This window comes from Oratosquilla oratoria, chromosome 20 (assembly GCF_046742065.1).
Source record: "Oratosquilla oratoria isolate Oo_2021 chromosome 20, ASM4674206v1, whole genome shotgun sequence".
NCBI classification, from domain to species: domain Eukaryota; kingdom Metazoa; phylum Arthropoda; class Malacostraca; order Stomatopoda; family Squillidae; genus Oratosquilla; species Oratosquilla oratoria.
This window is the reverse complement of record NC_134796.1, coordinates 49,515,165-49,587,253: the sequence shown is the minus strand read 5'-3', so window position 1 is coordinate 49,587,253 and position 72,089 is coordinate 49,515,165.

Genomic DNA, 72,089 nt, shown 5'->3' with positions numbered 1-72,089 from the left:
CCCTTCACTATCAAAGGAGATACGAATTTCAAATTTATTACCGCCATGGGATTTCATTCAGCTGAGTGAAACCTCTGACAGAGGTCAAAGAAAGAGAAAGAAGAAAGGAAAGAGAGACAGGAAAGAGGGAAAGATAGAGAGACAGGAAAGAGGGAAAGATAGAGAGAAGAGGAGAAAGAGGAGAAAGAAGAAATGAAGAGTAAGAGGTCCCTCAGTAGGGGACGAAGGCTGTGCAGGTGGGAGCGCCTGGGCAGCGGCACCACCGGCCGGGGCAAATCTCGTCACGAGAGACCCGGACCTCGGGTACTCCGCCAACGGTGGCTCCTGTGCCTGTCCTTCGCCCCCGGAGAGCTCTGACGATCCCTCCGAGCCGAAGAAGGCCCAGGAGGGTCGAGACTCCGAGTCCTCGGCGTTCCTCCATGTTGCTTCCTTCGGGAGATCCTTCTGGGAAAACTTGAAGAGAAGATTTGTTGGCTTCGGTTTTGGTTCTTCGCTTGGTTCTCATGGTGAAGGTCCTCCTGAAGTCGTATTGTCCTTCCAAGTCCGTCGATGGGTGGTCTTCGTCAAGAAATTCTGCCACGGCTGGACGGAGCACCCTGGTCACCCAACTTCCTCGCTTAAGCTCACCGGGCGTGGACTTAGATTTTGTCCCGCTTTTAGGAGTACAATGAGGGTAAGAGCGCGTTCGCGCGCTCTTGCATACATCCATATATATTATATATATATATATATATATATATATATATATATACATATATAAATATACATAAATATATATATATATATATATATATATATATATATATATATACATATATATATATACATATATATATATACACATATATATATATATACATACATCTATATATACATATATATATATACATATATATATATAACATATATATATATATATATATATATATACATATATATATACATATACATATATATATACATATATATATATATACATATATATATATATATATATATATATATACATACATATATACATACATATATATATACATACATATATATATACATACATACATATATACATACATACATATATACATACATATATACATACATACATATATATATATATATATATATATATATATATATATATATATATATATACATATCCTTGGAAGGGAAAGATTTATGTAAGGAAAGATCTTTAAGAATACCACCGTAAGAATCTTATGGTGGTATTCTTACAAAAATTATTTTATATAAATCTTATATATCCTTGGAAAGGAAAGATTTATATGTTTTTTTTTTTTTAATACCACCGAATGCCAGCCACGAGGCTTGCCGCTCAAATGCTGCCTACGGTGACCAAATTGAGCATAATTATGCTAAATTTAACATTTTTTCATAAAATGATACTGTATTGATGGAAGCAAACGTAACAGAAACCTAACCTATTAAGAGGAAAAAGAAATATGCATTTTCGCCAAGACAGCATAATTTCAGCTGCTGTCTAGCATATTCCTGCTTGAGAAATCCGGTCACCCTGATGCAGACCCTGCTCATAGGGTCATCTCAGATAGAGATAGCACAGAATGAACAAACCTAAGGGAGATTTCACGTGACACGTGATTGCTCTAGATATGCAATATCTGCCTTCAAAGGGTAAGGATGAATCGCTGGCCTCCCTGGAAGCTTGTCGTGGATGATTCCCCAGAGCTGAGGGGTACATGTTGTTGGTGATCGAGTAACAATCTTGTTCCGGGAAAGTAACTCTGCAATCTCGCTTCTTTGGTACAGATTCATGATTGATACTGCTTGCAAGTTGTGCCATTTATCAACCTCTCCTGCCTGAATCTCGGAAACTATTTTTCTATTTCTTGGGTGTACGCTGGGCAGTTTAACCATGTTGTAGTTTAAGAATTCGTGTGTGTGTGTGTGTGTGTGTGTGTGTGTGTGTGTGTGTGTGTGTGTGTGTGTGTGTGTGTGTGTGTAAGTGTGTTTACATGTGCGCGTGTGTGTAAGTGTGTTTACATGTGCGCGTGTGTGTGTATGTGTACGTGTATGTATGTGTGTATGCGTGTGTGTGTGTGTGTGTGTGCGCGTGTGTGTAAGTGTGTTTACATGTGTGCGTGTGTGTAAGTGTGTTTACATGTGCGCGTGTGTGTATGTGTACGTGTGTGTGTGTAGGGTATGTGTGTCTGTGGTGTGTGTGTGTGTGTGTGTGTGTGTGTGTGTGTGTGTGTGTGTGTGTGTGTATGCGTGTGGGGTGTGTGTGTGTGTGTGTTTGCGGTGGGGTGTGTGTGTGTGTGTGTATGTGCATGTGCGTGTGCGTGTGTGTGTATGTGCGTGTGTGTGTATGTGCGTGTGTGTGTATGTGCGCGTGTGTGTGTGTGTGTGTGTGTGTGTGTGTGTGTGTGTGTGTGCATGTGTGCATATGTGTGAGTGCACAGGCGCGCGCGTGTATGTGCGTGTGTACGTGTGTGCGCGTGTGTGCATGTGTGTGCGTGGGTGTACGTGCGTTTGTGCGCACGTGCGCTAGCATCACCGAGGTAATTATCAACTTCACGAAACCAATAAAACTTGTATGATGAAAGAATCATTTTTGTCAAGCAAGTAGAACGAAAAGGGGGTCTCAAGTTTTTCTTGCAGAAATACATTATGAGAACGACCGCCATACTGATTTGTTCATTGTTCAAACTCCCCCTCGCCTCGCCTCGCCTCGGGAATCTCTCGTAGCGCCTCACCGAAAGGAAGCAAGACTTGGCGATATTGTTTTTCAATGGCAACACTCAAGAAAAATACCTTCGACGACAGCCTTGTATTATCTATGTGCGTTCATAAATGGCGCTTTCGTCGCTGAATGCTTACTACATTGCAATTGTCACACAATCAGTACAAAATCAAAATGCAATTTTCTATTGCCATCCATTACTAAATAAGAAAACCAAAATAATGTCGGTGGACTTTGAAATCTGACCACACATCATACAAAATATGCAAGAGTCTTGAAAGAATCAGGTGTAACTACATTTGTTTTTCATGATATAGAACAGATTTTATAGCGCCGGAAGGCAAAGCCCCTAGATTTATTTTTATTTTTATATACAGTTTCTCATTCACGATGACTGAATAAAAGAAAACATTAGTTTCGGCTAAACGACCTTATAGCTGTGGCTTGTAAGTCTTCCCTTGCCAGCCATTTAGATGACCTTTCCCATTCCCCCTTCAAGTCCCCTGACGATCGTTTACTTTCGTTTTACCTTCCCCTCTGCTTACGGCGTCCCTTCATGCTACCTTCATGCTACCTACATGCTACCTTCATGCTACCTTCATGCTACCTTCATGCTACCTACATGCTACCTTCATGCTACCTACATGCTACCTTCATGCTACCTACATGCTACCTTCATGCTACCTACATGCTACCTTCATGCTACCTACATGCTATCTTCTGGAAACCCGTCCTCTCTGCCATCCCAGAACGTCATCCTGGCAGTCCCATGTCTAGAGCGACAGTTCTCAAGCCCGGGATCACCAAACCCGGAGAAGACCACAGCCTCACAAATGAGGTCACTAACCAAAAACATTTAATGGATACCTGACAATTCTATTCGGTTTCGAGGTGATCTCCAAATGATTAAGGAACAACAAAACGGAGAAGACCACAGTTTACAAATGAAGTCACCAACCAAAAACTAGAGTCGTTTAATGGACGCCTGACAATTCTATTCGATTTCCAAGTGATCTCCAAATGATTAAGGAACAGAATAACATAACTATGGTGTACACGAGCGGATAGACCGGCAGCTTTTTCCCTAAAGAATGCATCAAGAAGAAGTCCTAGTTGGACGAAACGTCAGAAATAAAACTTCAACGGATTCTTGACGTTTAAACTCACCACCCTACCACTCATGCATCAAGACATGACCTGGTCTTACACAAGAACACATGAATGGAGGAGACTGCAAGAGACCCTAAGGCCTACACTAGGTAGTTCCATGCGCCAGCCATTCATAAAATTATCTAATCTTCACTTAAAACAATCAATAGTTTCAACATACCTGCCTTTACTCGCCCCCACCTTTACTCCAATCGACAACATACCTCGATCTCTTTTAGCAGAGGTCGATAATCGACTGGGTCCCACCTCCTCACGGATTCTTCCAATGGATTTCTACCTTCCTCTTCCGTTATGGAGACCCTTCCATCCCTATCTTCTCGCTTGCTAACGGCTCAGTATCTCCCCTACTCGCATCCAAATTTCATTTCCATGTAGTGACTCCCCCCTTAATACATTCTTTTCTGCACTTCACACCTTTTTTCCCGCGTTCATTTACTGGTGCCGTTTTACTTTACAGTATATTTTGCAAGTCTTGCTCTTTTACATGGTGTTGAATACATCACTGATTTTTCCCCCCTTTCTTCGTTCATTTAGCAATATATTTTCGCTTCACAGTGGATTCGATAGATCTCCCTTTTCTACGCAATCATTGATGCATACCTTTAGACCAACAAGAATTGTTTTCAATGATGCCTTTCCAGCAACAGCTGACAACATGAGTTTCCGTTTCCTTTCCATGATTAATGATACCTGCGCCTCATTCAACCCGTTTCCCCTTCCAAGATGCGCATATGTACACAAGCAAACGGACCCAAAGGGGGAATCCTCTCCCAAAACAAATATTGAAACTAAGCAAGGAAAGGAAAGGCTGCTACGAAGGTACGTTACCTCTTTTTTCCCCCTTCCCCTTTCCCTCTCTTTCTCTTTCGTTTTTTGTATTCGAAATAAATATTGGACCATGAATTTGTACGTTACATAGAAAATATTTTCGTTCTTTTGTAAAACGGTAAAAATAGGGTTCCATAACTCTAAAGGTTTTCCATTGTCCAGAAGAATACGCATATTCGAGGTGATTATACTATTATACCTCGCACGACCTCAATATTTGTGTTATTCTGAAAATCTGCATTGATGACTATTCACAGGGTTATTCACCACAGCTGGAAAATTCACTGAATAGTTTGTGACTCCTATTACAAGGAACATAAAATGAAATGACAGCAAAATGAATTAATAAAGTGATAAATAGATAATTAGATAAACAAATATATGAATAAATAGATGCATACATACATGAACAAATAGATTAATAAATAAGTAGATAAACAAATGAATGAATAGACAAATGTACAAACAAATAAATGAACAAATAGATAAATAAATAAACGAATAAATAAATAAATACATAAATAAATAAATGAATAAATAAACAAACAGTTGCACGACCTAACCAACACCTCCATTTCTAAGACCCCAACACCCGCTTCTTAAACACACCTCCCCAGGAGGCGCTGAATAGCCGCGACTGAAGCCGTCACTGCTGGGAATCGGAGACACGTGCGGGACTCGAACCCACAACTAAGCGAGTGCGAGACGAGCTCGCTTCGGACGACCCCGTCAGCTGTTATCAATCTACTACCAAATCCTGAAGGCCTGCATCAGCCACCCGTCCCGCCTTGCCCGAGTGACAAAACGAATTGCAAGCCCCCCTCACCCCCACACCCCAAATAACCGCAAAGGTAATATGACATTCGATTTAACGTCGCGAACTCCCCATACCAGAAAGCTGCGACGGTGCCCCTTACAGAAGACTTTGTAGCGTGGAATTTAATTAACCGTCCCCTTGGTCCAACTCGCTAGTGGTAGGGTTCCAGCTGCCCTCTCGACCTCCACCACAAGTAGCGACGCTCTAAACCGCTTGGCCAGCGAGCAAAAGTGATGTAGAATACTCACATACACCCACAAGTATGTAACCTTGGTAGTTACAAATGCCACGAAGGTAAAGACACAAACCATTTCAGAGGGGCCATCACACAAACCACATCCATAAGGAAATATAGAACCATGAAAACACGAGTAAAGGTGCATTGACATATGTAACGCCCCTTTGTCCTGAACATTACCGCAGCCACATAGATATAAGATTGATTGATTCATGAAATTTTTGGCTTGATAAGAGCGTCTCTGACAAGGTCGGGGCTTAGAAGAACATACAGACGCCGCTGCTGTGCGCGGCACCTCGTGAGGTAAGACTCACTGGAGAACAGAGGCGATGTGTTGTGCCGGAGAATGACTAAGAATTGGCCAATTACACTCATGAATTTCAAAGCAACGGTTTGTAGGTGTACACACGAAAATACGCCACGCACACACACACACGCTGAGCTCTCTTCCAGGAGGGAAATAGCTGTCGATCACGAGTCCAACACGTGATCCAAAGACCAAGTGAATACACACACACACACACACACACAGTGTATATAAAATTGATGCATGTTTATAACATTGTATATACACGTATATAATCTGTCTGTCCCCCTCTCTGTCTCTTGTTTCCCTCGTCCTGATCCTGGTGTCCGTAAGAATTTAACAAAACTGTCTTGCTCATAACCCCATACTACCGAAACTATTCTGGTTTAATTCTATTTCCTGGAAAAACGCCAAAGAAACGTAACGATGAAGTATCGCTGCAGGTTTATAGTTTCTGAAAAGAAAGTTGGATAAAAAATTCTTTGTCAACGTGCTGCACACCAAATACCAATTTCCTCAAAATGCATTGGTTTCCCCTGATGTACAGCATTTTCCTCTTCTGTCAACTCATCCACAACAAAAAAAGGGGTCAACCTTTAGGATGTCAACACCCGAAATACTTTTGTTGTTAACTCTTGAGTCACTCAGACTTGAATGCATTTTACTCACTGCCCAACTCCAATACAATTTTCATTCATTCAATAGTTTAGATGCTCGCATGACAAACGGGTTATAGCGTCGCGACTTTCGGCGGTGGCCGAAGAAACGGAAGTTCGAACTCTCCCACCAGCGAGTTGGACCAAGGGGTAAGGTTCATTAAATCAAAGTCCTCAGTAAGGGACACCGTCTTAGCCTCCTTGCGCTGAGATATAACGCTGTTCTATATTCCAAGCAACTTTTGATATGTACTGCATATATCCATTTCATTTTTTCTAAGTCGATCCCCCGCCATATCCGATTTCACAGACTTTTTATTTCTTCCTTTTAGAAATTAGCAGCTGGATGGAGGGCTGCAGGGGAGCTTTAGGAACGGAAATGAGCTGAAGAATGTAAACCATCCCGTTGGTTCGACAAAGAGAAAAGCATATGTACTTCGAGGAGGGAAGAGTCTGGGGGAGGGTGATGGAGGCGAGAGGCGAGCAAAGAATGTGACGAGAAGGTACGAACAAAGAAGAGGAGAAAATTGGAGGGAAAAATCTGGGTGAGAAAACGGGGAGCACGCGGAAAAGATCAGGTAAAGTTCAAACATGGGAGGCTTCAGAGTTGGGGAAGCGGAGGGCACCACAATAAGATTTGGGGAAAGGAATGAACATCATGAAAAGGAGGTGCGAGAAGTAGGGGGAAAGATGGATCCAAACAAGGGAAAGGTGGTAGACAGGGTGATGGGGAGGTTCACAGAAAAGAAAGAAAAATGTGGCGAGGTTAGTGAGAATAGACATAGGTTAATACATAGATAAGTAGAGAGGGATCTAGATACAGAGAGACAGACAGACAGAGATAAAGAGAGACAGAAATAGAGACACAGAGACAGAGAAAGAGGGATATGGAAAGGGAGGGGGATCCGAAGACACGTTTGTTCTTGTTTAACGATATTATTAAGACCCCGTTTACACATACAAATAAACATGTATATGCGCACGCACGCACGCACGCACGCACACACACACACACACAGAATCCCTTCTCTCACGCATGTCTTCAAAACTGGTCAACAATTCTGAAAGTACATCTCCGAGAGGCTGACACTTTGTCTCCTGACCGAACACAAGATCGTTAACAAATTCAAGCGTACTCCAAAAGTTTCTTCCCAGGGAAGCCAACAGGAGAGCCGAGGAAGACTGCAGGTCGTCACTGAGGCTGCAGGCTTCCAAATAGTCAGACTCGAGGCGACGGTCGAGGTTATATTGTTTTTCTTCTTCTTGTCCTATTTTTTTTTTTCTCTTTTCTCTTGTCCCCTTTCAGGAATTAATTTCTCGTTTGCGTTTTGCTGACACGTCATGTGGTCCCACTTGACAAGCATTTTTCTTAATTTTGGACATTCATTTTATTTTTTCCAAGGTAACCTACATTTCGGAAAAAAAGGTCTATTCTCATCTTCATCGTTCTCCACAGGCACGCTTGCATGACGAGCCTTTGTACTTCGAAAATGTTGTCTTGTATTTCATCTTTAATACACTCCTGCCTACGTGTTCGTTAGCTCAGCATGTCGGATCTGTCGCATGTACCTTTTGTTCATTAAAGTGTCTAATTTTGTATGTTTAGTCCATTGAATTGTAATTTAGTGTATAAAAAATTAACCAGAATGGGACAACTCATCACGGTCAACTGAACACCGTCGACTCACCACCACCGACTCGACTGCCAGGACAAGTTAACGCAAGGACAACTCAACGCGAGGACAACTCAACGCGAGGACAACTCAACGCGAGGACAACTCAACGCGAGGACAACTCAACGCGAGGACAACTCAACGCGAGGACAACTCAACGCGAGGACAACTCAACGCAAGGACAACTCAACGCAAGGACAACTCAACGCAAGGACAACTCAACGCAAGGACAACTCAACGCAAGGACAACTCAACGCAAGGACAACTCAACGCAAGGACAACTCAACGCAAGGACAACTCAACGCAAGGACAACTCAACACAAGGACAACTCAACGCAAGGACAACTCAACGCAAGGACAACTCAACGCAAGGACAACTCAACGCAAGGACAACTCAACGCAAGGACAACTCAACGCAAGGACAACTCAGCGCAAGGACAACTCAGCGCAAGGACAACTCAACGCAAGGACAACTCAACGCAAGGACAACTCAACGCAAGGACAACTCAACACCAGTTCTAATGAGTGTTTTGAAGCATCAGTTTGTATTTAGTAATTTTGTCTCAGTGATTTATTGGTTATCAAAATGTTCAGTAATAAAGATAATAAATTGGTCTTGTATTAAAAAATCATGTTTGATAAATTACTTTCATTCGGTTTTAAAGTTTTTAAGTCATCATTAATAAATTACTTTTATTTGTTATTAAGAAATCGGCGATCTCCTACTGAGTATTTGAGATATTGTATACAATTTTCAGTAATCTTTGAAATAGAAAATTAAGTCATGAATCCAAAATTGATCCTTAATGTTACTTTTATTCGGTTTTGAAAAGTTATGTTTTAAATGATTAATAAATTACCTTTGTTTCCTAAAACTTCACGATTTCTTACTAAAGATTTGAGAGGTACTGCATAGAATTTTCAGTCATCTTTTAAATATAAATCTGTCATGTATCAAAAAAATTATCCTTAGTAAATTACTTTTATTCGGTTATTTCTTATCCTTAATAAATCACCTTCATTTGTTTCTAAAAAGTCAACGATCTCTTAACGAACATTTGAGAGGAATTACATACGATTTTCAGTATTTAACAAAATCTTAATTCATGTATGAAAAAGTATCCTTGATAAATTACTTTTGATAATGCCTCTCTCTTGGGATGGTTTGGACACATGGAAAGAACGAATGAAGAAAGATTAGTAAAAGCGATGTGGAAGGCAGAGGTGGATGGAGTGAACTTGAAGGGACAACCGAGGATGACGTGAAAGGGGCGCTGAGCAAGAGGGGAATGTCTGTTGAGCAAGGAGGGGAGAAGGCAGAAGATAGAGGCGAGGGGAGAATGGCTGTGATACAAGGAAAGGAGTGGAGGATGGGGGGGGGAGTGGTTAGGTATGAATGATATTTTCACCCGGCGCGAAGGGCTCTCTCCACGTCTCGGAGACGGAGAGGGGGGATAGCCGATTAAGTGAAATGGCCTTGCTGTGGATGTGCCGTGTCTTGCTACATTGCTTCTGACTCGGGTAGTCAGCGGGATACAGGGATGACCCGTTATCCACGAGGAGCTAAGATAAGAGGGAAAGGGTGTTAGGTGGGAGTGGAATGGTTGAGAGTGGGTACTTGCCTTGTGACTTTGCTACCTCCCTTGTAAGGATAGAAATGACTTTTTTCGGCTTTAAAATTTTAGTTTTTAAAATGATAAATCAATTGTTTTATTTATTTTGAAGGCAACGAAAATTTGTCATGGTTTGCATGCCGTTGAGTTGTCCTGGCGTTCAGTTGTCCTGGTGTTGAGTAGTCCTGGCATTGATTTGGTGGTTACACGTCGGCGGTGATAAGTTGTCCTGCACCCAAAGACGAATGTCTTTTTTCAATATATACCACTGGTTTTATATGAAAGTTGTAATAGACTTTGTTCACTTTTAGATATTTCACAACTGCGTCTATCTGTTGTAACTTTTCTTCAAAACCTGTACAACGTAACATTTTTTTCTTAATTTCTATTAAGTACGATCCATTCATATTCAATGAACGAAGAAGTAAATGAAGAATATTGTGAAAATGGTTTTAACTATTTGTCCACAAAATGAAACCTAGAACATTTTGCGCCATTGCTCTATCAATTTTGTTTATATTCACATGAGAGCTTGTGAGTCTGAGGCACATGTTGTCCCCATGAATCTGAAAGAAATGGTCAGGAAAAACGTTCGAGAGTGAACCGAAAATCTTCAACTCCAGAGACTGACCGTGGAAGTGCAACAATTTTAAATGAACCGAGAGGCAAGTACTAAAAAATATCATGATAAAAAAAATAAGATAAAAGATAAAATAAAATGGTTTATCTTTGTACAAGGAAGGAATCTCCTTACAACAAAAGGACAAGTTAAGAAAATGTGGATGGACCAAATGAAATTCGAAAATATAAAAAATCAGAAAATTAAAAGAAATCATATTGAAGATGCAAACAAAGAACAGCAACAGCAATCAATAAAAAGAGATAAAACAATTTTGCAGATGTGGGAAATATGAAACAAATGAAAAATACACATTAGGAATAGAATGAAAGGTATAGAAATGAGAACCGATAACAGGACTTAAAAAAACTATGACAGAGACTACAAAATAATTAAATGACTAAGACGATGAACCCAGCAGGGAATTCGATTTAACGGTAGAAAAAGCCAAAACAAATTAAGAACCTGATTAAACGTACGGAGAGAGAAATAGATATTGGAACGCAGCAACAGATTGAGGACATCACAGAAAAGGAGAATCAGACTCCTAAAAGGTAAATAGGAAATTAAAATAATTAAGAAAAATATCATTCGAAAGGATAGAGGTAAATATCGAAACAGTCATAAGGGCGAAGAAATAATACAAAACAAATTATTTGACAAGAGAAAATGGGAAATTGCCCATGTGGGCGAGTCAAGGGACTAACGGTTACCGTATCAAGCAATTTCTCATGAATATGTCGACATTAAATACCACGACTGTACAGTACAAAGAGTATTGTGATATTTTCATTTCACTACGGAGTTAGTAATATTCTATTTGGACACTTCCAATTATAGAATGGAATTTACCTCCCGTGTAGGCATACGTGATAAAATTCGAGATTTTGAAAACATATTATATATATATATATATATATATATATATATATATATATATATATATATACACGAGAAACATGAGAGGTACAAAGATAAAAGAGAAGCAAAACAAAAAAAAGGAGGCAAAAAGGAGAGCAAGTTTAAAATGGTCAGGAGTATGATTGATTTCTTTTAAAGTGATAAAAGATGTTTTGGAAGGAACTTAAGAGAGAAAGGGGAGGTGAATCAAGTAGAGAAGAAAAGGTAAGAGGTGCAGATGGACAGATGTTGACAAGAGAAGATGGTAAGGGGAAAGTGGGCAAAGTATTTTAGAGTTGTTGAAATGTCGAGAAGGATAAGGAGGAATTGGTGGTAGCAGTAGAAGGCGTTAAGAAAATGACAGTGATGGGTGAGGAAAATGGAGAAGAAATAAGAAAAGATGAGGTGCAAGTAGTTATTAAAATGATGAGAGCAGGTAAGGCACTTGGGTTAGATGGGTGTCATGCGGAGTGTCTGAAGAAGGGAGGTACAATAATAGTGGACTGGCTAGTGAGGTTGTTTAATGTGTCTAAAAGATGGTAGAGTGCCGGAGGACTGGAGTACCTGTATAGTTCCACTTTACAAGGGAAAAAGGGGACAAATACGAGTGTAGTAGTTCCAGAGGAATCAGTTTGTCGAGTGTAGTTGGGACGGCATATAAAAGGGTTTTAATTGAGAGGATTAAGGGGGGGACAGGAGGAATGATTGGTGAGTAACAGTGTGGGTTTAGGAAAAGTAGGGGTTTCGTGGATCAGATTTTTGTGGTAGGGCAGATGTGTGAGGAAGTTTTGGGAAAAGATAAGGGTGCTTTTTGGGCCTTTATGAATTTCGAAAAGGCTTTTGACAGTTTAACAGAGTAGACAGAAAGGCACTGCAGGAGGTTTTGCAGATATATGGGATCAGGGGAAAACTGGAGCAGCCAAATGTTTTTACGAGAGTAGTAGAGCCTGTCTGTGTTAGAATTAGAAATGGAGAGAGCGAGTTGTTTGAAGTAAAGGTAGGGCTACAAGGATAATCAATGTGTACATGGATGGGGTGGTGCGAGAGGTAAAGGCGAGGGTAATGGGCAGGTGACTGGAAATGGTTAAATTAAATGGAGAAAAATGGGAGATAAGCCAGTTGTTATTTGCTGACGACACTGAGCTTGAGGTAGAGTCAGGTGGGATTAAGGGAGTTGGTGACTGTAAAGGTATGCGACAGGAGAAAGTTAAAGTTAAATGTGGGTAAATGTAAGGTGATGAGATGTACAAAGGGAGTGGATGGCAGTGAAATGGAATTAAGTCTTAAAGGAGATAGGCTGGAGGAAGTGGATAGTTTTAGGTATTTGGGATCGCATGTGGCAGGAAAAAGAGGAATGGCGACGGGAGTGAATTGTAGACAGAAGCAAGTAAATGACTTGGAGGATTAAAAGGTGTCATGAGAAATAGGCATTTGGGAATGGATGCTAAGAGGAGACTATGTGAAGGGGTTATTGTGACGCCGCTATTGTATGAATGAATTTAAGAGAGGTAGAGAGGAAAAGTCTAAACGTGTGAGATGAAATATCTGAGAAGTATGGTTGGGGTTACAAGGTTGGATAGGAGAGTGGAGGCGGAAAAAGGAGATAGCAGATTGAGTTGACGAAAGAGTATCGGGATGGTTTGGACACATGGAAAGAACGAGTGAAGAAAGGTTAGTAAAAGAGGCGTGGAAGGCAGAGGTGGATGGAATGAACATGAGGGGACGAGATGAATGGATGGGGATGAAAAGGGCATTGAGCAAGAGGGGAATGTCTGTTCAGTAAGCCAGGGAGATGGCAGGGGACAGACTGGAGAATGGTTGTGTATAGACGATGCTGTGATGCAAGGGATGGGATCGAGGGGTAGGGAGTGGTTAAGTATAAATGATATCTTGACGTAGCCCAAAGGAATTTCTCCTCATCTTTTTTTTCTGCACGAGGGGACGGAAAGGGGGATCGCCAATCAAATGAAACGGCCTTACTCTAGATGTACTGTGTCTTGCTGCACTGTCGAGCATCGACTCCACGACTTCCCTTGGTTTCACATCGCCTCCCGAGGAGGTAGGTGCAAAAATGAAAACTAACAATTTATGGACCCCACATATAGTCTCTAGAAGTTTCCGAGTCTTCGCTATTTCCCTCCTTTTAGGAAATGGTTGAACCTCGAAACTGTGTTACAACTTTATCTTCTGCTACGTGGAGAGGACGACCTCTGGTGAGGAACACGACTCCCCCTTGTGCTGGCACTCGACTCGAAGCTTCCTCAAGGCTGACCCACCTTCCCTTTGGAGCAACTTGTGTCTAACTTCTTCCGAGAACAGTTACTTCTTTCGCTTCATCTCTCCTTTAGATCTCCCATGGTAGATGTTCCTCCTCCTCCATTTCCCTTTCCTACAAGAAAACCTCGAAGAACTCACAGGTCCTCACTCTTCACGTTTTTATTTTTCTATTGACGTTTACTGTTATGAACAAAAAGAAAATACAAGAATGGAGGAGACTACAAGAAACCATGAGGTCCCCACTAGGTAGTTCCATGTCCCTTACCACCTGTCATCCCTATCCACAAAATTATCTGATATTCTCTTATAACAACCAATTCTTTCAGAGTTCCCTAAGTGGTTGCTAAGTCTACTCCATCTGTGTGTTATTATGACATTTGGAAATAAACTCTACTCCTGGGATTCGAACCCTCGCCTGAGCGGCTTGCTTCTTTGAAGGGTCAGGATGGCGTGACGGTACGGTCTTCGCCTTCTAAGAAGCAAGCCGCTCAGGCGAGGGTTCGAATCCCAGTAGGAGAGTTTATCTCAACTCCAGTTCTTTACCATGTTGGTAAATCAGTTCTTGCCCATTTCATAGTTAAACCTAAATTTGTCCAATTCCAATTCATCTACTAGTCCTGCCCTGCTGCTGTCTCACTATGACGACCTTGCTTGAATCACCCTTGTTAAAACCCTTGACCCATTTGAATACCTCTACTAGATCACCCCGCACTTTGTCCTTTTTTTTCTTTGCATATCTATGTAATTCCTTATTTTTCATTCCTTTCTGCGATTCCCGTGTCGATATTTACTTCTTACTCCCTCCTTACTCTCCAATATATATCGTTTGGTTAGAGGAATATATATTATGTATGTGTGTGTGATGTGTGTGTGATGTGCGGGTGAGTGCGAGTGTGTGCGTGTGTGTGTGTGAATCTGTGTGTGACCGTGCGTCTGTCTGCCTGTATCTGTATGTCTGTGTCTGTATGTCTATGTCTTTGTGTCTACCTGTGTGTGTCTGCCTGCATTTGTCTGCCTGTGCCTGTCTATGTCTATCTGCCTGTACCTGTCTATGTCTATCTGCCTGTGCCTGTCTTTGTCTATCTGCCTGTGCCTGTCTTTGTCTATCTGCCTGTGCCTGTCTTTGTCTATCTGCCTGTGCCTGTCTTTGTCTATCTGCCTGTGCCTGTCTTTGTCTATCTGCCTGTGCCTGTCTATGTCTATCTGCCTGTGCCTGTCTATGTCTATCTGCCTGTGCCTGTCATGTCTATCTGCCTGTGCCTGTCTATGTCTACCTGCCTGTGCCTGTCTATGTCTACCTGCCTGTGCCTGTCGTATGTCTATCTGCCTGTGCCTGCCTATGTCTACCTGCCTGTGCCTATGTCTATCTGCCTGTGCCTATGTCTATCTGTCTGTGTGTGTGTCTGTGTGTCTGTGTGTCTGTGTTTGTGTCTGCATCCATTTCGGTGTCAGTGCGCTTAGGATTCTTTTGGCGTACGGATTCTCTGGTTTGGGCATTTGCATGCTGGTCTCTTTCCTTGTACGTGCGCGCATTTGCGTTTGTCAGAAATGCATCACCGACACGCCACATGCTTTTCTATTTTTTTTTTAGCTCCGCCTCCCTTTCAATCCGTTATTGCAATAATAGTTGATGAATGCAGTGATCACGTTTTTTTCATATATTTGCATCTTCCTCTTTGATTTAATCCTTCACGCGAGGACTTTCTCCGATGATTCAATCATTACTCAATTTTTTTTTTAGCTTATTTGAGTCGTACGTTGTTCAACTATTTGTTGAAATTGAGGCTCGCGGTTCGTATACACGAGAAATTCGCCAACCTTTAGACATTTATTTCCGAATGTCAACTCGGAAGGTGGATATATGCTATAAATAATTACTTATAACTAAACGTATACCTTGTTTCCTAACTGATCACAGTACAATATTTTTTTTTTCACATATTTGAAGTTGTAACCTAAGTGATCCATTCTTGTGTAGGATTCCCTTTCAAACGAATTGAATAAACTGGCTCCACAAGCGAGAATATTTATTTAACCATGACATACATGCAAAGAGCCGTCCCATCCCTACTTTACAGCTGAATGATACCTGAACTAGTATGGCTCCTTTCGCATGTTTCGACTTTTCGCCGTGCGCCGTCCACGACACGACGTCGTACTCTCAAATAACCATGAATATCAAAGGACGCTTTCACAAGTCACGACTACGACCGCGTGTGAAAACGTCCATAAAAAACTCATGGTTATTTGAGAGTATGGCGTCGTGTCGTGGACGGCGCACGGCAAAAATTCGATACGTGTGAAACAAGACTATGCAGTCTTTAAAGTATAGCATTTATCATTATCTATATGTCAATTTATTATTATTTACTATTTACCTGTTTGTTATTGTTTAACTTTACCCATTTCTTTACTCATTTTATTTAATATTTATATTATAATTTTATTTATTTATTTAATTTTTGTTTTATTTATTTATTATTTTTTTCATCCAACCTATTTCTGGACCAAAAGGTCTCCTGACGGCATGCTCCGCCTTTGTAATCCTCTCGCAGATAGGTTAACCAGACCCACTACCTTCCGAGATCATCTACCGTCGACCTGTTTCTTTGGGCCTAAGAAGAAAATAGTTAAGTACTGGTTTACCAAATCAAAGACTAACGTATGGAATAGACTTACTAACGATGTAGTGAGCACTGAAACTATTGGTTGTTTTAAGAGAAGACTAGACGAGTTTATGGATAGGGATGACAGATGGTAATGGACATGGAACTGCCTAGTGTAGGCCTTAGGGTTTCTCGCAGTCTCCTCCATTCTTGTGTTCTTATATTCTTATGATCTTTACTTCCGCGAAGTCAGATTCCGCCAACGGTCCCGGGGTTCTCAACCTATTTTCACGTAGACCCCGTACTTATGAATTGCTATTGTTCAACCTCCTGGAGATGACCTCAACACTAAATCTAATCGTTTTGCTAGTTACTTTCGGTTGATGGCCTCACTTATGAACCACCATGGCCTAATAGGGTTCCATAGACCACAGGTTGAGAACCATTGACCCAATAGGGTTCCATGAAGAACAGGTTGAGAACCGTTCTACCCGAACGGTGTCGCTTCTGTTACTCATCACGCCATTCCTCCTTTTACTTTGTCCCGTATTCCCTCTACCTTGCTTTCACTTCGTGTTTATCCTCTCTCCCCATTTCACTCGTCCATCTCGCTCCTCCGCCCAACTGCAGCAATTTATGGTCGTGATAACCCAGGTTTCCATCTGCCACATGTAGCCCGCATTATTTCTGTCTCCCCAATCTCCCCCTGGCGGACCCCTCACGTCTCCTCTTCCGGGTTCATTTCCCAACGCTTTTAATCTCTCTTGCTCAGACCGCCCCCACGGTTACCACCGCCTCCTCCACGACCTCCACCACCATTGCCATCCCCGTCAATCTTCTGCCTCCATAAGATATGCCATTCCTACTTGTTCATTCCAACAAACTCCCCCCTCACCTCACCTCACCTCACCTTCCCCGCCCCCACTCCCCTTCTGCTCTTCCTCATATCCTCAGCGACCTCACCGACTCCAGCTCCTCCGAACTCAGGCCCCGCATCACTCGATCCAACCTCCTCCTCCACAACCACAACCACCACCACCACCACCACCACCACCATCACCACCACCACCACCATCACCAACCTCCTCCACCCAGGTTTTGAGTTACCATCATCTATTGTACTCCCTTCCTGAAAACAGCCCCCCCACTCACTCCTACCCCCCTCCCTACGTCCTTCCCCAATCCCTTCCTCTCCCTCACTCTCCCCCACCCCTTCATTTCCCTCTCTCCCCCATCCCTTCCTCTCCCTCACTCTCCCCCATCCCTTCCTCTCCCTCTCTCTCCCTCTTTCTCCCCCATCCCTTCCTCTCCCTCTCTCCCCCATCCCTTCCTCTCCCTCTCTCTCCCCCATCCCTTACTCTCCCTCTCTCTCCCCCATCCCTTCCTCTCCCTCTCTCTCCCCCATCCCTTCCTCTCCCTCTCTCTCCCCCATCCCTTCCTCTCCCTCTCTCCCCCATCCCTTCCTCTCCCTCTCTCTCCCCCATCCCTTACTCTCCCTCTCTCTCTCTCTCCATCCCTTACTCTCCCTCTCTCTCTCTCCATCCCTTCCTCTCCCTCTCTCTCCATCCCTTCCTCTCCCTCTCTCTCCCCCATCCAAGGCATCCATATAATATTAATTAGTTATCTATATCATCAATAATAAAGTTAGTTCTGTTCACGCAGATGATATTCAATGTTAGGTTTTCGTAATCGTGATTTTTACGTGACAAAAAATTTCGAACCTGCAAAGGTAACTTTATTCTATGTTAAGAAGAAATTTATTAATATTTTATTCTAATATATTTATCTATTAATTCACTTAGTTCACTTACAAATTTCATTTTGAACACGGTAAACAATTCAATTGGATGTAATTAATGTATTATATATGTAACAATACAATTTCATTTCACATTATAGCCACTGTGAGGGGTAATACTTAATGTGAATATTCACACATTGAACAAGTTCGATTCTAATTCTGCATTACAAATGAATGACTCTCAATATTGAGTCAATCCAACGCGTGTGCCAGTTACCTCGATTAACCTACTGCCTATTTTAGGCTTCCTTTCAAGGCGAAAAGGACATTGCTTGGCAGAGTCAACGAGTCTGGGAACGCGACATAGCGACCCATTCGATGGTGTGTGTATATATATATATATATATATATATATATATATATATATGTACAGGCACACACACACACACACACACACACACACACACTGAATGGTCCCCAGTGCAGATATTAATCTTTTTCCAACCACATTAACTTTTTTACTTTAATTCCATGCCATCACGATCGAGACTGACAATGCGCTCTACGGAGACATATGCGGAAACTGATACGTAGTGAAGCCAAGGACTCGAACTCAGCTCAGACGTACCAAGTGAACAGTGAATCTAACCACTGCACCCAATTATCCCGATGAGCTTGGATATTGTTTCATCTGTCTCAAGTAAGGTACCACTAAGTAGTATTTTTCTTGCTTTTCGGTGGCTGTGTTTTTCCTCCATGTGTTTAGCTTTATTCTTCAACTTTTATAGTAGACCCGGTGGATACTTAAGACAGCTGAACGTCTGTTATGTGCTTACACTCATCTTTTAAGAAATCGCTACACACTCGAAAGGCTCGCATGGGAAAAAAGAAAAACTACGCCAGCTTTCGTTCTCATGTCGTGTCATGACAGGTAATGATATCGTATCCAGAAACAAAAACAAGGAAAGAACGAAGACAGTGTAGTATACAAAAATCCCTATGGCGGATGCGACGCAGCTTACTTCGGCGAAACGTCACAAGGAATCTGAAAAAGAATCTATGAACACAAGAATGTCAGGATGTTTTATTCAGCTGAATGTCGCGGTGGCATGGCAAAGAAAAGTCTTAATCCAGTTAAACGAGTTTCCTCTAATCTTGCGTGGGAATATTTAAACCATTAATATCTGGTGTATATCAATATCACAGGTTTTTCAAATTCGATATATATGACTTCTTCTATTACTTTTGTAATAGCCATATCATGAGATACGTGCAATTCACTCATGGAAGAACATCAACATACAACAGTGGGTTACAGCAAAACCATACAGAATAAAAGTAAATCAACCGTTTTTCTGTACCTTGCCAATTTAAAGTCAAATATAAAAAGAAGAAATCCTCCTGACGCTCCACTTGCGAGAGAGTCCAGGTCGTAATTAGATGAAAAGAAAGAAGACATTCCCAGACTGAGAAGCAAGAAAGCACAAGTATGTCGGCCATTTCTTGCAAAAGTTGTTCGCACAATCGTGACCAGAAATGTGGAAAGATCCTAAAGATTTTATTATGAAAATGTAGCTTTCATTACCGATTATCTCCATACATTTTCTATACTTTACATGAATTTGGGCTTTATTTTACAAGAAAACATATTAAATACTCACGAACAAACAGTACATCTTTCTAGTGGAAACGATCACATAGTTTAGGATCTTTGACCTTTTTGTATAGATAAGGAACAAGACTTGTTAGATTTTGATACTACGTAGTAATTACACACAATAGAAGGCACATGTTCCATTAGATTCATGAGAACGATGACCCTAGATATTAGTGACGGGACGATACCAATTTTTCTTTAACAATCCGATACGAGCAATGATACTGCTCTAAACTTCTAATTCTGATAAATGATTAATAAATGTGCTATCATAAAGCATTAGTTTCCCAAAACAACCGCAGGGCCTGAAAATAATCATGAATTATAATCATTGCAGGTATTGGAATCGAACTCTGTTCAAATCAGAAATTTAGAGCAGTATCAGGACCTATCGGAATAGTTAAAACATTTGGTATCATCACACCAATAATAGACATACTAGTTATTCAATAGAGAGATGAAAATTTACAACACACAAGACGTAAACAGTCAAAAGTAGGAGAGAAGAGTTGTTGCGGCGAGTGGTTTGGGGTCTACTATGAGCAGAAGAGAAAATCGCTCAAGATAAGAGTTGCAAACTCCACAGAGTGGTAGATAAGGTCCCTGTTTAGGATAAACACTAAAAAACAATGAAACTAGACCTAAAACATCCTATTTTATGCAAGCTTCTTCAGAAGCAGGTCTGAAGGCCTTATAAACGTTTCCTTTTATAATATTTTCCTTCCATTAAATTATTCTCGGGCAGCTAGCTCATGTCCCTGTTAACGAAATGTTGTTCGAATGAAATGCTTTGGAAGAAAATTTCATGTATTTTCCATGTGTACTCAACCAGTTTTCGGGAGTCCCTCTCAGAGTCCCATCTCGTAATGCAAACCAACATAACGGGCTCTTTTCGAGCCCAGTATTACAGAGGCACATATACTGTCTATTCCGAATTTATCTTGAAGCTTACATACAACAGAACTGTCGCTAAAACACACACGTCTCCTTTTTTCCTTATCTTTAAACATTCCTCCGCTAGCCTTGAAGAGGTCGAGGAATTTTCCAGGCAGTATCTTGCTTTCTTCCATGGCATGTTCCAGCTCTTCTGAGTTATAAGTGTCACAAAGACATTCTACACGAGTGGTTCCCTATGTTCTTTTTATCAGCAGGTTCTCTGTCTCTTTCCTCTTCCTCTTAGTGACCTCTTTTCTTTCTCATCCTCTTCCTACCTCAGTCACTCTTCTTTTCCTCCACCAACTTTCCACTCTTCCATTCCTCAACCATCTTTCCACTCTTCCTACTCCTCCTCTCCTCCACCATCTTTCTAATTCCCATCTCTCCACTCTTCGTTCACTCCACCATCTTTCCACTCTTCCATTCCTCCACCATCTTTCCACTCTTCTCCTCCACCATCTTTCCACTCCTCTCCTCCACCATCTTTCCACTCCTCTCCTCCACCATCTTTCCACTCTTCCATTCCTCCACCATCTTTCCACTCTTCTCCTCCACCATCTTTCTAATTCCCATCTCTCCACTCTTCGTTTCTTCTACCATCTTTCCACTCTTCCTTTCCTCCACCATCTTTCCACTCTTCCATTCCTCCACCATCGTTCCACTCCTACTTTCCTCCACCAACTTTCTAATTCCCATCTCTCCACTCTTCGTTCCCTCCACCATTTTTCCATACATCTTTCCCTCTCGGTTCTATTCCACCCAGACTTTTTTTCCATCATTCGACCTATATTTCCACCCACCTCTTTCAATCCCATCCCCCCTTTTCTCCATTATGTATTCCTTCCTTATCCTTCTATCATTTCTTTACGAAAATGCACCTTACTTTCCTATATTTCGCCGTTTTTTTTTTCTTTTCCGCTCCTCTCTCCTTCCCCTTTTTCTTTTTAGCGTCTCATTACAGAAATACGCCTCTATTTCTTCTCTCCGATTCTTCTTCACTTCTCATCCTTATCCTATCCCCCTTCCCCACCTCTTTGCCCCCTCCCTCACCTCTTTCCACCTCCCTACCTCTTTCCACCTCCCTCACCTCTTCCCCCTCCCCCACCTCTTTCCACCTCCCCCACCACTTCCCACCTCCACCACCTCTTTCCCCCTCCCCACCACTTCCCACCTCCCCCACCACTTTCCCCCTCCCCACCTCTTTCCCCCTCCCTCACTTCTTTCCACCTCCCCCACCACTTTCCCCCTCCCCACCTCTTTCCACCTCCCCCATCCCTTCCCCCTACCCCACTTCTTTCCAGATCCCCCACCTCTTCCCCCGCCCCCACTTCTTCCACCCCCACCCCTGCCTGGCAACTTCACGTCCGCCTCCTGCACACGATGCCGCCGTTGTGGGAAGGCACCAGCCACGTCTGCATTTCTTTTTTCCTCGTTTTCATTGGAAGGGAAATAGTACGGCAGCCCATTTGTCGACGGGAAGTTCATCGCCATAGTTTTCAAGTCGGGAGGAAATTCAATACCTTTGCATTTCGCAGGTAAAGGATATTGCCTACATATTGCTTTTGAAACGCGTTGGAAATTCACCACCACGCCCTCGAAAGAAACCCTATCGACCATCTCTTATAAGAGAGAGAAAAGTGAGTTCGAGTTTATATTGAGCGGGTGAAATTGCTCCGCACGAATTTTGACATACTTTTCTCACTATTAAATTGAAGTTGTTAACTTATTGGAATGTGGTTGTTCACAGATAAACACGGTATGAAAATATTACGAAAATTTCACAAAGAAAAATTACTGGAGGTAGAAAAAATATTGAAGATAATGGACAGCCTATTATTTTTTTATGAACAAGGAAAGAAAATGCTGTTTTCGTTTATCAACATCTGAATTCCTTATATTAAGACGATTACACAGTGTTCAATTGTATTCTTTATGTACAAGGTAGTGGCATGGAGCCTACGTCAGGAGGCGCTGTGTAGCTGTGGCCGAAGCCGTCAATTTATTCGATCCTATGCGCTTTGGGGACTGTTGAGACAGGTCACTGTAATTGCTGGGAATCTTAGAAAAGTGCTGCATAAAAAAAAAAAATAAATAAAAAAAAATGTAAATGCGAGACCGTCACACTTTTTGTACTAAATGCACAATCTTTTTTTTTAAATGCCTTTTCATTAAATCTTACATAGAAAACACTTTTTCTGGATTGTGACTCACATGTCAGTGTGTCTTGTCACACCGTCGCCACGCTGTTTTGTCGATCAACGAGAGCGCCAGAACTTTTTTGAACGATTGTACAGTCGCGACCAAAGGCTTGTGACGACAGTAAGCTTGGAGATTCTGTTAATGCTCATATGTGTGGAGTTTCCTTCAGCTGAATAAAATCGCCTGGTGACAGACATTGGAAGGCAACAAAAATTGTAGAACGCTGAAAATGAATTGAAGGGAATAGTCTTAAGATGTATTTGATTCTTTCAATTCGGAGGGGCTTGCGCCAACCTGACTGAAATAGCCTGGATGGACAGAGGTAATCAGCTAACGCCATAACACGCAGTTATTATTATTATCATTATCATTATTATTATTATTTTTTTTTTTATTTTTTTTTTTTACTTCAACATACTCGTAGATGGTGGAGATACTCATCACGGCAACTTGTCATTTGCGTATTTATTTATTTATTTAGTCATTTATTTTTACAACTGCACTGCCCCTAACCTAACACCGTCTGCTACCCCCTACACCACACCACAGTTCCCTTATGCGCGTCGTAGCTGCCAAGTATCGAACTCACAAGAAAACTTTAACACTCATAAATCACGTGATTTATGAGAGAACAAAGTCACTTACAACTCGTAAATCTAAAATACATGAATCTCATTAAACCACTTACAAAATTTATGAATCTACTTGTTTTCTGAGATGTGATCTTTTTTCCTCCTCAAAGAAAACGGGACGCACCACGAGAAATGCACTTATATATAAATGTCCATAACTATGTCTTATGTACAAGAATTACATTTGCACCGTAGTACTCTTATTAGCAGAGAAAGTATAAAACAAAGGCCTGTCCTTGTACATGCGCATGCACACACACGCGCGCGCACACACACACACACACACACACACACACACACAGAGAGAGAGAGAGAGAGAGAGAGAGGGAGGGAGAGGGAGAGAGAGAGAGAAAGAGAAGTATTAAGGTGGAAGAGATGGAAATATAGGGAGCAATGGCCAAGTTCATAAATAGATTCTTTCTTAAGTGTCGCGTTTTGTCAAAAGACCTCAGAGCAAGAGCATGGAATGAGGCAAACCACAGAGAATCGATAAGAAATCCAGCCAAAAACCGGAGAGAATTATTAAAAAAGGAAAAACACCTAACTCCCAGGGATGAACTTTTTCATTTGAAATTCTAATTCATGTAGATGCAAGGATGTGGCCCAAAATAAAGCCCTAAATACTAGATTGCGTGTAAAATACGACACACGATAAACCATGCAATATACAGCAGCATAATACACGAGATGTATACAACATAACATGAAATAAGGGATACAATGTATGACATATATTGCGTAATATATCATGCCTTACACAGGATACAACATGCAACATATATGTACGATATACAGGAGGGGGGGGATGGAATGGGTATAAATGATTTTACGCCTGTTCATTTTTGGCTACCTCCCTTGTAAGAGGGAAAAAGCCTTGGTATATGTATGTACGATATACAGTAAAATGCATGAAATATATTTTGCATAATATATAACAATATATGACATTACCATATATACGATATTGGAGAAAGGGGTAAACGGCCAAATATTGCGGAAAGGGTGTGGAGGAGAGGCTGCATAAAATGTGTAAAAAATGTAAATTGAAAGTCCGGGCGTGTGGGGAAATCGAACAAAGCATATGTGATTCCCACACAGAAAAGGATGGAATACAGGAATGGTAGAGCAGCAGCATGGGACATTCCAAAAATTCCAGGCGAAGGATATGTCGAGACAAAGGACATAAGAACACGAGAACACAGGAATGGGGAGACTCCAAGAGTACATATGGCTCACACTAGGGAGTTCCAACGCGTTTATTACCTGTCATACCAATCAATGAAATTATCTAGTCTTCTCTTAAAGCAACCAACATTTTCAGTGTTCACTACATTGTTACTAAGTCTATTCCATTCGTTAACCAAGTAGCACCTGTGTAATCTCTGGTTTATCATAAGAGCCAAGAGAAAAAAAAAAGCATCACTAAATTAAAAGATGAACAAGAAGCCAAGATGAGCGAAAAAACGGGAATTAGTTCGTTTTCCCGTATTTGTGTGTGTGTGTTTGTGTATGTGTGTGTGTGTGTGTGTGTGTGTGTGTGGGTGTGTGTGCGCGCGCGCGCCGGGGGGTGGATGTCCACAATGGACAGTTGTGGTTAGTTGTGTGTCTGTGCCCTCTCCCAGCCATCCCTAATATGTGGCAACCCTCGCACCCTTGGATCAGAGAGCGAAAGAGACAGAGAGAGAGAGATAGGAGACACAGACAGACGGACAGACACACAGAAAGACAGAGAGAGCAGTGTTTTTGTTTATATTACAGATGGGAATACAATATACTTGATATACAATATCATTGCCGGCTTCATACTTTTCAAGTGGCATCCATTAATGTTCGCTGGCCGAGCGGGTTAGAGCGTCGTTACTTGTGGAGGGGGTCAGGTGACGGCAGTCCGAAACTATCCACCAGCGAGTTGGACCAAGGGCATGATTCACTGAATTCCACGCTATAAATTCCTCTGCAAGGGCCATCGTCCTAGCCTCCTGAGAGGGGGAGTTTTCGACGTTAAACCGAATCAAAGAATCAGTCGTTAGTCTTATAATGCTCAGAAGCTAAGTTGCCTGTCAACCGCGCCAGTGATCAACCCAAACACACAATCCAAGGGTCCGACGACTCCCCACATATGGGAGTTGACTGGGAAAGGGTGGAAACGCATGCACGTCCACAATTGCACATGACATGAAGTAAGAAATTAATCGACTGCGTTTATTATATTTTAATATTTCTATTAACTTGTTCTAGTCTTCTTGGCTGTTTATATAATTATTGCGGTTTTAGTACATAATGCATTTATTTGCATTTTTATAAAAACATCCGAGTATTGTGGACAAGTATCAATTATTCATTCCACCAAGTTCTTTTTGTAATTTATTATGAATGATGATGAGCTGACATGAATTATTATTATTTCAGATGGTTTCAGAGGGCTTTAGTGTTGAATCTCTTATGCTTGATGTAAACTAGGTATCCCCATGGGGTGTGCTAGAAATACAAATTAACCTAAACTCGTGCACCGGTGACGCAATCGGAAACGTGATGGACTCTCACTCGTTTAGTTGTGGGTTCGAACCTGACATTTTTCATAAATTCCCAGCAGTAACTGTTACGTGCCTTAGTAGTCCATGGGCAGAGGTCAAAGCTGACGGCTTCAGCTGCACACTCCTGGCGTAGGCTCCTGACCTTCTAAACTCAAGCATTTTTTTTTTCTTTTTACACTTTTTCCTGGTCTCCTTTTCTCTCTTGGCCTCAAGTCTTCCTCTCTCTTTTTTATTCTCTTTTTTTAGTTTCAAGAGTTTTAGATTATAGTTTGTTTTATTCGTTTGCAGCCTATGCCTTCTCCTTCAACTTAGCGTGACTGTCCTTTTAATCCAACATCTTTATCCTTGTGTTAGTACATTCCCTTGAAAAAATTCAATTTATCATACTCTGTGATAAAAGATATGTTTTCACTAATACTTTACTTTGTAATCAATGTCGAACCGACACCAAATGAATGATCTGAAATGCAGCTTACTTCCTCATGATGAGAGTATTCAACGACAAATGACAGATAATTAGCACTAAGGAGGAGGATTATGCAAATCTCCATAATTATGTAAAAAGTGGAGCGAGATGCTAAGTATCGATTCCGGGGATAAAGTGCAATTAATAGGCTTTGACTTGAAGTATAAAAAAAAATCTTCACTATCTTACCTCCCATACAACGCATCAGTATCCTTGCGGACAATCGTACATTTCCTTATTGCTCTGCTGATACACTTTTCCTTATTAAGAATATTAAGAGAAATTATCATGGGTCGGGATCGGGTGTCCACAAGAGAGAACCCTCGATGGAAGAGGCGAAGAAGGGGACGACGCCCACAGAATTCATGGTTTGGGTCAATTGATCGAACCTGTCGAAAGTTGTTTGGAGTGTGATGGGAGGGTGTCTGCATGGAAGCTTGCCTGCTAGGAGAGAGACAGTGAAGGGATTGTGGCAGGCGTGCGAGTGAAGCAACGCGCTTCCTGGCGTATGCTCCCAATTGATGAGGATCGGATTTTCGCGGTAATATGTTTTGTCGAGTCAATCTGTATGATTCACTAGTCCAGAGGACAAATCAAGGAGAGAACAAACAAACAAGTTAACTGGCGTGCTATTCCAAACGCCCGCACCTTACCAATAAAGCAATTTGAACTCTGCAAATACATCTTTCGTTGTTGAATACCCAATACATCTAAATGCACAATAGTTCCATTACTATTAAAACGCTTCTTCATCAGCAAGATTGCGTAAATAAAACGACGGAAGAGTAGGTCAGCCTTGGTGGAAAACTTGCGTCCGAGTTGTTGTTGTTACGATGCGCTTGGAATGTTTTCTGTTGTGATGCAATCAAATCGTTGGTTTTCAGAGGCGTCCTGAAACCCTGGGTTACACTAATCGAAAGAGAAAAGGGGCAGAGGTTAGACGGCTTAGCTGTTTCGCCATTTGCATGCGTTCCGTCTCCTCTGTGAATTTTCCATGTGGATGAGTGAGGAGAACGGAGGGGGTCACCATGTAAATGAAGCTGAGGGGGTTAACCATCTCCGGGCTATCAGACTCTGCCGAACATTGTGGCGTAGGCCAGGGATGACCCTTCGTCCACGAGGTTTGATATGGAAGGGGTGACGAACTGATCTTTGATGTGCGTGAAATGGGTAAGGGGTGGGTGTATGGTCCCTAACGAGGGGTAAAAGACCTTTTTAGTACGAGTATATGAATTTCGGTAACAATATCGCGGCGGAGATGGAATTAGAGATGGTAAGAAAAATGTTCAAGAAGAATAACAAAAAGGCCGGATAGCAAAAGTTAAAAACGATAAATTTTCTTATGAGTGAAAATTAATCTCCAGGCATAAAATAATGCTACGAGATCCGTAGGTGTGTCATGAAGGTCCTCTAACGTATTTATCTCTATGCACACATTTATCCGTTTGCGTGTTTCATCGCCATTCGAAAACTACCAGCCGGAAGTGACGTCACAAATTTTCGCGCGGGAACTGAATAAAGACACGAAACCGTTATGTTCAAGTCAGAGCACAGCCAGTACACGGTGGCCAAGAGCATCGCGCCACTTTTTAATTATTTCCGTGAACTCAGACCCTGCGAATGGCTCTGTGCCTACAGGGTCGACCTTGCGCTCTGGAGATACCAGCAGAATGAAGCCGCTGGATTAAAACCTCGGCAAGGAATAATTTGAACGATTCGGGAGGAAGATGATGGTTGCTTTAAGAGCATTTCCCTTCTTTCTTATTATACATGTCTACCCAAAACTGCGTTCGCCATTGTGACTGTTAATCTTGACCTAATTTGAATCCGATTTTGTTCTGGTGCTAATGGAAAACACCATTTCCAGAGAAGCGCGTTGACATGCGAACGTTTGTGATATTTCTGGCCAGCTCTTTTACTTTATTTGTAATCAAATTACCGCTTGGTTTCCACGTTCTTTATACGAAATGTTCCCAGACTGACGATATTAGACCATCTGCATTATGACGAAACATTCTGTAGCATCAGCTTTGTTACGGCCAGCTGCCAAATCTGTGTCGACTAATTGTACGATTCCGTTTGTGCTATTATATACACGCGCTTTCATTACTGTTGAACTGCCAATACGGGTGCAGCGACATGACCAGTGACAGGATGAAAAATGAAAATGGCTCCCATGTGCAAGGGTGATAGGGCGTATTTTGTTGTCCCTCCGAGCTGCACCATTAGATACGAGGCAGTGAATTCCAAGGTGGTTGAATTACCCGAACGCGAGGGGGGAACTATGTTATCATCTTTATATACAAGACCCGCAATCCCTTTCAAAATGAACGGCCGAATCAAAGGCAAAGGTCGTTATATTAAGACAGCAGGCCAGGACTCGTAGCAACGAGCTCAAGTTGGACAAATTTAGGTTTAAAAAGGAAATACGCAAGAATTGGTTTACCAACGGAGTGGTTAACGAATGGAATAGACTTAGTAACCACGTAGTGAGGGCTGAAACAATGGGTCGTTTTTAAGAGATTAGACAACTTTATGGACGGGGACGATTTGTGGTATGTTCCAAGTACACACACTCATACCAAAAGATCTACTCTTCTACACATGTCATCTTAACGCCTTTCGGGATTATGGGGCCAATCCACGCTCCCGACCTACCCTCCCCTCCCTGCTCCACATTTCCTGAATCACAAGAAATGCAGGAAGGCACAGTTCGTCCACCAAAGAGAACGACTGACGATGCTGTTTTACCACCACCACTCCCCGTCACCTCACCATATAACGTTGAAACATGAAAGAAGTTACTAAGACTAATTTATAACTAAAACTCTGATAAACGAACAAAAATCAACCCATATTTTATATCACGTTTATAGTTTTCCAAATAATTGATATCAAGCGGGTCAACTAAAAAGGTTTAATTCTTCCACACCCACAACTGTCAATGCAAAAATCTGACTATTTCGATGAGGGATTCTGCTGTTTTTGATTACCCTAAACAGTCTTGTTCTACCAGTGACCCTTCCCAATGAGAACTCTTAAGATAGGTGCTAATAACAACGCACATTTTTAACTGTCACCAGGCGATTTTATTCTATCGAAAAAATGCGTATCGTAGGGAGTTAAATTCGATTTTTTTTTTTTTTTTTTTTTTTTTAGCAAACGCGTTGTCGCCGCTGCCATCACGGACACAAAATTCTACAATTTTTCCTCACGTTCACATTCTCTTCGTTCCTCTTTCCGGTTCGCTTTCTAAGTTTCCGGTTGGTTAAAAAAACGCCATATTTTTTTTCCTACAAAGTGGCTGAAGTACTGGGATTCTTCAGAGCGCCATTCCTCACACCAAAACCGACCCATTAACTTCCGTGACGCCCCCGTCGGCCGCGGAGCCAAACGTTCAAAACGAACGCCGCCGCGCCGCGCCGCCGTGGCAGAGATCAGTCGAAATATTCTTGACTGATCCCCTCAGTAGTGACACCTCCTAAGCCGAATAAAATCGCCTGGCGTCAACAAAGAGTCATGTCGAAATAGTCTTAAACTCTTTACAAAAGTGACACCGTCTCAGTGTGACAGATTCATCTGGCTCCGTAAAAGGATAAAAAGGTCACGACTCAAGGCCTGGATTGACCTCTTCAATGTACTGACGCCCCCTTGCCTGAACAGAATCTTTCGATGCTGAAGTTCCTTCCATTATTGCCTGGCTAATTTGCCACTATCTTAGCTCTTACTTAAAATAAATAAATAAATAAAATATAAAATCAAATAATAATAAATAAATAAAAATGGCGCTACATTCCACACTTTTCTTGCAGATGATTCCCTCTGGCCCTAATTACTCTCGACTGGGCAGGATTTAATCTCTGTAACCGTCCAAATTTCTTAATTTTAGAAGATGAAAATTTTTAAGCATGTTCTACAGCCCAGTCGGGCAGAGTTAGTGGCCCCCTGACAAAAAGAAAATGCCAGAATACAAGTACAGCAGAATGTGGCGTCAATCTCGACAAGATTTGTATAAAAGAATACTTCCCGCCTGTCAGAAGACAAAAACTCATGATAGAATCTCACTACTAACCTATTCTACATTTCTATGGCGGTGCATTTTAGAAAATTGATTTGTCCTCATTTTATCTTACTTTTTAGTTGTAAAACTAGAATGTGTTATAGAAGAGAACCCTGGTAGGGGCGAATGAAATTAGCAAAGGGGTCACGATCGAGAGAGCCGTTTAGAAAGTTTGGACTGTGCCCCTTGGTCCAACTCGCTGGTGTCTGGGTTTCAACTGCCGTCGCCTCGACCTTCGCCGCAAGTAGCGACGCTCTAACACGTTCGGCCAGCGAGTATCCTGTATTTGCAGTTCTTAGTATTACGTTAGTTTCCAAGAGCCCGAAAAAAAAGTTAAGCGCGCATATTCATCCTCGTAAAAATATATCGCATAATATGCATAATCATAATCAGTGCTGAAACTGCAGATCAATGACGTATTGTATTTCCCAAATACCTTTAGAAAAAACACGTTTACGATTTCCATCGTCATGCAGCTGCTCATTTTCCATATGAATACATCAAAAGAAAACATTATTCAAATCTACTCTTGCATAAGATACAACATGGCCAGCTTCAGACAACAAATACTGATATCCCACGAGATTATTCTTGGAAAGATCTTTTGTTCTTCTTTATTACACGGAACAGAAGCTCGGTGAAGGACAGCAAGTTTGGGATTTATATTCTATCCCTATACAATTGGTTTACGAGTCTTCCATCCCTTTTTCTCAAAATTGCTCATTCTAATAGGATGTATCACTCAAATACAATTAATACTATTTCCCTGATCACCGGTATACATGCATGCACACATGTATTATATATATCACGCGCGCGCATGCACGCACGCACGCACGCACACACACACACAAACCTACCCGTCCCAATACCATTTGTGCCAAGTTCAATGCAACGAAGTAAAGTATGAATATTCACACACACACACGCACGCACACACACACAATTATGTTTGTATATATACATACATACACACATATATATATATATATATATATATATATATATGCAATGTACAACCATATTGAAAATATATATCACTAGATACATTTTTTATACAAGTCTTTTCTTTACTAGCAATATATTGAAATTCATCGAAATCTTGTTTTAAAAGTGTGTTATACTGCGAGTTTTTTAGAATAACTTTAAATATATTTGCAATACAAAAATGAACACCGAAAGCCATTTCTCGTTGCCTGGGAAAAAAAAAAAAAAAAAAAACACTTCGACTTCAGGATTGATCTTCATGGGTCCGACTTTTTTCATAATCGCTGCAGAAACGGTTGTCTGAAGCTCTTATTTAACCTCAAATCAATCAAATCTGCGTGTATATTCACCGGTGAACCTTTACTACTGATGATCCTACATTTTTCTTTCATAACTTTGTTTCTCCGTATTTCATTTTCCTGCAAGAAGCTAAGGGTATGAATGCCTTCGCGTCCTTCTTACTTTAGGTGAAACATCAGTTGATTTTCATCAGCCTTATCTTGTCAAGTTTCCAATGGAGGCGAAACCTTAGAGCGAAATCCTTATGGAAGAGTGACTGAACCCATCGGGAGCAAATATATATCTGGACATTAAGTATTTAATATACAACTGTACATAGTAATCATTCTGAAGTAAAAATTGTTTTTATAGACAAAAGTGTATTAATCTGATAAAAAAAAAAAAGTATATTTCGGTATACTATGGGTCCGGTTAGGTGTTCGCAATAGTGCCCTAATTGGACTTGGACAAAGTCTATCTAGGGGTTCCCAAAATGTTGTCTCACGTATTTCGTGTATAGCTGTTCCTCAGCCACGTAGGGGACTACTTCGAGCCTGAATAGAACCACAAGGCACCAGCTAACTACCACTAGATTTTACATTCTTGTGGCCCCTGCGTGCAACGCTATGGCCCCTGCGTGGAACCCTGCGGCCCCGTGCGTGGAACCCTGCGGCCCCTGCGTGGAACAATGCGGCCCCTGCGTGGAACAATGCGGCCCCTGCGTGGAACTCTGCGGCCCCTGCGTGGAACTCTGCGGCCCCTGCGTGGAACTCTGCGGCCCCTGCGTGGAACTCTGCGGCCCCTGCGTGGAACTCTGCGGCCCCTGCGTGGAACTCTGCGGCCCCTGCGTGGAACTCTGCGGCCCCTGCGTGGAACTCTGCGGCCCCTGCGTGGAACTCTGCGGCCCCTGCGTGGAACTCTGCGGCCCCTGCGTGGAACTCTGTGGCCCCTGCGTGGAACTCTGTGGCCCCTGTGTGGAACTCTGTGGCCCCTGCGTGGAACTCTGTGGCCCCTGTGTGGAACTCTGTGGCCCCTGTGTGGAACTCTGTGGCCCCTGTGTGGAACTCTGTGGCCCCTGTGTGGAACTCTGTGGCCCCTGTGTGGAACTCTGTGGCCCCTGTGTGGAACTCTGTGGCCCCTGTGTGGAACTCTGTGGCCCCTGCGTGGAACTCTGTGGCCCCAGTGTGGAACTCTGTGGCCCCAGTGTGGAACTCTGTGGCCCCTGTCTGGAACTTTGTGGCCCCTGTGTGGAACTGTGTGGCCCCTGTGTGGAACCCTGTGACTCCTGTGTGGAACTCTGTGGCCCCTGTCTGGAACTCTGTGGCTCCTGTGTGGAACTCTGTGGCTCCTGTGTGGAACTCTGTGGCCCCACCAGGTTGAGGGCGAAGAGGCCACACCACTCACTGCCTTGGCCAGGCCACCGAGCCACGAGGTGGGGGCCACATAGGTGGCGTATTCCATTCAAGTTGCACTGTTACTTCCGCTTTCCGGCATTGCTAAGCATTCCCTGTTCCACCCCTGCACAACACGCCTCCTCCTCTTCTTCTCTCTCTCTCTCTCTCTTACTTCTCCCTATGCCTTGCACCGAACACTCTTCCACCCTGCACGACACGCTTCCTCTTCTTCTTCTCTCTTTTTCTCTCTACCTCTCACTGTGCTCTCCACCGAACACGCTCTTCCACCGAGCACACCACCTCACCCTTCGCTCTCCACGTCTCCCTATTTTCTACACTTAACGTAATACACTACTCCTTCCCCTACAACCGCGCCTATTTTCCCTGAATTCGGTGTCCCTCCTTACCAAAATTCCACATCCCTACTTGCCCGAACCACCTAACAATGTGCATTTGCTCTTCAGTCGCCCCCCTGACGGTCTCCCAGATGAATAAAATCAACTGACATTAACCAAAACAAAGTCTTAAAAGTGTTGCATGGTGTCTAAGGGCCCAGCTGAAGACAGTCTGTCTTATGTTACTGTAGACACCCTAAAGCTTGCTTCACGCGTCGTTGGAATCCAGAAAGAAAATTAGCCCAACAGTCCTTAGTTAATTAATCGAATCTGTTTAACATCGTGAATTCCCCTCATCAGGAAGCGGAGACGATGCCCCTTACAGAGGACTTTATAGCATGGAATTTCATCAACCATGCCCTTGGTCCAACTCGCTGGCGTCAGGTTTTGAACTGCTGTCACATTTTGCCGTGCGCCGTCCACGACACGAAGTCGTGTTCCCAAGTAACCATGGGCGCCTATGGACGCTTTCACACGTCACGACCACGACCACATGTGAAAGCGTTCATCACCCATGGTTATTTGGGAGCGCGACGTCGTGTCGTGGACGTCGCACGGCGAAAAGTCGATACGTGTGAAACGAGCCTTACGTGACTCTCGGTACATCAAAACTGGAAATTCTTCTTTCATTCAGTGACTGTTGATTACTTGTCCTAACTGTTCCTAAAGCGTCTCCTGGCGTAGGCCCCTTACCACCATGACAGCGCTTGGGAAGGGGCAAATCTTTAAGATAAGCGAAAAGCCTATCCCGATAAAGGGTCTTGTAAGCAGAGGATTCCACGGCTGTAAGAGATAGTTTCCGAGAAACGCGCCCAGCCACGTGTGAGATTTCGTAAAAAAAAAATAATAATGATAAAATAGGGAATAAAATACAAAAATAAACAAATAAAAAATATATTAAATAAATAAAAAATATATTAAATAAATAAATAATTAAATATAAAGAATAAAAAAATGAATAAAATATATATGAAAAATAAAAAAATAAAAATAAAGTATAAAAAAATAGATAAATAAAATAAGATAATATGTACTAGATAACAGAGGACAACACGAACACTTATAATGCACCTTCCCCCCACCCTAAGGTTTTCTGCCCACCCTGTACTTGCCCCCTCCAGTCTTACTGAGCTCTCTCACTTTTGTCGCACGCCCACCCGCCCGCCCGGCCGGCCGGCCCCGCTCTGGCAATGTCCCTCCTGCCCCTCTTGCAGTACAATTTCTATTTCGCAAATTGCATCCGACTTGCTATATACCACGACACTACACTGGGGACATCGCGGCCTTTTTGTTCCTTGGAGTTTCCCCTAACCTAACCTAGCCTAGCCTAAACCCAACGTAGCCTAGCCTAGCCTAGCCTAGCCTAACCTAACGTAGCCTAGCCTAGCCTAGCTTAACCTAACATAACATAGCCTAGCCTAACCTAACCTAACGTAGCCTAGCCTAGCTTAACCTAACGTAGCCTAGCCTAGCTTAACCTAACCTAGCCTAGCCTAGCCTAACCTAACGTAGCCTAGTTTAGCCTAGCCTAGCCTAACGTAGCGTAGCCTAGCCTAGCCTAACCTAACGTAGCCTAGTTTAGCCTAGCCTAGCCTAGCCTATCGTAACCCAACCTAAGCTAACCTAACGTATTCTAACTTAAATCCTCATTCCCTGAAACTTCCTTAAATTGAATAAATTCGTCTGGCATAAGCTAAAGGAAAAAATTCTAAGTCCGAGATTTATCAACACGGTTCTTGAAAGGACATAAATAACCTGATCCTTATGCATATATTAACGACTAATTACACGATATCCCTTATTTTCATTGACGCATGTTTTCCTTCTCGTTAGGCTAAGAAGAGCTTCACAAGTAAACAAAATAGTTTAGACAACAGCCGGAAAAGAAAATATATACCCGAAAAGAAAATATATACCCGAAAAGTAAATAAATACCGGAAAAATACCTCGCACTAAAGGTCGAGATTTACTGCATCCTACACCGATACAAAAAAAAAACGCGCCCTCTTCGGGAAAGAAAAAACGGATAACACAGTGAAAAATAACTAACCTTCGCGGGAGATATAATGCTAGGAAGAGCCGAGAAAAACAACTAAGCCATAACATATATAGTGGCCATTTAGGGCTCGCACTCGCCTTCTACTCGAGACCAGCTTCCGATGCATTACGGCCACGACCAATCTCCCAAGTCAATAAAGTCTTCTCCGAATTATCCTGTCAATATTAGGGCGATATATATCCCAGCTTTCTTAAGCCCTTCATTTCTCCGCCGTTCCGCAGGTCTAATATTATCGCCCGCCGACAGGGAATAAAATCCGTAAATGGATGACCAGGAACGGTTAGTCCTAAACCTCTAAAGCAGCTTTTCTCAATCTTTCAAGCTTTGCGGATCCCTTACATCGACTTGTATATCCCGAGGACCCCTTTATATGGCATTATAGAGGATATAGTCGTCTTATATTTGTAAGAATTGTTATTAATCTTTTCATAGGCACTGTTGCTTATCATCAGATTGCTTTCATTCCACATTGTGTAACCATGAATGATAAACTGGACCATGACAGGATTAACTAAAGATATATTAAAATACCCGTCCTGTGGTCCCCTTGATCATTTTCTGTAAACCCCTGCTCAAGAAACACTACTCTAAAGTGCAACAGCAGCACTTAACCAAATACAATGGTCCCAAGTTAGTTAAGAAAGCAGAAAGACGTGAATAATATCAACCTTGTGATATTCCCCGAATGGGGTGTTTATTCTCTGTCTCTTCAGTGACGTGGAGCAACTCGAGGTGGATGGCAACATGAAAGACGTCATGACAAGGGAGAGGAAGGTTAGTAGTTAAGGTTTCATGCTCGCCCGTGTTCCCTTCCCGGTCAAGGACGGAACTGCCGGAGGGGGGGAGAAGCTCATCAAGACGCTAATAATAACCCACCACCAATTGGATTAGCCCTCCAGGAATCAAAACACGATTCCTGTCTTCAGATGTGATTCCCAGTTCCCGACGACGAGGACGAATACGACGACGACGACGACGACGACAACGACGACGAGGATAACAACGACGGGGATAACGACGAAGAGGACAATGACGACGACGAAACGACGAGGACCCTTAAGCTCGTTTAACACGCATCGACTTTTCGCCGTGCGACGTCCACGACACAATGTCGCGTTCTCAAATAACCATAGTTGTCTATGGACGCTTTCATATGGTCGTGATCTTGACTTGTTAAAACGTCCGTAGACACCCATGGTTATTTGAAAGCACGACGTCGTGTCGTGGACGGCGCACGGCGAAAAGTCGATACGTGTGAAACGAGCCTTATTCCCACACCAGTTCCCAGGCACGAAGCGTGTTCCTTAATCCGAGCACACTTCCCCGAAAAATGTTCCGTCCAGAGAAAAACTCTGGAGCATTATGAAGCCGGCCAGCCTACCAACAAACCACGATTCGTTTAAAAACAGCAGAACTGCAATACCCATTCTGCACTGCACTTTCCAATGGTGTAATGTGGGAGGGACGCAGACCGAAGGGAAAGCATGGAAACAAAGCTAATGACAAGATGGGAGAACGTGCGCGCGCGCGGGTGGGATGTGCAGCGAGTGGTGTAGTGAGTGGGCAGGTGGGGAGGACGTATAATACTGTGGAGTAAATAGAGGCACATGCTGGAATGAAAGTAGCCGGGGGTGTGAGGCCAAGAATGGTCGGTAATAACAGGCCGGTCGTACACAAGCGAAAAGTGCATCGATAAAAACTGCAGCGGAGGGTAGCTTACGGGTGCGAGGGGACCCGACGAGGGGGAGGGCCTAATGGTAATGAGAAATTTCTACTTAGTAGATGGAATAGTCTAGATGAACGAGCGGGTAGGGGGGAACTCGACAGGCGTGGGAAGAAGCCCCGCGCGAAGCAGGACTACATAAATGGGGGAAGGGGAGAGGTGAGGGGAGAGGAGAGGCAGGAAAGGGGTAGGGGGGAAGGGGAAGGGGGATATTGAGCGAAGGATGAGGTCGATAGAAAGGAACGAGAGCACCTCATATTTCAAATAACATAAAAAAGACCTCCAAAAAAGTAAAGATAAAATTCCCGCAAAGGGCTTTTCCGGAAAGCAAAGAACGATGAGCCTACCAATTCGGCGTCAAATGCCGGTGCCTTGATATTCGCTTTCCGAGAATCCAAGTGGATGGGAGAGCATCTTGACGGGAAAGAGAATTCCAGAACAGGAAGGCGGGAAGGAAAGATAACGTACTAGACGACTCTTACGAAAAGTAATTGCACAACTAAAGGTCAAGATGTTTCAGGTGATAGAGAATATATACTGCACACGAGGAGGAGGATATTGGAATAAAAACAATTAACATGTACGTGTGTGACCACTTTCCCTCGGCCAAGGCTCCTGGAGAAAGTTGGAGATTCTTTCTGAATTGAAAATAACCAGAAGTCAGGCAGATGCTTGCATAAGAGAAAGCGCGAGAGAGGAAGGAATACAAAGAAGCAAAATACGTCTAGAGGAATGAAATAGAGAATGTGAGAAGACTGACGCATCGAAGGAAAAGACGCGAGAGAGGAACAAGATAAGAGCGAACGAAAACGGAATATTGGAAGGCTGGAAAATAAGAGGATAAAGATGAACAGAAAAGAGAGAGGACATGGAACGATATAATACAGGAACTGCGGACGGAAAGCAATGAACAGGAAATGAGAGGGGAAGAGAAAGAGAAACAGGAAGAGAAAAAAAGAGAAAGGAAAACAGAAAAAAGAGAGAGGGGGAGAGGAGAGAGTGGGGAAAGTGGGAGAGAGAGATAGGAGAGAGAGAGAGAGAGAGAGAGAGAGAGGGAGGGGAGAGAGGGGGGAGGGGAGAGAGAGGGGGAGGGGAGAGAGTGGGGAGGGAGAGAGAAGGGAGAGAGAAAGAGAACAAGGGGAGAGAGAGAAGGGGGAGGGGAGAGAGAGAAGGGGGAGGGGAGAGAGAGAAGGGGGAGGGGAGAGAGAGAAGGGAGAGGAGAGAGAAGGGGGAGGGGAGAGGTGAGAGAGAAGGGGGAGGGGAGAGGTGAGAGAGAAGGGGGAGGGGAGAGGTGAGAGAGAAGGGGGAGGGGAGAGGTGAGAGAGAAGGGGGAGGGGAGAGGTGAGAGAGAAGGGGGAGGGGAGAGAGAGAAGGGGGAGGGGAGAGAGAAAGAAAAAGAGAAAGAGATAGAGATAGAGAGAGATAGAGAGAGGGAGAGAGAGGGGGGAGAAAGATTGTTTATATGAATTTATTACGCTCATAGAGAGAAACCTAGTACAATAGGTATTTTCTATTTATATTTGGTATGCGTGACACGCAGGTCACGTTACTACATACAGTGAAGCTGTACGGCCATAATAAGGACACAAGAAAGGAGACTGCAAGAGACCACAAGGCAATCAAGGTGAGGTAACCTTTAGCATCCACCAAAGTGTGGGTGTCGTATTAGGACAGTGTTTAAATCACACTGGGTCAACAAAATTTATCAAAACATCTGGGGGCGATGGCGGTGGAGGCGGCTGCGATGAGGGCTGCAACGGAGGCTGAGGTGGCAGTGGTGGCGTCGGTGGGCTGGGTAGCAGGGAGCAGTGGCTGCCATGGTGTGGTACCAATATGTTTGTGCACTGGCAATGAAGGCCAATGTTGTTCATTGATGTCCTCGTCCTCACTGAGAGCGAGAACGGCATCAATATCGGCGAGGTCGGCCGGTCCAGAATTAGCTATGCTGCTGAGCAATATGGCAGAATGTAGGCAATCGGTGCTAGTGGGGATGCAGTGACGTGAGTATGACGTTAAAAAACGTCATACTTTTCGTAGTGCGCATGCGCACACAGGCGGAGCATTGGATTTTTTTTTTTTTTTTTTTTTTTTTTCTTTTTTTTGCCAAGGATAGAATTTCCTTAAAGCAAATAGTGATTAGGTCCTATAGCCCTCAAAACTACTTATACCACAAGAATGACGCCTGGTGCTTATTCTTGTGCTCAGTTTAGGCTGGAAGACAGTAGCTCCCTAGATCTTCTATAATTTCTTGGAAATAGTAGGTCAACTGCGGGTGTGTTTACATTCAGTCAGTAATGTATGTATGTATGTATGTATGTATGTATGTGTGTGACAGAGAAAGAGACAGAGGGAAACGGAGAGAGGGAGACAGAGAGGGAGAGAGAGAGGGAGAGAGAGAGGGAGACAGACAGATACGGACAGAAAGAGATGGGGATAGAAAGAGATAGGGATAGTGAGACAGCGACAGGCAGCGAGAGAGACATACAGAGGCAGACAAACTGCTCAAAGAAAATGTGAGCAAAAAAAAAAAAATAGGTATGGAGAGAGGTGGAGCAAGAGAAAGAAAAAAGTGAGGGAGAAGAAAAAAAAGTGAAATAAAATGAAGGAGGGAATGACAAATGAGAGAAAGGAGGAAATATGAATAGAATAAAAAGAGGGGAAAAAGAGAAGACAGCAGGATGAGATAGATGCCACGCGGGCAAAAAAAAAAAAAAAAAAAAAAAAAAAGGGGTGAGGAAGCATTCCGAGCTTCTGAGAGGAAAGAATGGAGACGTTCGACCAAAAAGAAGGAAATACAAATGCGCTGGCTAAGGTGGCGCGCGCGATCTCGTGATAGCCGGGATGAAAAGAAAACGCGATGGAAGATTAGGTTAGATGTGGAGGACGAGGAGGAGGAGCCAGGGGAAGAGGGTGGGCGTGAAGGAGGGAGAAAAAGAGGAGGAAAAAGAGGAAGGACAGGAGGAGGTAAACAAGGAGGAAAAGGAGGGGGGAGACGAGGAGGAGGAGGAGGGGGAAGAAGAGGAGGGGGAAGAAGAGGAGGAGGGGGAAGAAGAGGAGGAGGGGAAGAAGAGGAGGGGGAAGAAGAGGAGGAGGGGGAAGAAGAGGAGGAGGGGGAAGAAGAGGAGGAGGGGGAAGAAGAGGAGGAGGGGGAAGAAGAGGAGGAGGGGGAAGAAGAGGAGGAGGGGGAAGAAGAGGAGGAGGGGGAAGAAGAGGAGGAAGAGGAAGGGAGGGGAGGAATAAAAAGAGGAAAAAGAGGAGGGGGAGGAGGAAATGGAGGAAGAATAAGAAGAGGAGGAAGGGAGAAGAACGGGAATAAGGGGAGAAAGTGGGAAAACGATAAAAGTTAGAGGGAAGAGGACGAGGGGAAGAACCCAACTCTGAAGACGGGGCGGGAATGGAAAAAGCTGCCCCCCCCAAAAAAAAAAAAAAAGGAAATACATTATAAATTGTAAATGCAAGAAACTCTTAAGCCCGGTTAAGCCCCGCAGGATGCCGAAGGAACCCACTGACGCTCCCTGGCCGTCCTGCATCCAAGAAATCTAGATCTCCCTCGGGACCTGCGAAAGGATGAGAGCTCTGGACCTTAGTCCATTAGTGTCTTTTATCAGCCAACCGTGGCGTTCCTGCTCTTGCCTTTCCCGAAGGATTTCTTCGAACTAAGGAAGAGATCCTACGAACACAGGAATAGGTCCTACGAACCGAGGGAGAGTTTCGAACAGAAGGAGAGCTCTTCCGAACCCAAAGTGAGCTCTGTTACCTTTCCCGAAGGATTTCTTCGAACCAAGGAAGAGATCCTATGAACAGAGGAAGAGGTCCTACGAACAAAGGGAGAGGTTCGAACAGATGGAGAGCTCTTCCGAACCAAAAGAGAGCTTCTCCGAACCAAAAGAGAACTTCCGAACCAAGTGAGAATTCTTCCAAACCTGAAAGTTTTCTTCCAACTCCTGTACAACCCTTCGAAAAGCTAAACCGATTCAAAGATTATCTAGGATTTCGACATCTTGTTAGATTAAGTGTGCCAACAACTTGTGATGCGTTATCCGAATAAAACTCGTCTGTATTTAGCCAGAACAAAGTCTACGAAGACATTTACTATGCTCGAATTGATTTATTCTAAGTCGAATTATCCTGAACATTTTTGGACAGTAGTCAGATCTTTGTTGAATTTAGAAAAAAAAAATCTGGAAAATATATATTTTTCATAGGGTGAGAGAAGACAATACTTTCTCTTATAAAAAAATAAACTGTTAAGAACACTTTTCATAACTAAGAATAAGTTTTTTTAACAACAATGACACTACTCGTGATTAAATATATTCTCTAAAACATATGTATATCCACTGAGGTTAAACAAGTTGCACAAGAGTTTACAATGTGTGTGTGGCCTTTGTTGATCAAAATGTTTAAAATCCCAAGGAAGTTAAGGCTATCAACTGCTAAGCTCCTCATCTTAATAAACTTTACTGAACAAAGTACACAGACACTGCAGTCTAATCTCTCTCTCTCTCTCTCTCTCGCTCTCTCTCTCTCCAGTGCTCTCTCCATCCTGTGTTTTTCCGTCCGTCTGGCTGACTGGCTCTGTCTGCCAGTTTCTTTTTATCAGACCGTTTCACCGTCTCCTTCTCTCCATCTCCTCCTCTCCATCTCTGCCTGTCCATCTGTCTGTCTGTGTCTATCTGATGTTCTGTCCCTTTCTGTCTACCTTTGTCTGTCTTTGTGTGTCTTTGCCTGTCTGTGTCTATCTGCGGGTCTTCCTGTATGTGTCTGTCTGTCTGTCTGTCTGTCTGTCTTTGCCTTTGTCTATACCTGTCTGTGTGTGTCTTTGTATTTCTTTGTCTTTTTCTTTCTTTGTCTGTCTTTGTGTCTTTCTTTGTCTTTGCGTCTTTGTCTTTGTCAGTCTTTGTCTTCCTTTCCTTGTCTGTCTGTCTGTCTCTGTCGTTATTTGTTTGTCTGTGTGTGTGTCTGCCTGTATGTCTGTGTGTGTCTATGTCTATGTCTGTGTGTGTGTTTTTGTGTCTGCCTGCCTGCCTGTCTGTCTGCTGTCTGTGTGCCTACCTGTCTATATCTGCCTGTCTGTTCGTCTGTGTGTCTGTCTACCAGGCTATCTGTCTCTCTCTCTCCCTCCTCCCAACACCTCTACCATCCCCCATATTCATTTCATCAACAATTCTTCCATCAGATTTGCCCGGAAATTGTTTGTTTTCCTCTGCTTCCTTTTTTATTTATTCCAAGAACAAAAATTGCTCACAAATGTACTTGTATAGTGAATGTATTCTTCATATACCCTTTATATACCCATTTGCGTGTCTATCCATATTACAAAGGATTACAAAGGCGGAGTATGCCGACAGAAGGCCTTTTGGTCCATAACTAGGGCGGAAGTGAAAAAAAATTACAAGTTGAAATATAAAATGAAGTAAATAAAAAGAACTTTTAATGATAAACAATGGATAAATAATTCATAAATAATTTATAAGTAGGAACAAATAAATAAATAAATAATGAACAAATTCATTAAAATAAATGGCAGGCATTGCAGCATACGGCTTAGGTGTTTATCTAAATGAATCTTATAACTTCGAACTGTACTACATTACACTGCCTCTGCAAGAAGTTTATTCCATTCATTTACTACACAGTTGACAAAGTTGTTTCTTCCCACTTCCAAATAAATTCTTCCTGACAGTTTGGTACCACTATTTCTTGTTTGATTTGCATTAATTGTGAAAATATCGTCACTTTTGATGTCAATTCCCTTTAGAATCAGAGATTTGTATCAAATCACTTCCGAGTCGACTCTTTAGGGAAAATAACTTCATATGTTTTAATATATCTTCGTATGAATTATTTGGTACCTGTAATAAACTTCGAGGCTCACCGTTATATATTTTGCAATCTGTACATATCTCTAACGAGATTCGGTGACCATACGAAAACTGTATATTCCAAATGTGGACGAACTAACAACTGATATAGCTTGTTAATGACAGATGGACTTTTAAAATCAACAGATAGCACAATCAGTTCTAGAATCTTGTATAATTTCTGAGGCGGAAATACATTTAGATGATTGAGATCAATATTGATGCACCAAGGGTATTTTCACTATCGACTTTTGTTAACGACTTTCTAAATAACTTGTAATCGTACTTAGTTATTTTTACCTATGTGCATAACTTTATATTTTCTTCGGTTAAATTTCCCATACCCTTTTTCAGACCAATGTGGTATATTTAAATCTTCTTGAATATTAATTGGTTTAAGTGATCAATTGCCATTCCGCACAATTTTGTATCAGCAAATTTGGAGACAATAGATTTCAGTCCGTGGTCTACATCATTACGCGTGTCTGTGCTTATGCATATATACGTATGTGCGTTTATACATAAAGATATAAACAGGGTGTCTCATTATTGAGTGTTCTCACGACCACTTTTTAGGACACCCTGTACCTTCTCTCGGTGACGCGAGTTTCGATTTGAAAATAAAATGAATGTACCCATTGCGATTCACAAAGCAATATGGAGTTGTAAAAATATATTTCTTTCACCGTGTCTTTCGATATGGAAATACGATCATTTATTTCATGAGATGTTGCGTATCTTTTGTGCCGTTATAAAATCATTTCAATATTTTTAATATTCATTACTTATTATACCTTTAAAGTGATATTGAAAATGCACAAGAATTTTATAATCACATTATACAAAACCTTTAAGATTGGCTCGCTATCTGCATGCCGTAATTGTCATAATTTATCTTTTTTATAATCGTCAGAAAGATTTTACTTCCAACAATTGTTTTACGAGATTACATACCCTAATTCTTATAATGAATTTGTAGGAAATTTTAGTCTTTTTCATTGTGTCGTAACTTATTGTATCCTGATAGTATCAAACATGTTTGCATATAAAAGTAACAGAACTTCTTACGAGTTTGATTTAAAAGATTACTCAATTTTATCTTGCCCAAAACATTACAACAGTTTCGTCATTTTCTACTAACGGACAATGGGGACTATTATGCATATTTTATTATATACATATATACATATATATATATATATATATATATTAATTTCTTTAAAAAGATTATGGCCAATTAAATCACCAATTCAATTAGAGAAATAGAAATGAAAAAAATACATATTTTTAATCGTATTAAGAAATATTTCATATCCTTTATATTGCTATAAAAGCTCTCCATATTATTGACCCATTATATTGTCAACAAAATTCTTTCCTCTATTGTGAACTCGGGTACCAAATGATTGACGATTGAAACAATCCCTTACAAATATTGTTACATTAATTCTCCACATCAACTCTTTATATTGTGAACACAAGGTTCCCCTTGATTGTGAGCTCTGTGACAAATGGCCGGTGATCGAACAGAGTTCAATAAAAAAGGACAATATTACCGCGGCTCGACGCAGCACTGGGTACAGCTCTATCCTGTTTTAATTACCACATTATCATAAACAAGTAGTTGATCACTAAAACATATCCCGGGGCTTATGTTACTGAGAAAGGCCGTTTTGATATAATCGGTCGGCGTATCAATCAACCACTTGATTACATTGATAATAACCATTTCGTATTTCAGAGACCCGAAGGGAAAAATTAATATACTTCGGCCTACGTGTACACCACGCTTTCATTACTTATGTCTGTGGTAGTTCATGGCGAGGGAGGAGCGTACTACATATTTTACCATTATGAAGTGCGCACCCTCTGCTTGTGCAGCTTAATATAATTAATCATACGACTCGTTTATTTTTTCATTAGTTACAACTGTTAATTAACCCCTTTCATTCATCGCAACACAGAAGGTAATATCGTCTTTGTTCATATTTGTCACTACGGTGACATAATCTATCATTTGTTCCTGTTAACGTCAAGCAATTTTACTAAACTTCGTGGGGGTCATTCTTGAAGAATTGATAATCAAGGACTTTCTACAGTAATACTTGCACAAATAAGGAATATAAAAGGAAGCTGTTACGATACCGAGTTCATGGTCATATTTTATGAAAAGTTTCTGTGTAGTCAAATTGTTAATAACAAATACATTAAAACTAATTACCACTGTCATCTTGATAATAGAATATAGAGTTACATTTTTCGCCAAATATATCAAAGCATTACGATACATCTGAGTAAGATTTCTGTGCCGATATAACCTGAAAATATTTATACAAACCACACTCGAAAGAACAGATTTAGAATTACATAATGCAGTATATAATTTCCTTTGGATGTAATATTAATCTTCGCACGGTATGTGCTTTAAAAGAATTGCTTCTCCAATCTACTTAGTTAATTGCATTTTGATAACCTGTTGCCCAATCCCATTAGTGTAACGAGCAAACGAGGTTATCCCGGAGTCTAGTAAACTATATGTACGCTTATCAACATGCACGAAATAAATGCAGAGAAAGAATATGGAACTTTCAAAGTTAGATAAAAGACATGACGTTATTCTTTTGTTACCAAAAGAATAATTAAATATAAATGAGTTAATAATTAAGTAATTAAAGGTAAATAAATAATTAAGTAATTAAAATAAAAATCAAAGAATTCACGCAAGTGAATAAAGTATTCAGGCGCTAGCAAGAATAAAAAGAAAACGGTCACTCAGTATATAATAGATAAAAAAAAGATAATACCCTCGCTAACGAAAACGTGTTAGAGAGTTGAAGCAAATATCAGAGGAAAAACGACAAGGACAAAGGTTTCATTAGCAGTAAGACAAAGTAGTTGTCTACTCGTTCCTTTTGTTCCAGTCAGCGTGATTGTAGTTCCATTTAGTAAAGCCGAAATTAGAGCGTTTGTATGACGTCACGTCGGTAATGTCTATAAAGGGTATTCGGAGAAAGGCATATAAGAACATAAGAATTAAAGAGACCATATGGCCTACACTAGGTAGTTCTATGCCCATTACCACTTGTCATCATCCATAAATCTATTTAAGCTTTTCTTAAATCAACCAATCATTTCAGCGCTCACTATATGGTTACCAAGTCTATTCCATTCGTCGATCTCTCTATTGGTAAATCAGTTCTTCCCTATTTCATTCTTAAATCTAAAGTTGTCCAGCTTAAATCCATTTTTGCAGGACCTGCCTGTTTTCTTAATATGATGGGTTTGTTAAAGCCTTTTATCTACTTGAATGCCCCTATGAGATCACCCCGCACTCTGCATCTTTCCAGAGAGTGTAAGTTAAGGTGCCTAAACCTGACCTCGTGGGTTAAATAACCGAGTCCATATATTATTTTATTCATTCTCTTCCGTACTGATTTCAGTGAATTTATATCCATTCTATAGGACGGAGATAAAAAGTGTACCGCATACCCAAGGGTGGGTCTAATTAACTCCAGATCGAGTTTGATAATATAATTACCTCTGCACTTTTATTCGCAATCATCCTAGCAATAAAATATAATGTTCTGTTGCCTCTACACCTGATGCTATGGCACCGTTTCCTGGATTAAAGATCATGACTCACTAGAACTCCCAAGTCTCTCTCGAACTCGGTTTTCTCTAAAGTGTTATCTAAGCCATACCTGTTTTCTGGGTTGTGTAAGCCTACGTTTAATATACTTCACTTTGAGATATTGAAGTCCATTTCGGCGACCATGTGGACAGTTTAAAATCCTTCAGCAGAATCTCGGCATCTTCTCCTGATCTAATTAGGCGTCCTATTTTGGTGCCGTCCGCAAACTTATTAACATCACCATTAATCCCATTGTCCAAGTAGTTTATGTACATAATGAACAATAAGGGACCCAAAACCGAGCCCTGGGGAACTCCACCAGAAACACTTCCCCATTTGGATTCTACACAATTTATAATGACCCGCGTTTTTTGTCACTGATCCAAGCTCTAATACATTCAAACAGTTTCCCTCCTATGCCATGGGCTTCAACTTTAATAGTCTCTGGTGGGACACCTTGTCGAACACTTTGCTAAAGTCAAGGTAAATAGCATCGTAACTATCATTGTTATCTGACCCCTTGAAGACATTAGTGTAAAAGCATAGAATAGTTACACAGGACTTACCATTGGGTAACCCATGCTGCGACTCACAAATCAAATTATGTCTCTATGTGATCGCTGATTCTATTATTATTTATTCAAGCATTTTACCTATTACAGATGTCAAATTGGTTGGCCTGTAGTTTTGCATATACGATTTATCTCCCTTTTTGAAAACCGGAACAACGTTTGCCTGGCCCCAAGCAATGGGCACAAAACCATTGTCTATCGACTTGTGAAATAATTCCGTTTACTGGTCGCACTCTTTAAGCACTATGAAACATTTCGTCTGGATTTGGGAATTTTGTTGCTTTAAGTACATCAATATCTAACTACTTCTACCTTGCTAACGCTGACGTTAGTTAGTCTACTTTCTTCATCCCCACTGTAAATCGGGTCGCAGTCAGTTACCATAATCTAACTTCTCCTTTGTAAACACCGTGAGAAAATGTTTGTTAAACGCTTCGGTTTTTGTTTTTGTTTTTTGTTACTCTGAATCTATCATGACATCATCGTCGTTTTTAATAGTGTCTATCCCCCCCCCTTTTTTTCTGTAGAAATGAAAGAATCCCTTTGGCTTGGATATGGCTTGTCTGGCAATCTTAATTTTGTAGTTACGTTTCGTTGTGCCAGTTTTCTTTTTAACCAGTCTAGCCGTATTGTTATATTTGGATCAAAGGTGCGTTTCCCCGTTTTTTATCCTGGCGTAAAGCCCTCTTTATTTCGATCTCATTTTTCGGCCTATTTCTCATCTATCTGAGAGTATTAGTATTCCTCAGAATTGCCTTGAGGTGAATAGATTTATTTTGTGCATTCATAATCAAAGCTGTAAGATTACTGTACATTTTATCCAGACCACTGACCGTGCTGTTGGTTCAAAAGGAAATAACTGTAGTTAACGAGTAACTAAATCGCGTGCAATTGCTCATTGTGGAAGTCATCAAGTATTGTTGCCTGAAGGGACTACTTGGCCAAGACAAAGCAAATGACATAAACGTGTGTGGCAATTTCTATCAAGACGCCGATTCATTGCGAGCTGCGGCTTCAGACGTTCCAGTAAAACAAGTTTAAGTACAAACTATTCATGTTAATAGTTCGTCTCAGCGAGTCTAACCGAGTGTTGTGGGATGATCAAGGTTTAGTTACCCTGGTAGGCGCACAGGGTGTGCAATCTGCTGTCCAGATCGAACACATTTCCGTTGAACTGGGCGTCGCTATCGGATGAGTTCTTGGACGGGATGACGTTCTGCAGTGTCTCCTTTGTGAAAGTGGTCACCTTCTGTTTGGGCCAACCGGTGGGGCGGGGCTGGCCTGTGACACGGGCACGCACACGACGCGGACTCTGACCGAAAGATTTGGTCGTTTTATACGAGTATCGAGGATCATGAGCGACCGTTACGAGGGACAATAGTTTCAAGGTTCGAAGTCCCGGAATTGGTTTCTTGCTCAGCCTTCTAAGAGGAGGAGGAGGGAGAGGAACAAACAGAAAAGGAGTAGGAGGAAGTGGAGGAGTGGTAGGAGGAAGAAGTGGAGGAGGAGGAAGTGGAGGAGTAGGAGGAAGAAGTGGAGTAGGAGGAAGAAGTGGAGTAGGGGGTAGAAGTGGAGTAGGAGGAAGAAGTGGAGTAGGAGGAAGTGGAGTAGGAGGAGGAAGAAGTGGAGGAAGAGGAAGTGGAGGAGGAGGAAGTAGAGGAGAAGGAAGTGGAGAAGTGGAGGAGAAGTGGAGGAGGAGGAGAAAGTGGAGGAATAGGAAGAAATGGAGGAGGAGGAGGAGGTGGAGGAGGAGGAGGTGGAGGAGGAAGTGGAGGAGGAAGTGGATGAGCAGGAGGAAGTGGATGAGCAGGAGGAAGTGGATGAGCAGGAGGAAGTGGATGAGCAGGAGGAAGTGGATGAGCAGGAGGAAGTGGAGGAGGAAGAGGAGGAAGAGAAATAAGCAAAGAAGAAGGAAGAAGAGTTGTGAGAAGAGGAAGAGCAGGAGGAAGAGACGAGCGAAGAGAGAGAGGCAGAGGCGGAGGAGGAGGATGAGTAGGAGGGAGAGGAGCAGAGTGCTGGGAGAGTTGTAGGAGCCACTGCACTGGCCATGGCAGTCTGGGCAGAGGCTAGGTGGAGGGAAGGAAGGAAGGGTTGTTGGGTCCACAGGGAACGTAGTCAAGGATGCGTAGGGAAATGGAAAAGGTAGAAATACCCAGAGGCACCGATGATGCTTTGGGAATCCAAGATTTGGTTCTGATCTCTGGACGTGAGGAACGATAAGTAAACGATGCTCGGTGAAGGTCGTGGGTCGAGGTAATGTAATAGTAGTTAATTCTCTTCGTGAACACTTTACCTTCCGAAAAGTAGATTTCTTCTCAGAAGTGAAGGGAAAAATGAACTTCCAAGACTCATGGGAAATTTGGCGATTCTATTGGACACAAATATACAACTAAAGTACAAGAAAAAGTTGTACTTTTCTTAGTTTTATTTTTGTGTTCAATATAATCACCATATTCCCCACGAGTCTTGGAATTTAAAAATCTTCACCCCCCCCCTCCTCCCGACAGAAATCTACTTTTCGGAAACTAGAGAGCTCGTTAAAGAAGTTAGTTACCCTTTTCCTTAGGTAAAGGAGGCAACCCCCTCCTTGGTGCACGAAGACTACCACGTCCACAAGCAAAGACACCTATAAATACATTCTTATATTTGAATTCATTTCCTTTTCAACTTTTTCACACCACCTCATTTCAGTTTCTCTCTCACTAATTTCTTTCCATCTTTCTCCCTGTCTCTACTAAACCTTCAACTCTTTCCCCCATTTTGTTGGTAGAATTGGCTGAAAACGAAGGAAAGCGTCTCAACACCAATCCTATTGCCTCTCCGTGCCTTCCAAGCCGCGACAAGCGATTGACATTTAATGAAATCTATAAATACGCCTTTGACAATCAACGGCCACGTTTATAATATACCATCGTCTCAGTTTCCAGTAGCCCGGTCTACGCCTCCCACAGATACCGATTCCGTGAGCGCGGGCGGTCTCTATCCCATGTGTACAAGAGAGATTCTTAGCGAACTTTACATCAATCTATTACCACTTAAAGCTGTGTTCCCACATGGCGCTTCCCTTACATTATCTTTTGACAATTTCCATTTGGAGAAAAAAAAAAAATCCTCGCGACAGCTAGAGTGAAAATAAAAGATCTACAAATATCTGCGATGGAGTGCCACGGAGATGGAGTTAGCACGTCGGAAGCCAGAATAATGAAGAGAAGCGACGCCCTGTACGGAAGGAGTTGAAAAAAACTAAGAACGCATGTACTAGTCTTTGACAAAGAACGCGTATAATGTAACCACAGTTTGAGGTAAAATAACGTATAATGTAACCTGGTACAAAGTAAAAAAAACACATCCTGGAATGTTGACAAACGTAAACTGATATTTAATACAATGGCACTCGACAAGACACGGATACAGGAGTATCGTTGTTACAAATGCGGTAATCATATATAAATTCAATTAGACGAAAAAGCGATAGAATAATTCATGATACAATCGTCCATTAACCATTCCAAGATTGGTAATTCGCACTATCACGAACAATAGAAAATTCAACTAAATAATAGACCCCAATTACTTCAAACGATGTTACATTAATAACATACTGTGAACTCTGTCACGAGAGACTGTTCCAGTGCTATTTAAATGATAAAAATATATTGACATTGCTCTGACAGGGAAGTGACGTTTGCAGAATTCGCTTCTGACTAAGCGTGAAAGGTTCTCAGAACTTTAATTGTTAGTAAGCGAGTCGTGTTCACGCTGAACAAAGCAAATCTTTTAATTGATCACAAAAGTAATTCACGAATGTAGAAAACAGCGAGATCAAATCATTCGAAACTAATGCGGAACAAGTAAACAACAAACTGAATTACTTCCGTGAGAGTTACGATGAAGAGCAACTTCTCCAGACGCATTCGATTCAGCCGAAAATAATATACAAATATGTACACAATATTATATAATATATAATATTATATAATATATATATAATATACATGCATATGCATATACATACATATATATATAACCTATACATACATATAACCTATACATACATATACACCTATACATATAAATACACACATACACACTTATACATATACATATACACACACATACATACGAGTATACATATACAATATATACATATATACAATATACATACATATATACACACACACATACGGTACACAAATGCAGATATATACATATACACACATGCACATATATACACATACGTACACATACACACATATATACACATATACACACACACATACATACACATACACATACATACACATACACACGTACGCATATACACATACACACATACATACGCACAGAGATACACACACACCCATATACATACATGTACATACACACACATACATACACATACATGCGCATATATACATGTACATACATACGTGTACATGCATACATACATACCTGCACATACACACATACATACATGTACATCCATACATACATACATGTACATACATACACATATATACACATTTGTCTTCACAACGTGGTAAAGCTGTTTTCTAGGCGTGGCGACATTCCGACAAGGACATATAAACGTCTTTCTGTACAAATTCCTCGACAGATTCTGGTGTACATTCATGGTACGTAATAACAAAGTACTTCAAAAAACTGTCGTACTGCTACTTATCAGAAATAAACAAAAATATTATTCGCTTGTCTGTTGGCTCAAACTCCCCCCCACCTCCCTCCGAAGTCGGCGCAACTTGAGAATGCAACGAGTGAGGTCGAAAGAGAGACGTGGTTTGCATTGATTCCGAGATGTGGTTGATGGATCCCTTGGTAATAATAAAGACCCAAAAGTACAAGCATCTCGTGGCAAAACTTTTGGAAATTTAAAAGAACTTAGGATGTAGAATGTCATTAAAGGTGAACTTTTTTGCATTCACATTTGGATCTTTTCGTGAAAACTTAGGAGGATTGGGTGAAGAGCATGGCGAGAGGTTTCATCAGGGCATTGCTGCGATGGAGAAAAGATACTAAGGAAGATGAGGCACTGCTATGATGGGAGACTATATATGGTCATTGGCCCGTAAAGATCAAGGAGATCACAGAAGGAAATCACGCTCATCAGTGCATTTCTAGTGAGCTCCTATAACCGTATCACATGCTTCTATAGATACATTCTCTCATTTTTAAAAGGGAATACAAGGACAAAATATCAGCTACTATTGATAGACAATGTAAATATGCTAAATATAGTGTACTATCGTAGTTTAGTATAGTTTGTTTTGTATATAAATCCTCAATTATCTTTTGAAATGTCGATCCTAAGTAAATTTCAATAATATTTCTAAAATCAGAAGAGAAAACAACCTTAGAAACACGATAGACATTTAAAGAAACAAAACTAGTGTTAACCACAGTTATGTTTATTCTTTCTTTCGTTTTTATTCTTGTATTGGGGGAAACTGCCACCTTTACCATCAAAGGAATGCCACGGAGTTGAATAGAATATCCTGGCATCGTCCAGAATAGAAGAAATCGTTCCTCCTAATGCGGGAGGAGAAGATAGAGATGAAGGTTTAAAACCGACACACTGGATATAGACGTGGAACCTGCAAGAGGCAAACGGTTCTACATCTCATCTTTCGCGAAAACTCTTACGAAAACCACACAATGATTTTTGTCGTTTGATGTCAGACGACTTTCTTCAGGTGAGAAAAACACTTTGTATATGGATCTGTCTGCCTTTCTCGATTTTTTATACGTCGAACCACTCCTCGTTAATGGGATCATTAAGACAAGATAATTTTTTTTATTAGAATTAAAGTCTTGGGAAGTTGAAATTAAATGTGCTCCTGTCTGAAATTCACCTTTAATTGCAAGAGATGAATTGTGTCTGAGGGTGGCATCAAGCTAAAAAAAAAAAAAAAAAAATTGACATGGTCTTCAGTTTTTCTTTTTTCAAATTAATTTCAGTTTTTCTTTTTCTTTTTTATTCTTTGCGATGTAGTAAATTCCTCAACTAATATTAGTTGTTTGGCTTGCAACAAGACCATGGTCATCATCCAGATAAATCTGAAACTCCTCAGTGTACACAATTCTGCCATGGTCGAGATTAAAAATTATTTTCCTCCATTTTCTAATTAACTGGACGAAAACCAGTTATCAAGTTAATAATCTTGGATCCTGGCAAACTCGGTACACGTCTTATAACAAAGTTTAAAAATTAACCCAAGTTGCCGCCGGGGAGCAGCAGGGGCAAAAAACGTGATTTAAACCTCATAGTGTAATTATAGAATCTAATTTTAATCTAGATACCACAGGGCAGATTTGTCTAAACGAGGGAATCTCCCACCTTAATCAGGGTGCTAGATTTGCCTCGACTAAAACTTTGGGCGCATAAATCGATCTTCAGGTGTACCCAGACGATTTTATTCAGTCGACAAAAGCCGCGCGTTCATAGACAAAACCATCTCACAACCACTTACATCTCCGGAAGTAAAATATCAGTTATTTTCCTGTCAGCTTTGACAGGAACAAATTTTTTCGTTTTATTTCAATGTTGAGTCACGCGTTTTTTTAATTTAGCAAAAATGAACTTGGACTCTTTAAAATAAAAACGAGTGCCGAGTAGTAAGTTTGTTTCGTCCGTGACTTGCAGGACGTAGACGCCCTCTCGAACCCAAGAGCAGTGATTACTGTTCTTGCTCCGTAGCCCCCGACCACACAGGGTAAGGATAATGACCTCTGCCTCAGCTAAGCAACCTCTGGCATAGTCTCCTCTTCTCCATCTAAAAATAAAATAGAACGAGACAAGAAAAAACAGAACAAGACGGGACAAAACAGGACAGGACTAGACAGGACAAGACAAAACAGGACAAGATAGGACAAGACAAGACAGGACAAAGATAAAACAGGACAAGACAAGACAGGACAGGACAAAACAGGAAAAGACAAGACAGGACAAAGCAAGATGAAAATAAAATCAATACAAATATGAATAAATAACTGAACAAGTAAATGAATGAATAGATTTATTAACAAGTAAAAAATGAATAGATAAATACATATACAAATGACTACACAAATAAATGAATGAATAAATAAAGACAACGGTTCGAACTATCCAGACAGTTCTGAATGGTCACACGTTCCAATCCAGGAGTAGCTTAGTCTTTTCACTTTAATTTGTATTTCCCTTGATTTATTCCGTGTTCGACCCATGTCCTAATTCCAATTACAGTGTCGAGTAAGTTAAACCAGTGGTGGTTTCTAATGTAAATGTGCTTCCTTGACCAAGGCAATCAACTACCTCCTTCATTAACATACTCCTGAGAATACTTGTAGCATCTAACTTCGTGTCCAATGGATATTTAAATTTCTAACGAACCCAGTAACTTTCACTAGATTCTCTAAATATTTTCTTCCAGCTCATTGCAGACAATTTGCCCTATTGAAAGGGTTAATAAAAAGGGCTTAAATATCTTGTTCTAGTTGACGCCAAGTGATTTTGTTAGATTTACAGATATCCTTATAGGAGATGTGGGTTTAAGATTTTTTTGCATTAAGATCAGAAAAGTAATCAATCACAAGCAATCATTTGATTGTGGTTTCTATCATACATGGGGTCTTACGTCATATTGAGCAGACTCCAAATGAACGACTCGTTTTATGAAGTGCTGTTTGCCTGGCTCTTGTGATCGTAATAACCAATCACAAGCAATCATTTGACCTAATAGGAATCTTTTATCATTTGTACAAATTTGATTGTGTTTTCTATAATACATGGGGTCTTACTTAATATAGAGCAGACTCCAAACCAACGACTCGCTTTATGAAGTGCTGTTTGCCTGGCTCTTGTGATCGTAGTAATCAATCACAAGCAATCATTTGACCTAATAGGCATCTTTTCTCATTTGGACATTTGATTGTGGTTTCTATCATACATGGGGTCTTACGTCATATTGAGCAGACTCCAAATCAACGACTCGCTTTATGAAGTGCTGTTTGCCTGGCTCTTGTGATCGTAGTAATTACTTTGCTCCCCGGCTTCAGGGCTACTTAGAAAAAAAAAATCCTTTCCCTTGCCCTGGAAGGCCTAAAACAACATTTCCTGGATGGATTAATACAATTAGGTAGTCATCACGACCATCACCTTTCACAGAAAAAAAAATATATAAATAAAATTGTGCCCTCGAGAAGGAAAAAAAGACATTGCACAGGAAGAACCACTAAAGATCGCTTTAGATGCAGATTTCAAAACAAATACGAAAGTCAACTTTTGACTTAGACTTCATATAAAATTCAAGCCAGGGAAGGGCTTTGAATACAGATTTCAAAGGAATACATTCACATAGAAACAAAAATACAGAACAATATCAACTACCACGGAAGGACTTTAGACATACATTTCGGAGTGATACATTCATATTAAAAGGAAATATAGAAGGAGACCAGCTACCAGAAAAGAAGTGAGGATATTTTGAGCCTTGGCATTGACTAGAGCATCAAAGTGCACGGAGGAAGCTCCCAGGAGACCGCGACGTCGACACGGCCGTGGGAGTTCCTCCGCCCAGACACGCTTTCCCAAGAAAACTCAGTTAAGGAAAGAAAGACCTCTCTTTCCTCGGAGCGAGGCGTGCAGCAGCACTTTCCCTTTCATAATGGCAACATCTTCATCTCACCATCCCTCTCACCACTGCGTGGTAGAGGGATGAACTTCTGGTAAGGTAAGGCCCTCTCAGTTGCTGCATTTTTTTTTTTTTTTTTTTTTTAGGACGACGTTGGCTCGCCTCCTCGCCTGGCCAGGGCTATCGGGAATAGCAAATCCCGGAACTTGAACTCACGACCACCTACTCACGGGTATACATTGGGGTACCACACGGACTACTTCCACCAGACTACAACATTTAAAAATTAGCATTTTGAGGTCCATCGTGACAGTTGTAAACTAGCTACGATAACTGACATGACACAGTGCAGTCATTCTAGGCACAAACCTAAGAACATAAGAATGAACAAGACTGCAAGAGACCCTAAGACATACACTAGGTAGTTCCATGTCCCTTACTAATTGTCATCACTATCCATCAGGTTATCTAATTTTCTCTTAAAATAACCAATAGTTTCAGCACTCATCACATAGTTACTAAGTCTATTCCATTCATTAACCACTCTTATGGTAAACCAGTTCATGATTATTTCCTTATTAAACAGTTGTTTGAATGATCTATTTCTAAACTAAAGAAACTGTTACTCTAATTACAATTACGTTACTTGCATAGTGGCAATGAAAGCCTGGAAATTCACATGAAATGAATTTTTCTTACAAAATTATTAATATCTCTACAATACAAAATTTCTTTTCACATTTCAAATATATTCTCTCTTCCAGCTTCCTTTTCACTCACTCACTCCTCTCTATATTGCTTTTCGCCTTCTCTCTTTTCTCTTTCCTCTTTCTCACTCTCTATTTTACTCTTTCCTCGCCCTCACATTCCGTTCCATCTTCCCTCTCTCTGCCCCCCCTGCCCCCACTCCCCTCTCTCTTTCCCAATATTTTCTCGGTAATCTCAACAACGCAAACATAATGGGCCTAACTTTGCTTTGGACAAGCAATAAGAGGGAGAGAGGGGGCAGGACGCTGGGCTCCTTTCTATAACATCGGGCCCACCGGTAATGAAGCTCTGAAAACGCCGAAAACTCGTCTTTTGTTTATCAAAAGGCTTTCTGTACGAAGAACGCACCATCCAACATATGCTAATACATAATTCGTTCGATCTTGTTCACTGCCACAATAGATTTAAGGCTTGATCCGTTCAGTGCTTACCGGGAGATTTGCATCTCAATTAGCAATGTAATTAGGGTAGAAAGGGGGAGGTTGGAGTTGTCAAAGGAACAAAGCCGGTTCGAATCCCGAGAGACAGTCGACGCGGGACGGCGGTAAGGGCCTATGGTAGGGGTGGGCAACTGTTGGCACGCAAACGACTTTTCTCGGCACGCAAAAGCCAGAGCTCATCTTAAAGCAAACGACTAATAAATCTCCACCTTCTTTTATATGATTATTGGGAACAACATGCTGCTCTAGACACTAAAAGATGAAGGCAAAGGTTACTCATACGTAAGCTTATAGTTTTACTCCGTTAGCAAGCGAGAACATTTTGTATCAATGATTTGACCGATGTTGGCACCCACACTTAAAAAAGGTTGCCCACCCATGACCTACGGTGTTCAATCTCATTGATTTTGATAAAGGAAATCTATGCTTAGCACCTCGCTCGTTTGTAACGAACTATTTAGTTTTCTTTTATTTTTTAATCCAGCTCAAGGACTTCTTTTCTCCCTTTCTTCCTATTTTCTCTTTTTTCCTGACTTCCCCTCTCCTTCTCTCCCCCTCTCTATCCATTTCCCTCTCTCCCTTTCTCACTCTGTTTGCATTTGTAGTATTTCTAAAGCGACGTCACTCGGCGTTTGTTTGGCTTGTCTTGCTTTGCCGGAAAATTTAACGTTTTCATATACTAAACCAACAAGACCTCCTTTCTGTTGAGTTTTATCTTATCTAATTGTAGTATAGTTAGTGGTGCCAGTTTATTTCTTGCTTAGATAACCTGTGTATGTTGTATCAGTGGGAAAACATGTGTAATTCTGTACGTTTGTCTTTGTCCCGTCTATGTTAATTCGAAATACTTATAGGTTCTGGATTCTTTCTCTCTGTTAGTGCGTGTTGTGTTAGGAATTTGTGTTTGCGCGTGCTGCTTGTCTAGCCCGTAGTTTATCTTGTTGTATTTGTAATGTAATACATCCAGAGTGGGTCCTTGAGTAGCAATTGTTACAAAGTAATTATGTGTGAATACCCAGTGACTGGCCTATAGTATCTATGCCATACTTAGGGTTCTATCAAGAAACATCAAATATGAGGACTGAGCCTTAGTGAAACTTTTTACTTGTTGCAGTTTTACCAAGTACATAAAGATGTAATAAGCGAAACGTGCCACTAGTAAAGGTTCAGTTCTCACATGGTGTTTCGTTCGATAGATTTGTCGGCAGCTGCCATTTACTTACTTACGTAGGAGTCTATTTGTTTCTGACTTTCCAGTTTGTAGTACAAGATGTAGACCAAATACTCTCTTCTCTATACAAAAAAAAATAAAGATGAAAAGTAATTAAAATAATAAAAAATAAAAACACAAAAGTTAAACAAGCTGATGAGGGACATCATGATGGAACCCCAGCCCAGAGATCAGGAACCGGCCAATCGGGACCGCACTTCTGTCACATCTGCGTCGAGGCACATTCCCTCCATTTTCAGACCTTGATCTTCGAATACATTTTAGAACTAATCTTTTTACAACGTTCAGTGTATTATTCAACACTGTTAATGTAAATTTACTTTGCATTATTGTATATTAAAACTATGATAGTTTCTTCAACGTAAGCCTTTGAGATTTACATTTCAATATTTTATAATTTTATCACTTATTTTATTATTGTCGTATATACAAAATATTTTTCTTGCATTACATATTCGTTATATCTACTGGAAATACATTTAATAGATATTGCCTAACCTTGCCTCTAATTCAACACACAGAGTCAGTATAAGATTCTTTCTTATCTACACCCCGCTCATTACTCCCCATAGCGCCGGTCACACTTACACTGAACGTCAAGCAGAGATCTAAGACATCAGGACAGCGACTTAGAGAACTTTCAACCCTTCACGAAGTCTCCTCCGACCAACCTCAGACGATCTTGTTCCTACTGCCGTTGCGGAAAGCTTAACACACTTTAATGACTTTTTATAGATAACCTCATTTTTTTTATTCAGATTAACGGTATACATTTGTGGTCAAGGAGGCTTAGTAAATAGTGACCCAGCTTTGGGGATCTTGTCTAGAGTCCGGCTGGGCCACTATCAAGGATCTTAGTTGTCAAGAGGAGTTTAATAAACAATGACCCAGGTTTGAAGGTATTGTTCACAGCCCCGCCCAGCCCGGCCCGGCCCAAGCACCCTGCCCCATCTACATAAGCATAACGAGACATTACCTTGCACTGCCTTGAGCTGGCTGCCCATCATCTGCTTGGCTATAAAGGCGGCCATGTTGAGAGTTGGCTGATTGCAGGAAGGCCGAGTAAGGTCACAAAAGGTCACCAGAAGATCAACTCACACTCTCGCGCCGCACTGCACAGCCACGTATGTCTGCAGGGAGAGAAAATTCAATTTATAATGAAACCAGATTAAAGAATCCACATGTAGCGTCGATAGGAATGTGTGCTGATATACACTGTGTATTTCTCCTATGTAAACACGAATACTTATAATATGTATATGGATATGTGCACGAAGAACCCTCAGTCGGAATTAAAAAGAAAATAAGAAGAAAGTTAAATTTCTGTATTTCGGCTAATAGCTACAACCCTCCTGGAGAGGGCTATAGCTATTAGCCGAAATACACAAGTTTAACTTTCTTCTTAGTTTACTTTTAATTCCAACTGTGGGTTCTTCGTGCGCTTCACAAACGTGCTACTATATTTTGTTCCGGTGATGTATATCCACATCTCAGTCTTATAAAAGTAGAACAATCTGTGTCATACTAAAACTAATCGATTCGAATCCACTTGAATATCTTTATGAGGTGAAGTTGATTCTTTGCCTCGTCCTAATATTCAACTGTTTACTCTATCCAAAGAAATATCAAGTGAGGACTGAGCTCTTATTAGTGGAACATTTTTCTTCTTACAGTTTTTTGTCAAGTACATCATGTTCTTCATAAAGCTGTAACAAGCAAAATGGTGAACTAATCAAGGTTTCGTTTTCACATGGCGTTTTTTTTAAGACTAACCGGCAACATACAGACAGCAGACTCACCACGCACTAGCTTCCGGTTGATGCACATTAGGTATCTACTAATCCAACATTTTTCAGAAGTGTTTTTTTACAGTTCTCCGGACAAAAGTCAAAAATTTCGATCAGACTTTTTCTTTCACGAGTTTGCGATGATCAACAGCAATTTCTGACTGATTTAAAAACGGCACGTTTCCAATCTGACTCTACTGCCATTACATCCAATTCGTGATTTTTTTGTAACGTCTCTCAACGAATACGTCTGCCCCATGATCAAGAATTGCTCCAATCTCAGCCGCTACTGACCTGACATCTTTACAGTTGAGTATTCTTACACAAAGTTTCCACGATAGTTTTGTATACGAAGACATCTATTACTTACTCTTTCAGCGTTTAACTTTGTCACGATCTTATATTTTCCTTATATGAACTATGATAGTAATGATATGCAAATATCATAAACTATAATATAAGCACATTGTTTAACCATCTGGAAAAAGAATACCAAACATTTCTAAACAAGAACAGTAAAGATACTTAATCATCCCAAGTTCTTCCCAAGAAGTTACAGAAACACTACAAGTGATGGATGGTGTGCATAAACTTAAGACCTTATGGAAGAATTTGATAAAGTACCACGGGAGAGGCCCCCATGAAAGGTTAACATAAATATGTTGTAACTGGAGGAGGGAAATGATTAAAGTGGACAAGAAAGCTTTTCGATTGAAATAAACGATATCAACAGTTCGGGCAAAACATTCAGAGCGACAAGAAGTGAGACGTGGATCCCCACGTGGAATGGTGGAGACAATTCTCCTTCTTGTGCACACGAACTGTCTTACAGACATCATCTACATGAACACTATATGAGCACCTACATGAACGTGTTTGTGTGTGGCAACAAATTAGAAAGAAAAACTTAGTGTGGAGGGGGAGATTTTTTTTAAAATCAGCTTTAAGCTAAATCGATTAAGACAGAAATATTAAATGAAGTATGAATCCGATAATTATGATGTAATGAAATAAATAGGATAGCGATACCACGGAAAGTGTAGGAAAAATAATAAGCACGGACAGAGAAAAAATGGAAATAGCATTTATCAAAATGGTTTATTCTGCCGAACCAGCAAAGCCAGAAACCCATATTTACAGTGAGCGTATATAGAACCTGGATTCTGCCACATAAGAATGAAGGAGACTGCACGAGACCATAGGGCCTACACTAGACATTTCCTTGTCCATTACTATGTCATCACCATCCATAAGGTTATCTAACCTTCTCTAAGATGACCGATAGTGTCAGTGCTCACTACATGGTTAATAAGTCTATTCCATTCGTTAACCCTTCTGTTGAGAAACCATTTCTTACTTATTTCCTTCTTAAATCTATGTTTTAATCTAAATCCTTTGCCACGAGTCTTGCCCTGCTGTATTGATATGATGATCATGTCTGTTCGACCCTTTTTAATCTCAACTTCGTAAGGATACTGACTAAACCGTGTCTAAGACAAATTATTTATATGGGTCCATCATCTCCATCTCATTTCTATTAATGTTCACTTTCTCCAACCGAATTATAGAACTTGAAGCTTTGCAAATAAGGGCATTTCCCCTACATCTTGCCCAGCATCATAATCTAGACACTTTTCTCCGTCTCTCCCTAGTTTTTCATTCCAGACCACGCTGTTGTAGTCAAGAACCACTTTCTATTGCCTTTACAATTGTTTAATTACTCTATTCCCAATGCCCCCCATCAATTTAATCTCTTCCATAACAGGTATATTGATCATCTTCTTAAAACGTATTTCCTGTTCTCTTAACACTTAATACACTATTGAACATTCCGTTCACCGATTGCAAGGATATTCCACATCTCCACATTGCTGGCTTAATTTCACTTTCAACATTTTTGATGTGTTACATGGAACTCCATTATATTAAGTGAAACGCTTATATTCGTGTGACCACGTGCGCATGTACACACACACACACACACACACACACACACACACACACACACTACACACACACAAAAAAAAAAAAAAAAAAAAAAAACTCAGTTCTTTTCCGGGAAGGTAATAGCTGTCGTTCGCGAGTCCAACACGTGATCCAAGACCATGGTGAATCGCACACTTATACAAGCTGTATTTCATATCTTCGTTCTGCTTAGCTCCATTCTCACTCCCTAATCCCGCTGGTTTTAAGAGATTCCGTATGCTCAACTATACAATACATGAAGATTTTCTTTTGTTTTCACTACATCAGGCGCCTCAGCCGCCGTTTATACTTTGCGTCAAATGTTTCAAGCTCAGTGCCTTCTCTCTTTCCTTCTTTTCAATTCTGAAATCACACACACACACACACACATAACCACACACAACCATACAATTAACCATACACACATGCACATGCAGTGTGTGCATGTGCGTATGTGTATTCACATTGGTCTTTGGATCACGCGCTGTACTCGTGAACGACAGCTATTTCCCTCCTGGAAGAGAGCTCAGAGCTCGTATGACCGATCTATGGGTAATCCTGTGACCTTACACACGCACAATTCCCCTCCCACGAGAGTTGGAGTAGCGACTCGAAGCGCAGCGATACTGAAATTATTTCAGCCCTGGGCAGGATTCGAACCCGGCCAGCCGTAGTGACAGTTGGGGACTCCACCAACCGCGTGCGTGTGTGTGTGTGTGTGTGTGTGTGTGTGTGTGTGTGTGTGTGTGTGTGTGTGTGATAGTAATGTAATAACCCTCGACACTTTCAGCAAATTCCACATCACTATGCACCAAAAAATCTAGCAAGACAGGGCTTCTATTTGAAAAGCAATGCAAAACCGACCTTATAAGCTTCAGAAATGTTACCTTGCACATTTTTTCAATCTGCAAAACTGTGCTTTATAAAGCTCGAATGATCGAAGCGCCGTACCAATAACAAATTCCTCTTCAAATATTGCTTCTGCCGACTGACTTGTCCGTGGGTGACTTTCTATTTCAGATTTCATTTGTCATGACAACATGAAAACTGTGGTCCCATGCCTCCCACACAGAGATAACGACAAAATTATTTCAAGAAAGTTAATTTGCAACAACCAAACCAACGCTTACAATTATTACTGCAAATCCCCCCCGCCATCATACAGCCCTCACCAAAAACAAATTAGAAAAGGAAATACCGATTCTGCTCCCCAAGTCGAGGATCCCGGGTCCTCATTATGGCGGGATCCCCACGAGTGGAAGAAAGACGTCTCCTGATGAATTTCCAAGCGGACGACCGTAATGTCCCTCGGAGCGGAAAAGAAATGTAGCAGGCGAGGCGCCAAGGCGACACTGACACACACTCCTCCTGCTCTTTCGCAAATCATGTGACCTTTCCCTTCTTTGGCCGTGACCTTGATGCACGACTCCTACACGAAAAACGTCAGGGGCTAATTATTTTGAACTTTGTAAATTCTAGAATCTACCCAACGGATTTCACACACAATTTTGACCTTGATGCACGACTCCTACACAAAAAACGTCATGAGCTAATAATTTTGATCTTTGTAAATTCTAGAATCTACCCAACATATTTCAACCACAATTTTCACCTCTAAGAAATAATCCGTATTTCTAACCTTTCTATACAATTATGTCTCCGACCATTTTCCCCGCTTTTGGTAGATTTAAATCCAAGCCTCGATATACAAGTCTCCCTATCACGCGTCTCCTGAGCCACGACATAAGCCCTAATAAGTATCCCTTAAATGTGCTCAGTGGCAATACCCCATTTTTATACATGACTATCATTTCATTTTCCTAGAGACTCGTCTTCCCTTCCCACAAACACCGATCCCGCGAATGCGGGTGGTCTATCTTATGTACGTAGTTAACAGTCCATAGTCTACCCACAATGGTAAGGATCCAGAAGCCGAATTTATCACAGATTCTAACCCCTAAGTCAAGACATACATATTCAAAATGGCGGAGATTTGACCTAAATCCCTATGTCTAGACCTAAATACTTATGTCTAAACCTAAGTGCTTATATCTAGAATGTCTAGACATAAGCATTTAGGTCGCCGACATAGGGATTTAGGTCAAATATCTGCAATTTTGAGGATTTGTCTAGATTTAGTGGTTAGGATCTTTTATAAATTCGGCCCCAGTCCCCTCCCATACCCACCAAGCTCCCATGCCGACACCCTCACGTCCACCCAGGGGACGAGCTTCCATCACTATCTCAACCCTTCAAAAATTAAGAACCCTACAACAATCTCGTTTTATGACCTTAACATGTTTTTCGAAGGAATAAAACATGCAATCCTGAACATGGCATAGTTGTTTTTCACAGTTTTGGCTCAGTTTCTATCCTCTGAGTAGTATATAAAATCTTAGTATACATAAAAAACAATTTCAAAGAACTCATTTTCTAAAATAAGCAATTACTGACACTTAGCCAGAAGAGGTAAGATTGATTTGGCCCACTCGTTAGTTATTTACAGTCTTTTTAAAGATGAGGAGAAAGAATAAACGAAAGAAAAATGGTTTGTCACTCATTTTGTATATATTGAACAAGGACCGAAGGGCAAGCACCATGCGAAATAGTGACTGGCGCAGCCGGGAGCTCGTCTACAGAAGAAAAAATATTTTCTTTTCTTTCAGAAATACTTTTCTGGGGGAAAACTCCTCCCCAAGCATTCTACTTAGTATCTTGAATGTGTCTGACAGTTTTTATGAAAATACGTTAAATAATTTTTGCTACAATAATTTTTCAATTAGTTTAGTAAGCTATTGATATTAGTATCAATTAAAAACTATATCGATACATACCAATAAAATATCGAAAAACGTTCCTCAAGTTTGTAAATGCACTATAGTAAACGTAACTATGAGGACTATCCTGAACTACAGATCCAACGTTTGATTACATAGTACAAGATACACCATTTCATCGAGAAAATCCTGAACTACAGAACTATAGAAGCAGTCGTTTATGTATCCTTGAACATGGATCCTTTACATATCTACATACCACTACATTCACGTGGTGACAACCTCTGGCTAGCCATATCAATTCCATATGCAAATAAGGACACTTGCCATCTCCACGTGTCTCCGACCCTCCCTTCCCCCCTCACTCCCTCCCTTCCCCCCTCACTCCCACTCCCTCCCTCACTCACACTTTCTCGCTCACTCCCCCATTTCCTCACTCCCTCGTTCTCTTCCTTCCTCGCTCCTTTCTTCTGTCCCTCCTTCCTTCCTTCCTTTCTTCTGTCCCTCCCTCCCTCCTCTTTTCCCTCACTCACTCACTCCTTCCTTCTCTCCCTCACTCGCTCACTCACTCCCTTCTCTCCTTCATTCCCTCCTTCTCCCCCTCCCTTCCTTCTTCTCTCCATCCCTCTCTTCTTCTCTCCATCCCTCTCTCCTTCACTAACTTCCTCCCTCCCTCTCTCTTCCTTTATATCACCTTCCTTCTCTCCCTCCTTCCTTCCATCTCTCCATCTTGCTCTCCCTCCCTCCCAACATCTGTCCTCTCCTCCCACGTTCCCTCTTTCCCTTAATCTTTGTTCCATACACACCAAATCACACACCAACTACTGTAGTAACACTAACGTTATACAAAAATGCATGAATGTATATATTCTTCCGTGATTTAGCGTGCGTCCATTGAACATGTTAATCTGCCTTCTAAAGCAATGATAGTGCATATTTGTCATTTTGGTGCTTTACATGTCCAGTGCAAGAGCAATGCCTCTCCACTCGAGGCTATACCTCATCTATGCCTTTGTTTACCGTTTTCCTACTAAATTGACAAATTCAGATTTAAGAAGGAAATAGGCAAGAACTGGTTTCCTAACAGTAGTTAATGAATGAAATAGGCTTAGTACCCATGTAGTGAACGCTGAAACTATTAGTTGTTTTACGAAGTTAGAAAACTTTATGGATAGAGATGATTGGTGGTAATGGATACGGAACTGCCTAGTGTGGGCCTTATGGTCTCTTGCAGTCTCCTCCCTTCTTATGATCTTATGCCCTCGTGTTTTTTGCTTACAAGCCACAACCTCCTATTCACAAGAGATGATTACACAAGTTCCCCTTCGCAATGACCTCCATCTGTCAATGCTGCCACACAGAAATCTGTCACTCCATCACCTTAAAATTTCTTCATCGCTTTCCTCCACTGCATGACCATGATCGCCATAGCACCAGAGCATACGTCATAGAAGATTTTAAAACAATTTCATTTTTGTATTACTTCTACTGCCCCTTCGTAAAGGTTTCTTTTAACTGAGTAAAATCACCTAGTGACTCCCATAAGAGCCTAAAATAGAAGCCAGAGGACTATTCAAGATAAAGACTTTGTATCGACCGACAACAGAAATCGGCTAAAGAAACCGGTAGCAACATTTATACCATAATTTGAGCAAAAGACTTTGGAAATAGACATTACATATGTAATTATGGATTTACAAAAATAGAATATACATGACATGAAAATTGCTGAATAGGAATATTATTTACATGAAAATTATAAAGATTGTGTTGCGACAAGTGAAGGGGTGACTTTAACAAATCCTCCCGCGCAAGGCTTGTCACTAGCTACAACTTTGGCGAAAATAGTGGTCTCCCTTGTTAGAAACAACCTGGCAGCGAATGAGGTAAACAAGAGTGTCGACTATGAACGTCAAAGGAACAAGAATTATTTGACAATATAATGTACAACGTTACAAGATTACTTCCTTATCTTGACAGCCTGAATAAATCAGAGGTCTGCGCTGTAACTGCAGCTTCACGTTACATTCCTTTATGGTTGGAAACTGGAATCCACTCGGATAAAGATGCTGATAATTTCTTAACTTTTATAATTTCCCCTTTCTAGTACTTATAATCTCAAGGTTAGGAGTACAAGATATTGAAGACAAAATATAATACAATACGAGACTTTATAAATGCAAGTTCACTCGTGATAATCACCAGACTCGTGTAATCTATCACCATGTAACTCAGTATTCACAGACAACAGACTTATCGTAAAAGCAATATAATCAAGTCGACGTACAACAAGAGAATAGCTTTGACAACAATAGAATTAACGCTTGGTTTACCTTGGAAGCAGGAACATCCCTGAGCAGGTGGGCATTTGAGAAGGAGCTCCTAGCAGTGTCAAGAAATACACAAGGAATCGCATCCCGCTCTCTCAAATTAAATCATGAACTCAATCAAGACTGGGCTCATCCCCACAGAAGCTGTGGTTACCTCTTGCACCCGATCGACCTCCTCAAAGCCTTCGTGTGCTTGAAACGTCTTGGCGGTTTCTTAGTCGGAATTTGTACTTAATTTCCATATCAAAGACGTTGCCGCTTCTTCCTTTTCTGTGGATAACATTCTTCTCATTAGTCCTAACTTCTGTCGTAGTCACCGAGTCGACAAAGACTAACTGCAGTCAAAGGATTACAAGGCAGCACCATGCCGACAAGAGGCCTTTTGGTCCATAACTAGATCGGATGCGAGAAAAAAATTATGATGATAAATAACTAAATAAATGAAAATTGTAATAAAATAATAAAATAAATAAAAAGGTTAAGTTAGATAATAAAAAACAGGTAAATAGTAAACAATGATAAATTGGCAGATAAATTATAATCAAGAAAATAATAAACAGACAAATAATAAATAATAAACAAACAATATAAAATAAATGCCAAGCATTACAGCATCTTGCTTTGGTGTTTATCTAAACGAATCTTAAAGCTTCGAACTGAACTACATTGCACGGCCTCTGCAGGAAGTTTATTCCATTCATTAACTGCACGATTGACGAAGTTGTTTCTACCCACTTCCAAATTAAATCTATTTCCTGACCGTTTGAGACCATTTCATGCTAAGAGCACCACATGACCTGAGACTGCCCTCAGTACCACCAACAGTTTCACAATTATCACCAAAAATGACTGAAAACACATTCTAATGCCTTTAACTTTCCTGGGTTCATTATCTAAATGAACACAACGGCAACTAACAACTGATACATCGCAACATTAATAATCTGTGACAAATTCGCAGCTATCTCCACTATATATATCGTAAAATATACATCAGTTTCGTAATCACCACCTCCATGTCCACCTATGAAACTATTACCAAAGCCTTAGCAAACATAACTACCGACATCAGTAATACCTGAAGCTGTTAGCATGAAATGTACGTTTGATTGCGTCGGCTTCGCCCGCGGTAAGACAAACATGTCCGTCATTAGAAACGAGGGGATCACAGTACTGAGTAACACCAAAGCCAAGATCACCACCATCGATAAAGGGATCACCACCACAACCCTCTTCACCATCATCACCACGAACATAGTCTGAATCAACTCTAGTTTATTCTAACTTAGTTTCATTACAACATGAACACTGCATTAGTCAACGTAAAGTGGCATATCACGTGAAGTAAAAAGACAATAAGGCAGGACTCGTAGTAATGTATTTGAACTGCACAAATTTGGGTTTAAGAAGGAAATAAGCCAGAACTAGTTTACAAAGAGTGGTTAACAAATGGAACAGGCTTAGTAACCATGTAGTTAGCATTGAAACTATTGGTTGTTTTAAGAGGTGGTTTAATAACTTAATGGATGGGGATGACATGCGATACGGGACATGTAACTGCCTACTGTAGGTCTTATGGTATCTTGCATCCTTCTCTATTCTTATGAAACTATGAACAGCTGTGTAGCCAATGAGATTCGCGAGTTAGAAGTAAACAGCTGCAGCTGCTGAGAGCAGCTGTGTCAGATTAATGTGCACAGCACTGTCATACTACACAGGAAAATTGCGTCTTTTATGTCTTGCATACCCCGCAGTCTTTGGTAATAATAAAACACTTTCCGCTATAATTCTCGTAAATGCACGAATGCGGACAAACCAAGCAGGCTCGCGAGTATCAGGCCTAAATAAATATACATCTAACTGCCGCCTGTTTGATATATTCCTGTATGAAGTATTTCTCTCATAACAAATGTATATCTGCAAGTAATTTGTGTTAAATGGACGCCAAGAAAAGATACACGTTGTTTTGACTTGTCATGGGTCATTTTTGGTGACCGCAATGGTGCGGTACCACTAACGTAACTAAAGGAACATACACCGGAACAAGATTTATGGTTTCTATTGCCCCAGGGAAGGGGATCAGCATTACAGAGGATTACAAAGGCGAAGCATGCCGACAGGAGACCGTTTGGTCCATTAGTTGGTCGGATGCGAAAAAATATAATGATAAAAAATCAATAAAATCAACAAATAGCACCACAACCGCCCAGGCTACTATGTACTTACACCTACATGGAAGAATGGGCAAAATTGTAACGTTTAAATAAAATTCTCAAACCAGATAATTTTATTGAAAAAAGACATCTATCTCGATCCAACGACTGTTACTTATCTAACATACTTTAATTTTTTTGTTCTGTCTAACGCCAGCCAGACAATTCTGTTCAGCGTAGAGGAAATGCCTAATCACTGGGAGATATACTCGTAATTTTACGAGTATTATTGGCCTGGATATATGACCTAGTTTCCTATCATGGCAGAATAAATGCCTTCATACTCTGATCCGTAAATCACAGAATTTCCATAATAAAGCATTACATCATCATCACCACCACCACCACCAACGGCCAGAGGAGATTTATAGCACAACTAAATTAATCGACATAAACTATCACGCCTTCGCTACCAAGGAGTCCGGAATATAAACTATGGCGCCGTCGCTCCAAAGGAGGTAATAGTTATAACCATTCCTCAGGTCTACAGGCTCTTAAAACAACTTTAAATCAGTTCCGCCTTTGTTCAACCCTAGTCACATTCTGTTGAGCAAACTTTTAAGCATACATACATACACACATACATACATATACCAAAGGATTTTCCCCCCTTACACGGGAGGTAGCCAGAAGACAAAGGCATAGAAACCACTCCCACCCATTCCATCCCCTACATACTCCACTCCCCTCCATCCCCTTCCCTCCCTCTTATCTTGGCTCCTCCTGGATGACGGGTTATCCCTGCATCCTGTCCACTGCCCTGGGTCAGAAGCAGAAGAGAAGTGTTTAAATATTTCAGTTACTCTGAATGTATCACCTGACAGGCCATTATGAAAAGAAAAGAAAAAATCTATTTTCACTGAGTCGACGGCCATTACGAAGTAAGTGGTTCTATAGAATGTCGATCATTTTTCCTTAAACTAATGACATTCTCATTCCCTTAGCGGACGAAAGGTACTAAAAACAAGAATGGAGAAGACTGTAAGAGACCATAAGGCCTAGACTAGGCAGTTTAATGTCCATGACCACCTGTCATCCCCATCCATAAAGTTGTCTGACCTTATCTTAAAACAACCTATAGTTTCAGCGCTCACTACATGGTTACTAAGTCTATTCTATTCGTTAACTACTACCGGTAAACCAGTTCTTGCCTTTCCTTCTTAAACCTGAATGTATCCAGTTTAAACCAGTACGAGTTCTGTCCTGTTGTGTTAAAAAACGAATGAAATAGAAGGGAAAAGATGATAAAAAATGTTGAGTGATCCGCATAGCGCGCCAATTTCCATCTTTCGACGGCCAGATACCCGCGCTCCCAGAATCGAATAAAATCCTTTTACAAAAGTCAGAAAAACGCCAGAAACTCTAAAATTCCATTAAAGAGGTTTAAAAAAGATCCCTTTAAATCCTCGAGGCCCCGTGTACCACTTCGTGCATGAATATGCGCGAAACGCTAGTCCTACGTGGTCGCTTTCAGACCAAGCTTAACGGCACCTCTTTCACATGTGATACGCGACATATACATTTCACGTAATACAAAGCGGCTCTCGGAGCGTAAACGGCCCCACGTCCTTTCGAATTTCGCTTAACACTACTGCCGGAGCATCGAGCCGTTTTTTGAGAGTAATCGAGGGACAACGTTAATTTGATGAGCTCGAGAGCTATGCAGATGTGGACGAGGCACGACACGCGACATCGGGACCCATTTCGAAACAAGAAATATTCGCGAGCTAATGAAAAGCGAGATAAATCCCCGAGCGATTTGCGCCCGCACGTCGGCCGGCCGTGATGAGGTGCTTCATCACAGCGTTTGGATTTTGACGCCGACAATGAGCTGATTGGGCACTAATCACGAGAATCCCTCATCACGCGGAGGGGGGAGTTATTAGAAGCCTTAAACACCATCCAATTCCCAATTCCATATCGTCCCTATACTCATTAAAAGTTAGTCAATAAATCTAATCAAGCTGATCAACTATTAACTACTTTTATATTGGAGTAAAAGTTCATAATTACACACATTCAACCCTTTATAAAATCTATTCTGGTTGTAGTTTATTCTTATGCACATGGAGGAAACCCCGTAGCAGTTACTTGAATGATCTCGGCAAAAAATCTTAAGTGGAAATATAAAGAGTGGTTACAGTGTCAACAAGGATTGTCTAACGATTCCTCTGAAAGTGTACAACCTATCTCTCAATAACTGAGGGCTTTCAAATCTCACCCTCATGTTCTACATATCAGACTGAGGCTGCACGTGTGTACATGTGTACACACGTGTGCGCATGTGTGTACATGTGTGCGCATGTGTACACATGTGTACGCATGTATGTAAACGTGTACGCACGTGTGTACATGCGTACGCACGTGTACGAACGTGTGTGCATGTGTACGCATGTATG